The sequence below is a fragment of the Saccopteryx bilineata genome, chromosome 4 (genome assembly GCF_036850765.1).
Source record: "Saccopteryx bilineata isolate mSacBil1 chromosome 4, mSacBil1_pri_phased_curated, whole genome shotgun sequence".
In the NCBI taxonomy this organism is placed as follows: domain Eukaryota; kingdom Metazoa; phylum Chordata; class Mammalia; order Chiroptera; family Emballonuridae; genus Saccopteryx; species Saccopteryx bilineata.
In genome coordinates this window covers 106,815,578-106,887,666 of record NC_089493.1, presented here as the reverse complement: position 1 = coordinate 106,887,666, position 72,089 = coordinate 106,815,578, and the positions used below count along the sequence as shown (strand labels likewise).

Here is a 72,089-nt window from a genome sequence, read left to right as displayed (position 1 = left end):
TGCCTTCCCTGATCTACCTCCTTCCCCAGTCACCGCACATGTTGGAATGACTTACTCGATCCTCTGTGCTTCCACCAATTTGTTCATGACTGTGAGACTTACTGCAGTCAACCTTTTAGCTTGTTGTCAAACTGGTGGAGTCTAAGACCTTCAGAGTAAGATAATGTCTTTCTCATCTCATAATTTTAGCATATGTTTTATATCAAAATGTAATGAAAGCTCATTCTAAAAGAATTAGAAATTAAAGCACTCCTGGGGATCTAATCTGAAACAATAAGAGGTAGCTGTACTACTAACATTATTAAGGGTTAATTTATAAAATTCTGGTTTATCTGAGAACCTTATTAACCCCCCCCCCCCACACACACACACTTAGGTGGCTTTTTAGCAGCTTCATTTTTTCAGATCAGGGTGAAAGAAAACCGAGAGTGAGACTACTGTGAGATTTGTTGCTATTTAGTAATTTTTTATAAAATTTTGAAAAGATTTTATCTTCATTCATTTTATTTTTAGAGAAGTAAGAGAGAGAGAGAGAGAGAGAGAGAGAGAGAGAGAAGGGGGAGGAGCAGGAAGCATCAACTCCCATATGTGCCTTGACCGGGCAAGCCTGGGGTTTGAACTGACAACTTTAGTGTTCCAGGTTGATGCTTAATCCCGCTGTACCACCACTGGTCAGGCTATTTAGTAGTTTTTTAGAAACTTAAGTATTTAATTAGAAAAAAAAGTTGAGCTTTGGGGTTTAGAGTCCATTAATTTTATTCATGCACAAATAATCAAGATCTAAGTGCTTGTTGCCAGACACATCTTTTTTTTAGTGAAGTGAAATCACTGAGAGGCTAGCTCCAAATTCTTTCACGTTGACACCTGAAGCTGTTAGAACATTGTGACACTAAGATCTAAAGGGAATCTAAAATTAGATGGAGTTTAGCTTTTAAAATGCACATGATACATTTGAGCGTCATAAATGAGAACACCCACAAAATCTACTCTGATACTCAGATCAATGCTCTTAACTTTGAATTAAAAAATATATAAGAAAGATTTTATGCTACTCCAAAATGTAAAAACAGTAGTTTGTTCATTCTATGGGATGACTGTGTATTTGGTCCATATTGCTCACTTCTTGGCAATGGGAAGATGTAGGCAGCAAGCTGGCTGGACTCTTCTTGAAAAGTTTTCTTCTGTGACACACCCCTCCTGGTTTTCTGTCTGTCTCTAGCCTTTCCTTATCAGTTTCTTGTTGGTTCTTCACCCTCTTCTAGGATTACATGTTAGTGATAGAATTCCTGGGTGTGTATCAACCTCCCTCTCTGGGGTCCAAACATGTACATCCAATGGCCTACATGTTTTTCTACCTTTTGTCTCAGACACCTCCAACCCATCATGGCCACTTGGCTTCCTGATGTCCTCCTAATCACCTCTGAACACTTTACCTGGATAGATTCTATTTATTCTTCAGTCTTCACTTTTATACTGACCGGATGCCTAACATGTACTTAAATGTCTCATCCTCAGGGAAGCCTGGGTTGATGTCCCAGAGATTTAGGAATCCCTGTTATCAGGTAAACCATGCTCTTCCCATTAGATCACTTATAACAACAGAAGTTACATGATTTTTAATACTTTGAGTAGTACAAACGTTCATGTATGTCTTCATTCAAAGGGTCAACAAAAAACTCACTACTCAGCCTGACCAGGCGGTGGCACAGTGGATAGAGCATCGGACTGGGATGCGGAGGACCCAGGTTCGAGACCCTGAGGTCGCCAGCTTGAGCGTGGGCTCATCTGGCTTGAGCAAAAAGCTCACCAGCTTGGACCCAAGGTCGCTGGCTCAAGCAAGGGGTTACTTGGTCTGCTGAAGGCCCGTGGTCAAGGCACATATGAGAAAACAATCAGTGAACAACTAAGATGTCGCAAGGAAAAACTGATGATTGATGCTTCTCATCTCTCTCTGTTCCTGTCTGTCTGTACCTATCTATCCCTCTCTCTGACTCTCGCTGTCCCTGTAAAAAAAATCAAACAAAAAAACAACTCACTACTCAGAGGGTTAAAATATGTCTATCCCACTAAACTTAAGATCCATAAAAGCAGAGATAATGTCTGTCTATCACTGTATCCCAGTGCCTAAGATAGTGTTTGGTTCGTAATAGGTGCTCAATAAATGTTTGCAGAATACATGAACATAAAGGGATTTAATGAAATTGCTTATCATCTAGTTGATTAAAGACAACTTTTTCCACATGCAACAGATGTTTACAAAGCAATGTTAACAAGAGATTAGACTATACTACTTTTTTTTATGAAGATTGTATTTATTGATTTTTACAAGAGAGGACTGGGAGAGCAAGAATATCAACTCATACATGCTTCACTTCAGTTGTTCATTGATTGCTTGTGGTATGTGCCTTGACCAGGCAAGCCCAGCATTTAGAATGGGCAACCTCAGCATTCCAAGTTGATGCTTTATCCACTATGCTACTGCAGGTCAGGCTAGACTAAATGACTTTTAAAGTCTTATCTCATCCTGAGACTCTGAAATTTTTTTTAATTTTGGAGAAAGAAGAAGAGAGAGAGATCAAGAGAGATAGAAACATTAATCTGTTCCTATATGTACCCTAACTGGGGATCAAACCAGCAACCTCTGTGTTTGGGGAGGATGCTCTAACCAACCAAGCTATCTGGCCAGAGTGAGACTCTGTGATTCTTAACCTCACTTCTAAGTTAACATAGAGCTTTCTGTACATTCTGAGGTAACAAAAGCAAAGGCATGATCAGAGTTGGGTATAATTAATTCAGGAGTATCTCTTAATCCGAATAGATGAACTGAAAGCTCACCCTACAGCAGCATTTCTCTGAAAATCAAAACTACAATGAGATACCACCTCACATCTTTTCAATTGTCTGTTATCACAAGACAAGTAATAACAAGTATTGGAGAGGCTGTGGAGAAAAAGGAACCCTCATTCACTGCTGGTGGGAATGTAAACTAGTATAGCCATTATGCAAGACAGTATGGAGATTCCTCAAATAATTAGAATAGAGTTACTATATGACCCAGCACTCCCTCTACTGGGTATCTACCCAAAAAACTCAAAAACATTTGTGTGCAAAGACATGTGAACTTCCATGTTCAATGCAGCATTATTCACAATGGCCAAGACATAGAAACAGACAAAGTGTCCCTGGATAGAAGACTGGATAAAGAAGATGTGGTACATATATACGGTGGAATACTACTCAGTCATAAGAAATGATGGCATATTGCCATTTTCGACAGCATGGATGGGCCTTGAGAACATTATGTTAAATGAAATAAGTAAATCAGAAAAAGCTAAGAACTGTATGACTTCACACATAAGTGGGATATAAAACTGAGACTCATGGACACAGAAAAAACTGAAATGGTTACCAGAGGGACAGGATTAGGGGGAGGGGAATAAAGGGGTCCAAATACATGGTGACAGAAAGTATATGACTTGGGGTGATGGGCACACAATGCAATGCATAATTCAGATGCTATAGAGATGTTCACCTGAAACCTATGTGTTCCTTTTGACCAATGTCACCCCGTTAAATTTAATTTCTAAAACAATGAAAAGAAGCAGGATTTCTCGATTTGGGTGCACTTGATATTTTGGGGTTTGATAATTCTTTGTTGTAGCTGGCTGTCCTGTGCATGGGAGCATATTAGCAGCATTCCTGACCTCTAGCCTCTAGAAATCTATAGCAACCACCAGTTCTGACAACTAAAATGTCTCCAGATATTGCCACATATTCAGTGGGGGGAAAAATCTCCTCTGGATGAGAACCACTGACTTCCAGGAGGAGAATAAGTTATACTGACTGATGGAGAAGCTTTCTAGAGAATGGCATTTATAGAGGCACTAAGTTGAGAAAGAGCAAATCATGCGTAGGAAATGGCAAGATTCTCTTGATTGGAACGGGAAGTTCTGGGTTAAAAAGTTGGTCAGGCAGGGAGAGAGCTGACTTTTGCTCATAAAGGGTGGTTGGGGGGGGTATCATTATATGTGTGAAAAATGCCAGTTCTGTGGAAGTGAAAAGTATGAAAGTCAAGGGCAGCTTACTGATGAAATAAAGTGACAAAATGAGCTTTTTGGGGAATGGGTGGCATTCCTCACTGGGCTGGTGCCTCCTCTCTGGGCTCCGGTGGCCCACATGGTGCTTCATAAAACTGGTTGCATCCAGGAAACGTCTCACTGATGGACCAAGTGCTCTCCAGGGCCTGGATGAGGCAGGCCTAGCACTGCGCCTAGCTGGCACATTGACAGAATGCATTAAATGAACTCTTAGCTGGGCTGACTTGAGAAGGATGAAGGAGAAAGCTGACAGGAAAGGTAAAAATCTTCTCGTTTGTTGGTGTAATGTCTATCCTTTTAAGTACTTAGAATGATATCAGTAAATCAGCCACGTGCTTTTTTTTTTTTTTTTTTAACAACTCCTTGTTAGTCATCAGATTTTCATGCCTTCTGATTTCTATCTTTATCCCAGGCTGAACAGGAAGAGGAAGGTGATAATTTCTGGCTTAATTAGTTATGACTCTAGGTATGTATGTATGACACATTTGAAACCTTTTCTAAAAATTTATTTATTTATTTTATGGTGAGAGGAGGGGAGATAGAGACAGACTTCCACACACACCTGGGTGTCGGATCCACCTGGCAACCCCCATCTGGGGCCGATGCTCAAATCAGCCAAGCTGTCCTCAGCCTGGGGCAGACGCTCAGATGAACTGAGTCACTGGCAGTGGGAGGGGAAAAGGGTGAGAAGGGGGAGAGTGAGGGGGAGAGAATCAGATGGTTGCTTCTCCTATTGCCCTGAGTGGTAATTGAACCTGGGGCATCCATACGACCGGCTGATGCTCTATCCACTGAACAAACTGGCTAGGGCTTAAATTATTTTTTAAATAAAGGGATGACATCACTAAAAAAATTCATATTTTAAAATGAATTTCCACCTGTGACATCCAAGAGAAGTAGAACATAATCACTATTTTTTAAAAAATAATTTTATTCTTAATAGTGACTTTGGGGAACTGTGTTTATTTTTCTGATGCTGTCATTGCCAAAATATTCTAAGAGTTCTTCCTTCTTTTCTTTATTCCTTCAGCAAACATTTGCTAAGAATCTGTTTTGTCCCACACACTGCTGGGACATAAAGATGAAAAGGCCTATGGTTTACCTGGTCAAGTGGTGGTGCAGTGGATAGAGCGTCGGCCTGAGATGCTGAGGACCCAGGTTTGAAACACTGAGGTTGCCAGCTTGAGGGTGGGCTCACCAGCTTGAGTGTGAGATCATAGACATGACCTCATGGTTACTGGATTGAGCACAAGGTCACTGGCTTGGCTGGACCCCCCCACCCCCCATCAAGGCACATGTGAGAAAGCAATCAATGAAAAACTGAAGTGCCGCAACTATGAGCTGATGTTTCTCATCTCTCTTCCTGTCTGTCTCTTCTCTCTCCCTCTCCAAAAAAACAAAACAAAAAAACCACACACACAAAAAAACAAAAAATGAGCTTGCCCTCCACCTCACTGAATGGTCTGGTGACAATAGTGACAGTGCCAGTAGCAGGTGCTCTGGGGGAGGAGTGAGTTAGGTGCTGTGTCTTTTTGAGGGGAGAGAGCACAGCTTGCGGTCCAAAGGAGATAGTGGAGGTAACGTGAAGGAGGCTCAGGAGCTAGTCCTAGAAGGGCCAGCTGGAGTTCCGCAGTAGGAGCACGAGTGGGGACTCAGGTGCTTCCCAGCAGAGGGTAGTTCTTTTATGTAGGCAGAGGGGAATGAGAGAGGGTATGTTCTGCAGAAGAGCAGTGTTATAGTGCTTGGGGGAGAGGGCAGAGCAGAAGCATGAAGAACCTTGCCCATCATACTGAGATGATAAAAAATTATGGAAAGGTTCTTATAAAATTCACTTAGGTAGTATTGAGGGAGGATCAGGTTTGGGGACAAGACAGAAAGATGAGGTGTGAAGTTGATGCTGCTCATTAGCACAACCTTAGGAGAGCGCTGTGGGAGGTGCCTGAAAGAACATGCACCCCCACCCCAATTCCTAGAGGGAGTGGAAAAGCTTTTAAAAGAACTTTCATTGTGATGGAACTACCCAATGGATGAACCGTATGTGTATATGGTGAAATGTGGCCCACATGTCTACCTGTTCACTGAACATTTTCCATCAGAGTAGAAAATGACAACCTGGTTTTCCACACCCTCCCCCCAACCAACAAACATGTTAGTCATGCTGCACATTTAATTCACCCAGGTGAGAGTCAATGGTTAACTAAGTTAGTGACTGGAAAGGGAAGGGGTGAGGTGACGAGGACAATAGAGTCATTCAGTGGCTAGGGAAATGATTATAGAAGTTGGTCAGTAATTTAAGGTGAGTGTAGAGGTGAAGAGAGTAATCTAGAATGATTTCTATATTGCCAGTTTGGTCACTAACTTTTAAAATTGCCTTCTGAGTCCTTTGACAGACAAGAAGATCAGTTTATTACTTTTTTACTCCTTCCATAGAGCATGAATCAGTTTGGTAACCTACAAGAATAACTAGATTCTCCAATTGCCTTTGGGATAGTTACAAAAAAAAGGATCTACTTTCAAAGGATAAGCTTTACTTCCAGTAAGGAGTTGCGAGAGAATGTGCATGCGCAAGCTCTGTCCTAATCTTCAAGATGTTTCTTCTTTTATCTGGAACTGGGAAAACATTTCATAACTCAAAAAATTTAGTGATTCATTCGTTAACTGGTGTGCTTGCTATTGTAAGGGTCTGGGGACCTTCACATCCTCAGGGTCACTGGCTCAGGCAGTTTCCTCTCCCTGGAATGTGTCCACATGGCCCCCTCCTCCCCGTTTCCAACTGCAAACTGGGGAATCATATACAACCTTTGAGGCCCAGGTCAAAGGTCACCTCTTTTTGCCTTCCTGACACCCTCACATCCCAGGCAGGAAAATTGCTACCTCTTCCAGACTATTTTCTCCAGTAAACTGGGCCCATTTTGAATGGACGCCTTGCACGCTCATCTTTGAGTCACCTGCATGCCCATCATTCACGTGACTGGCTACAGCATATGTTTGGTTTGCTTGGTTGAGTTGTAGAGGATTTAGAAATGTTCCATCCTCCTAGGAAGGTAGGAACCCTGATCCCACCGTGAGGAGGCTATATGCTGGTGTGCAGCCAGGGGGAAGGGGGAGGACCAACATGAAAGCAGGATGCGGCTGGGGTTTCAGCCAGGATCGCTGCCTCGGGAAGGCCTGCAGGGTCGGGCTAGACAGGCACCAAGATAGACTTGGCATGGAGTTGGGGAAGCTGGGGAAGGAAAGGGCTATTGGGACAGTTTAGGAGGGGGCTTAGGGACCAGAACTAAGGTGTTACCCAAAATGTGAGAGAAAAAATCAAGCAATGAGTCAAACTGTTGGCATAGACAGGCTGTCCTTATATTTGGAAGAGAGGAAGTTATTAAATTTGAAAAGGGAAATTTCAGCTGAGTTTGGAAGAACGTGATTTGGACATTTAGAGTCACGTGGGAAGGAAATTCTGGGCATATCAGTGGGAGCCAGCGTGTGGTATTTGTGAATGGAGGGACCAGCTGTGTGGGGCCACCGGCAGGTGTGGAGATGACAGGCCGCAGTCCAACTGTGGAGATTCCAGAGAGCATGACAAAGGAGTTGTACTGAATACAGGAGGAAATAGGGGATCCCTATGCTTTCTGAGCACAGAAAAGAGTGACAAAAGCAGCCCGGTGTTGGGGAAGTGGTGTGAGTGCTTGTCTGAAGCCTGCAGATTCTGGAGTCCTGGGATTGCCAGGAGGCTGATAATCAAGTCTGAGCTGAAGGTGAGGTGGGAGAGGCTGCAGGCAGGTTTTCAAACTTGCATCTCAGTTGGCGTGTGTGCTGGGGGTACTTGAAACCATCATATGTACAATTCCCATCTTCCCGGAACATTGGGTTCATTAGGGGAAAATTCTTATACAGTATATCAAAACAAATGCAGATATATATATATATTTTTGGAGTCAAATGCAAATTTAGAAAGAGGTTTCAAATAAATGTTTTGCCTGTTCTCTGGCACCCTGTTTTTTGATTTTGTCCCCCCTCCCATTCCTTCAGGCATCATAGTGCATTTAAACTGGATTTAAATTTGATGAAGGAACTTAGTGGACATTATTAAAAGGAAACATCTCATACTACTTCTAAGGTTTGATAGAGTCACTTCAAGAAAATGCCACATTTGTACTCTTCTTTTCATGGCAAGGCCCCAGGAGACAAAGACTTTAAAGACTTTATTTTTATTGATTTTAAAGAGAAGAGAGAGAAATAGAGAAAGATGGGGCAGGGGGAGAAAGAAGCTTCAGCTTGTAGTCGTTTCTTGTATGTGCCTTGACCAGGCAAAGGCTGGGGTTTCAAACAGGTGATCTTAGCATACCAGGTTGACACTTTATCCACTGGGTCACCACAGATCAGGCAGAAGACAAAAACTTTAAAGATCATTGGAGATTTTGTTTATTGGAAAGGACATCAAATAAAAGACAGTCTCCAACTGCATTGGAAGGGGTTCATAAGGCACCTAATCATGAATGGACATCTACCCATGTCTATGGACATCAAAGACTCCTTGAGAAAAAGAAGGCTTCAACACTGGAGTTAGATACCTATCCCAAGATATATACAAGGCCTGTATACCTAGACTGATACTGAACTCAGAATCTATTTTGTTTGATAGTTTTTACCTATTTGCTAATGATATTAGTCATAATAGTTAACACCTGTTCTTTGGGTTTTTTTATATTGTCCAACTGTTTATGCTTACTAAATATGTATAAGGCAACTATCTATTAATACTCTTCTCATGGTTTACATAAATGTTATACTAGATGCCAAATACAGAAAAGTGAGACAGAAAGCAAAGTTTGAATCATGCCAGTTCACAGCTTAGAAATAATCCAAAATATTCTTTTTGCAATAAAATCTTAAGACCCGACTGCCATCCACTTACCTGCCCTTCCCTCTTGGGGAAAGATTCAGCCTCAGCTCTGTCCCCTGGTTACAGTATTGTCCCATCCCCAATGTTCAACAAAATGACACCAATACTGAGACTTCCTAGGAATGAGCCTTCCTGGCACTTGGCTACCATACCATTCAACCAAAAGATTAGTCATTAACGGATCCTTTGAATTGATATATAACTGAAACAGGGAATGGTGGGTGAAAAAATAAGGGTTCTATGGAAAGTAACCTCACAGAGTGATCTGATCATAAATTTCTAACTGGGCATGTCATGGTGGGTAGTCATGCTTCAGGCATATAACTTTTTTTTTTAATTGATTTTTTAATTTTTTTTGTTTTATTTTATTTTATTTATTGATTTTCAGAGAGAGAGAGGAGAGAGAGAGAGAGAGAGAGAAGGGGGAGGAGCAGGAAGCATCAACTCCCATATGTGCCTTGACTAGGCAAGCCCAAGGTTTCGAACCGGCAACCTCAGTGTTCCAGGTCGGCGCTTTATCCCACTGCGCCACCACAGGTCAGGCGCATATAACTTTTTAGTAGAAGGTTTATCTTTGCTTTAAGCAAGCTCTGTTCATTGTTCTATTAGCTGGAGCATTTGAGATCTTGCTCCCTGATAAATGTCATCAGTTTGGCTAAAGTATACTCTCATAAAAATTCTCTACAGGTTTGGACATTTCTTACATCAACAATTTTACAAATTAGAATAAAAGGAGAGGACGTAAGAAAGGTTACATGAAACCTGTTGTTGACAGATTAAGGAGGTGGGAGAAAGCAAAGTGAGGAAATCTCTAGGATTGGATAAAAAGTAAAATAGAGAGATACATTCTTCTTTTACATTGGTGGGTGTAGGACAGTTAACATTTTACATACCTGGTTTACAGAGTTAGTGGGTACAATAGTAAGGAATACTGTATTGAAGTTGTCTCATCCTATACCAGGTCTGGAGAAGAGATCATTTTTGCTTTTATTTTTGTTGTTGTTTTTTTTTCATTTTTCCAAAGCTGGAAACGGGAGGCAGTCAGATAGACTCCCGCATGCGCCCAACCGGGGTCCACCCAGCATGCCCACCAGGGGGCGATGCTCTGCCCATCTGGGGCATCGCTCTGTTGCATCCAGAGCCATCCTAGCGCCTGAGGCAGAGGCCACAGAGCCATCCCCAGCACCCAGGCCATCACTGCTCCAATGGAGCCTTGGCTGTGGGAGGGGAAGAGAGAGACAGAGAGGAAGGAGAGGGGGAGGGGTAGAGAAGCAGATGGGTGCCTCTCCTGTGTGCCCTGGCCGGGAATCGAACCCGGGACTCCTGCACACCAGGCCGACGCTCTACCACTGAGTCAACCGGCCAGGGCCCATTTTTGCTTTTTAAAAAAAGATTTTTAGCAAGGAGACAGAGGGAGAGAGAGGGAGACAGAGAGAGGGACAGATAGGGACAGACAGACAGGAAGGGAGAGAAACGAGAAGCATAAATTCTTCGTTGCGGCACCTTAGTTGTTCAATGACTGCTTTCTTATATGTGCCAGTGACCCCTTGCTCCAGCCAGCGACCTTGGGCTTCAAGCTAATGAACTTTGAACTCAAACCAGCAATCATGGGGTCAAGGTCTATGACCCATGCTTAAACTAGCGACCTTGGGGCTTTGAACCTGGATCCTCTGTGTCCCAGGCCAATGCTCTATCCACTGTACCACTGCTTGGTTGGGCATTTTCACATTTTGAGTATGCCATTCTACAATAGATGCACAAAAACAATGGACAGGGTTATTGAAGGTAGAGCTTAATCTCTCCTATAGGCCTTAGGCCATGACTTCCCATCATAACTTGCTCAGTTAGGACTTTTTTTTTTTTAGGTTTTATTTATTCATCTTTACAGAGAGAGAGAGAGAGAGAGAGAGAGAGAGAGAAGGGGGAGGAGCAGGAAGCATCAACTCCCTTATGTGCCATGACTGAACAAGTCCATGTTTCAAACTGGCAACCTCAGTTTTCCAGGTTGACACTCTATCCACTGTGCCACCAAAGATCAGGCCAGGATTTTTTTTTTTTATAATGAAAAACTTCCGGCCTGACCAGACGGTGGCGCAGTGGATAGAATGTCGAACTGGGTTGCAGAGGACCCAGGTTCGAGACCCCGAGTTCGCCAGCTTGAGCGTGGGCTCATCTGGTTTGAGCAAAAGCTCACCAGCTTGGACCCAGGGTCGCTGGCTTGAGCAAGGGGTTACTCGGTCTGCTGAAGGCCCACGGTCAAGGCACATATGAGAAAGCAATCAATGAACAACTAAGGTGTTGCAACGTGCAACGAAAAACTAATAATTGATGCTTCTCATCTTTTCATTCCTGTCTGTCTGTTCCTGTCTATCCCTCTCTCTGTCTCTGTAAAAAAAAAAGAAAGAAAACCTTCTGGCTTAACCAAGTGGTGGTGCAGTGGATAGAGCAACAACCTGGGATGCTGAGGACTCAGGTTTGAAACAGTGAGGTTGCCAGCTTGAGTGCAGGCTCACCAGCTTGAGTGTGGGATCATAGACATGACTCCATGGTCGCTGACTTGAGCCCAAGGTCACTGAGGTGAGCAAGGGGTCACTGGTTTGGCTGTAGCCCACTGTTCAAGGCACATATGAGAAAGCAATCAATGAACAACTAAGGTGCCACAACTATAAGTTGATGCTTCTCATCTCTCTCCTTTCTTGTCTATCTGTCCCTATCTGTCTGTCTCTCTCTTGCTTAAAAAAAAAATCCTGTGTCATTACTTTTAGTTATTAAGCTTGTTAGGCTTGCCAAGGTAACTCCTTTTTCATTCACAACTTATTATATATATATTTTTCTAAGAACTTCAAGCTTTTGGCACTCTTCCTCTACTATTAGGAATGATCACAACAGTATTGCATGCTTGTGAGAAAAGCTAAGGCATATAGAATTATGTAAAGTAAAAAGTGTCCTCTTTTCTTCTTCCTTCAGCCTCCTTCAGGGTTAGTCGTATAACTGTAGTATATTTTTTAAGGACACACTATGGGATTTTCCAGCTTCTGAAAGATTACATAGAATGTAGTAGACAAGGTTGTAGTCCTAGATCTTTTTCTTTACAAACATTCATCCATTCAATAAATGCTTGAGCATCTACTATATTTGAGGTATTGGGGTACCTCCATGCACAAACCAGACAATGTCATCATAGCATATATACTGTTAAAAAAAGAAAAAAGGACAGTCCCAAATATAGTCATTTTTTTAAAATTTATTCATTTTAGAGAGGAGAGAGAGAGAGGAGAGAGAGAGGAGCTGGAAGCATCAACTCCCATATGTGCCTTGACCAGGCAAGCCCAGGGTTTTGATCCAGCAAACCTCAGCATTTCCAGGTTGACGCTTTATCCACTGCACCACCACAGGTCAGGCCTGTAGTCATTTTTTCTAAGCTATCTCACCAAATCAAAGCTTATTACCTAATCTAATTGCAGTTTTAGCCTCTCCCAGGAGTGGAATTTTAAACCAATCAGTCTGAAATTTCCCAATCAGTACCAGTGAGGTGATCTACATAATAAGACCCCTTCCTCTAAAGCAGGGGTCCCCAAACTATGGCCCACGGGCCACATGCGGCCCCCGGAGGCCATTTATCTGGCCCCCTGCCACACTTCTGGAAGGGGTACCTCTTTCATTGGTGGTCAGTGAGAGGAGCACATTGACCATCTCATTAACTAAAAGCAGGCTCATAGATCCCATTGAAATACTGGTCAGTTTGTTGATTTAAATTTACTTGTTCTTTATTTTAAATATTATATTTGTTCCCATTTTGTTTTTTTACTTTAAGATATGTGCAGTGTGCATAGGGATTTGTTCATAGTTTTTTTTATAGTCCGGCCCTCCAACAGTCTGAGGGACAGTGAACTGGCCCCCTGTGTAAAAAGTTTGGGGACCCCTGCTCTAAAGGAAGGTGTACTTATTTGAAATAATCTGCTCCACAGTTATTTAATTTCTTAGTTCCATCGTAGTTCTGCCTACAAAAATCTTCCATTTCTGTGTTGAAAAAATTTGACAGATATATGCAAAACTAGATCACCTTCTTACACTATGTACAAGAAAAAAACTCAAAATAGATTAAAAACTTAAATGTAAGACTTGAAACCATAAAAATTCTAGAAGAAAACAGAGGCAGTAAAATCTTTTAGCAATATTTTTTCTGATATATCTCCTTGGGCAAGGAAAACAAACAAATGAACAACAACTTAAATGAGACTACATCAAACTAACAAGTTTTTGTACAACCAAGATAACAATCTACAAAATGGAGAGAGCCTGACCAGGCGGTGGTGCAGTGGATAGAGCATCAGACTGGGATGCAGAAGACCCAGGTTCGAGACCCCGAGTCTCCAACTTGAGTACGGGCTCATTTGGTTGGAGCAAAAAGCTCACTGGCTTGAGCCAAAGGTCGCTGGCTCAAGCAAGAAGTTACTTGGTCTGCTGAAGGCCCGTGGTTAAGGCACATATGAGAAAGCAATCAATGAACAGCTAAGTTGTTGCAACACGCAACAAAAAACTAATAATTGATGCTTCTCATTTCTCTGTTCCTGTCTGTCTGTCCCTGTCTATCCCTCTCTCTGACTCTCTGTCTCTGTAAAAAAATAAACAAAATGGAGAGACAACCTATTAAATGGGAGAAGTATACACCAATTAAATATATTTATTAGACACATCTAATAAAGAGTTAATATCTAACATTTATAAGGATATACCACAAAAAAAACCCCTTAATAATACAATTAAATGTTTAGAACAGCTTTATAGGCCCTGGCCGGTTGGCTCAGCGGTAGACCGTCGGCCTGGCGTGCGGGGGACCTGGGTTCGATTCCCAGCCAGGGCACATAGGAGAAGCGCCCATTTGCTTCTCCACCCCCCCCCCCTCCTTCCTCTCTGTCTCTCTCTTCCCCTCCTGCAGCCAAGGCTCCATTGGAGCAAGGATGGCCCCGGTGCTGGGGATGGCTCCTTGGCCTCTGCCCCAGGCGCTAGAGTAGCTCTGGTCTCGGGAGAGCTACACCCCTGAGGGGCAGAGCGTCGCCCCTGGTGGGCGTGCCGGGTGGATCCCGGTCGGGCGCATGCGGGAGTCTGTCTGACTGTCTCTCCCCGTTCCCAGCTTACAAAAAAAAAAAAAAAAAAAGAAAGAAAAAAAAATAGGCAGAGGACCTGAACAGACAATGCTCAAAAGAGGGTATACGGATGGCCAACAGACATATGAAAAGATGCTCAAGATCACTAAACATCAGAGAAATACAAACTCAAATCAAAATAAGGTATCAGTTCACACCTGTCAGAATGGCTATCATCAATAATGCAACAAACAAATGTTGGCAAGAATGTGGTAAAAATGGAACGTTCATGCACCATTGGTGGGAATGCAGATTGGTGCAGCCACTGTGGAAAGCAGTATGAAGGTTCCATAAAAAATTAAAAATGGAGTCTGACCAGGTGGTGGCACAGTGGATAGAGCATCAGACTGCGATGTGGAGGACCCAGGTTTGAGACCCCAAGGTTGCCAGCTTGAGCTTGGGCTCATCTGGTTTGAGCAAAGTTCACCAGCTTGCACCCAGGTCGCTGGCTTGAGCAAGGGGTTACTCAGTCTGCTGAAGGCCCACGGTCAAGGCACATATGAGAAAGCAATCAATGAACAACTAAGGTGTCACAACAAAAAACTGATGATTGATGCTTCTCATCTCCGTTCCTGTCTGTCTGTCCTTATCTATCCCTCTCTCTGACTCTCTCTCTGTCTCTGTAAAAAAAAAAAAAAAAAAAAAAAAAGGAACTGCCTTATACCCCAGGAATTCTACTTCTGGAAATATAGCTGAAGAAATCCAAAGGACTAATTTGAAAGAATATATGCACCCCTATGTTCATTGCAGCATTACTTAAAATAACAAAGATATGGAAGCAGTCCAAGTGCCCATCAATAGACAGCTGAATAAAAAAGTTGTGGTACAGCCTGACCTGTGGTGTGGATAGAGGACAGCCCTGGAATGCTGAAGTTACTAGTTTGAAGCCCTGGGCTTACCTGGTCAGGGCACATATGACAAGCAACCAATGAACAGCTAAAGTGAAGCAACTACTTTTCCCCCACTCCCTGTGTGATCAATAAATAAAAATCTTAAAAAAAAAGTGGTGGGGCCCTGGCTGGTTGGCTCAGCGGTAGAGTGTCGGCCTGGCGTGCAGGGGACCCAGGTTCGATTCCCGGCCAGGACACATAGGAGAAGCACCCTATTGCTTCTCCACCCCCCCCCTCCTTCCTCTCTGTCTCTCTCTTCCCCTCCCGCAGCCAAGGCTCCATTGGAGCAAAGATGGCCCAGGCGCTGGGGATGGCTCCTTGGCCTCTGCCCCAGGCGCTAGAGTGGCTCTGGTCTTGGCAGAGCGATGCCCCGGAGGGGCAGAGCATCGCCCCCTGGTGGGCAGAGCGTCGCCCCTGGTGGGCGTGCCGGGTGGATCCCGATCGGGCGCATGCGGGAGTCTGTCTGACTGTCTCTTTCCGTTTCCAGCTTCAGGGGGAAAAAAAAAAAAAGTGGTGGTACATATATACAATAGAATATTCCTCAGCCATAAAAACAAATTTTACCATTTGTGAAAGCATGGATGGATATAGAGCCGTGATTCTTTTTTATTAATTTTTATTAATTTTTATGGGGTGACATCAATAAATCAGGGTACATATATTCAAAGAAAACATCTCCAGGTTATCTTGTCATTCAATTATGTTGCATACCCATCACCCAAAGTCAGATTGTCCTCTGTCACCTTCTATCTGGTTTTCTTTGTGCCCCCCCTTCCCCTTCCCCTCCCCACCCCCCATAACCACCACACTGTTGTCCATGTCTCTTAGTCTCATTTTTATGTCCCACCTATGTATGGAATCATGCAGTTCTTAGTTTTTTTCTGATTTACTTATTTCACTCTGTATAATGTTATCAGGATTCATCTATTTTGTTGTAAAAGATCCGATGTCATTTCTTATGGCTGAGTAGTATTCCATAGTGTATATGTGCCACATCTTCTTTATCCAGTCATCTATTGAAGGGCTTTTTGGTTGTTTCCATGTCTTGGCCACTGTGAACAATGCTGCAGTGAACATGGGGCTACATGTGTCTTTACGTATCAATGTCTCTGAGTTTTGGGGGTATATACCCAGTAGAGGGATTGCTGGGTCATAAGGTAGTTCCATTTTCAGTGTTTTGAGGAACAACCATACTTTCTTCCATAATGGTTGTATTACTTTACATTTCCACCAACAGTGGATTAGGGTTCCTTTTTCTCCACAGCCTCTCCAACATTTGCTATTACCTGTTTTGTTAATAATAGCTAATCTAACAGGTGTGAGGTGGTATCTCATTGTAGTTTTGATTTGCATTTCTCTAATAACTAATGAAGATGAGCATCTTTTCATATGTCTCATTTCATATGTCTCAAATACATATGGCCATTTGTATTTCTTCCTGGGAGAAGTGTCTGTTCATGTCCTCTTCCCATATTTTTATTGGATTGTTTGTTTGTTTGTTGTTGAGTTTTATGAGTTCTTTGTATATTTTGGATATTAGGCCCTTATCTGAGCTGTTGTTTGAAAATATCATTTCCCATTTAGTTGGCTGTCTATTTTGTTGTCAGTTTGTCTTGCTGAGCAAAAACTTCTTAGTCTGATGTAGTCCCATTCATTTATCATTGCCTTTACTTCTCTTGCCTTTGGAGTCAAATTCATAAAATGCTCTTTAAAACCAAGGTCCGTGAGTTTAGTACCTATGTTTTCTTCTATGTACTTTATTGTTTCAGGTCTTATATATAGGTCTTTGATCCATTTTGAATTAATTTTAGTACAAGGGGACAAACTGTAGTCGAGTTTCATTCTTTTGCATGTGTCTTTCCAGTTTTCCCAGCACCATTTGTTGAAAAGGCTTTCTTTTCTCCATTGTATGTTGTTGGCCCCTTTATTGAAAATTATTTGACCATATATATGTGGTTTTATTTCTGGGCTTTCTATTCTGTTCCATTGGTCTGAGTGTCTATTTTTCTGCCAATACCATGCTGTTTTGATTGTCGTGGCTCTATAATGTAATTTGAAGTGAGGTACTGTAATGCCTCCAGCTTCATTCTTTTTTCTTAGGATTGCTTTGGCTATTAAGGGTTTTTTATAGTTCCATATAAACCTGATGATTTTTTGTTCCATTTCTTTAAAAAATGTCATAGGAATTTTGATGGGAATTGCATTAAATTTGTATATTGCTTTGGGTAATATGGTCATTTTGATTATATTTATTCTTTCTATCCAAGAACAAGGAATATTTTTCCATATCACTGTATCTTTTTCAATTTCCCTTAACAATGCTTTGTAGTTTTTGTTATATAGGTCCTTTACATTCTTTGCTATGTTTATTCCTAGGTATTTTATCTTTTTTGTTGCAATCGTGAAGGGGATTATTTTTTGAGTTCGTTTTCTAATGTTTTGTTGTTGGCATATAGAAAGGCTATGGACTTTTGTATATTAATTTTGTATCCTGCGACCTTACTGTATTGGTTTATTGTTTCTAGTAATCTTTTTGTGGAGTCTTTGGGGTTTTTATGTATAGGATCATATCATCTGCAAAAAGTGAAACCTTTACTTCTTCTTTTCCAATATGGAAGCCTTTTATTTCTTTATGTTGTCTGATTGCTCAGGCTAGAACTTCTAGCACCACATTAAATAAGAGTGGAGAGAGTGGACAACCCTGTCTTGTTCCTGATTTAAGGGGGAAAGTCCTCAGTTTTATGCATTTAATATGATGTTAGCTGATGGCTTATCATATATAGCCTTTATCATGTTGAGATATTTTCCTTCTATACCCATTTTATTGAGAGTCTTAAACATAAAGTTGTGTTGTATTTTATTGAATGCTTTTTCTGCATCTATTGATAAGATCATGTGGTTTTTGTTCTTTGATTTGTTGATATGGTGTATGACGTTAACCGTTTTACATATGGTGAACCATCCTTGAGATTCTGGGATGAATCTCACTTGATCGTGATGTATTATTTTTTTTAATATGTTGTTGTATTCAATTTGCTAGTATTTTGTTTAGTATTTTAGCATCTGTATTCATTAGAGATATTGGTCTGTAGTTTTCTTTTTTTGTGCCGTCCTCGCCAGGTTTCGGTATGAGGGTTATGTTGGCCACATAAAATGTGTTTGGAAGTATTGCTTCTTCTTCAATTATTTGGAAGACTTTGAGCAGAATAGGAACCAAGTCTTCTTTGCATGTTTGATAGAATTCACTAGTATAACCATCTGGGCCTGGACTTTTATTTTGGGGGAGGTTTTTAATAGTTTTTTTTATTTCCTCCCTGCTAATTGGTCTGTTTAGGCTTTCTGCTTCCTCATGACTCAGTCTAGGAAGGTTGTATTGTTCTAGGAATTTATTCATTTCTTCTAGATGGATAAATTCTACACTAATTCTTTGTATATCTATGATGTCTGTGGTGATTTCTCCTCTTTCATTTTGGATTTTGTTTATATGAGTCCTTTCTCTTTTTTTCTTGGTGAGTCTTGCCAAGGGTTTGTCAATTTTGTTGATCTTTCAAAGAACCAGCTCCTTGTTTTATTAATTTTTTCTATAGTTTTTCTGTTCTCTAATTCATTTATTTCTGCTCTGATTTTTATTATTTCCTTTCTTCGGCTGGTTTTGGGTTGTCTTTGTTCTTCTTTTTCTAGATCCTTAAGGTATGAAGTTAAGTGGTTTACTTGGGTTCTCTCTTGTTTGTTCATATAGGCCTGACATGATATGAACTTTGCTCTTATTACTGCTTTTGCTGCATCTCAGAGATTCTGATATGTTGTATTGTCATTTTCATTTGTATATATCTTTTGATCTCTGCACTTATTTCTTCTTTGACCCATTCATTTTTTAAAAGTATGTTGTTTAGTTTCTACATTTTTGTGGGGTTTTTTTTACCTCTCTTTTGCAGTTGAATTCTAGTTTCAAGGCTTTATGATCAGAAAATATGCTTGGTACAATTTCAGTTTTTCTGAATTTGCTGATGTTATTTTTGTGGCCCAACATATGGTTAATTCTTGAGAATGTTCCATGTACACTAGAGAAAAATCTATACTCTGTCGCTTTGGGATGAAATGTCCTGTAGATGTCTATCATATCCAATTTAGAGCAGTGATTTTCAACTTTTTCTTCTCATGGCACACATAAACTAATTATTAAAAGTTTGTGGCACACCAAAAAACATATTTTTTGCCAATCTGACAAAAAAATAGGTATAGTTTTGATTTATTCACACTGAATGGCTATTGTATTGGCTGTTGTCTTTTTTCTTTTTGACACTCTAAGGGAAAAGAGGTCAGTGACCCTAAGTAGTCAAGTATTACATGTTTTAAAAATTCTTGTGGCACATCAGTTTCCCTGCCATAGCACACCAGTTGACCTAGTGGCTTTTATGCTAAGTGAAATAACTCAGTTTGAGAAAGGCAAATATCATATGATTTTACTTATAAGTGGAAATCTAAAGAACAAAATACAGCAACAAAAAAAATATAAACAGACTCATAGATATAGAAAACAAACTGATGGAGGGTGAGGGTTGGGGAGCTGAGTGAAAAAGGTGAGGGGATTAAGAAGTACACATTGGTAGTTACAAAATAGTCACAGGGATGTAAAGTAGAGCAGAGGAAATATAGTCAATAATATTGTAATAACTATGTATGGCGACAGATGGTGACAGTTGGGTATTGGAAATATCAAAAGGGGAGTGCACTTTGTAAAGTGTATGATTGTCTAACCACTATGCTGTACACTTGAAACTACTATAAAACAAAGTTGACTGTGAACTGTAACTGAAAAACAAAATTAAAAAAAATAAGTGTTAAAAAATGTTCAATAAGCCTCGAAATAAAAAAACCCCAACAAAACCCCCCAAACCCTTTCGTATTGTATACTTCATGAGGACTCCCTTCTAGTTGCTATATGGGATACTGCCCATTTATGAATCACTGAAAAATTAATTCGATCTTTAAATGTACTCAGTTGAATTTTGTTCTTCAACAAGATTTTCCCCTGTAGCTTTACCTCTTGGACATCATTGCATTTTAGTCCGAAATGAACCCAACTCAATTGCTTTCAAAGCCAGTCCATTGTATGAATGTATCATGATTTGTCTAATCCCCTATATGTGTGCATTTACACTCGTGACCTAGCTTTCCACCACTACAATGTAATAACAGGGAACATTTCTTGTTCTTAGAAGCTAGTACTCGCGATCTCCCCTCCTGGTCAAAGGTGGCTCATAAGCCCTGCTGTCGAGTGGGAGCCAGCTTCTGGATCTGCCATTTCAAGACCAGTCAGCAGGTTTCCTGAACGGGGACCTGGGAGGTGCTGCAGGATTATCCAGGGGCCCAAGTGAAGAGGAAGATCTTTGAAAGATTTTCCAGTAAAATGCCACTGAGTGTTAAATTCTGTTTGTATTTTTGCCCAAATCAGCAGCAAAGATTCCTGTGTTCTCCCTGTGCCTGGATTCCTGGTGGAAGCCATTGAAGGGACAGGTTGTGTGACAAAGTTGGTGCAAGTGGAACTAAGTCAGTCTTCATAGATGAGGCCTGAGGCTGGCAGTCACATTCTGGGTCCTGTAGACAATGCTTATGGATACTTACCTTTTGGCATGAATTTATTTCCTTAGGGCCAGTAACCACAAGTGAAATTTCTGGTTCTCATATAAGTTGTCAAATTACCTTCTTTTGGATGCTGTAACAATTTATACCCCCATTCAAAGTATTGATTAAAGTTCTTCTATCCCCCACTCCACCTATGACAACAGTGGGTATTAATTAGCCTTTTTTTTTTTTACCTTTGCCAACCAGATAGGGTGAAAAGGTCCTAATCATTGCTTTAATTTGAATGTCTTTAGTTACTGCTGATGTCAAGCATATATATATATATATATATATATATATATATATATATATATATTTTAAATATTTTATTTATTGATTTTAGGGAGAGGAGGGAGAGAGAAAGCTGGTGGAGGAGGAGCAGGAAGCATCAACTCATAGTAGTTGCTTCCTATGTATGTGCCTTGACCTGGCAAGCCCAGGGTTCTGAACCGGCGACCCCAGCATTCCAGGTTGATGCTTTATCCACTGCGCCACCATAGGTCAGGCAAGCATATTTTTTATTTTTTATTTTATTTTTTTAAATGAGAGGAGGGGAGAACAGAGACAGACTCCCACATGCGCCCCAACTGGGATCTACCTGGCAACCTTTGTCTGGGGCCTATGCTTGAATCAACTGAGCCACCCTCAGCACCAGAGGCTGATGCTCAAACCAACCGAGCCACTGTCTGTGAGAGGGGAAGAGAGAGAGAAGGGGGAGGGGGGCAGGGGAAGCTGATGGTTGCTTCTCTTGTGTGCCCTAACCAGGAATGAACCTGGGATGTCCTCAGACCAGGTTGAGCTCTATCCACTGAGCAAACCAGGCAGGGCTCAAGCATCTTTTCATATATACAGGTTGTATTTCTTTTGTGAAGCACTTGTTCATTTCTTTTGCTCATTTAAAAAATATGATTGCCTGATCTGTGGTGGCATAGTGGGTAAAGCGTCGACCTGGAATGTTGTCACTGGTTTGAAAACCGGGGCTTGCCTGGTCAAGGCACACCTATAAGAAGTGGCTGCAAATTGATGCTTTGCGCACCTCCCCCACCACCTTTTTCTATCCTCTCTCTAAAAATCAATAAATAAAATCTTAAAAAATAAAAATAAAAAATACAATTTATCTTTTTTTAGGAGTAAAGTAGATTTTACTAAAGATTCTGTAGAGAGATAGGAGAATTTAGGCCACTAGCTTATCTTTTTTATTATTGACTAGTAAAATGTATTTTATTATTGAAAAGGATATTATTAAACATATAGACCAGGGGTCTCAAACTCGCGGCCTGTGGGCCGCATGCGGCCCACCGAACAATTTTGTGCGGCCCGCAGACTAATCCACGAAGTTCAAAATATTTTGGATAAAATTAAGTAAGCCTAGGGGCCTACTTGTATTTTTCATTTCTCTAGCATCCTAGCTAGATATTAGCTTAGTTAACAGCAGTTGTGATGCGAACTACAGTTTTTGGTCGTTTTGTGACACTGAGTAAACTGCATGTACGATTGTGCTTGTTGTACTGATTTTTTTTTGTTTTCAACTGCAGTGAGAAAAGTGTTGTGTAACAGTTGCCTTTTGTAGACCTAGTGCGGCCTGCCGAACGGCTGTGATCTTGCTCTGTGGCCCACATGCTGAGTTGAGTTTGAGACCCCTGATATAGACCATTCATCATATATGTTGCAAATCTGATGATGCAGGCAAATTATATATGACTAAACAAGATTGTTTCAATGAGAGATCTTCAGTTTCTTTTGTATAACCGCCTCAAGTTCCTCTGTAATATAATCATGTTTAATATATTTTTAAATTATTTATATTTGAAATAGAGCATTATAAAGATATTGTCACACTGTTTTAAAAAATTTATTTATTTTAGAGAGCAAGGAAGGTGGGAGAGAGAGATAGGAACATAGGTCCACTACTCTATGTACCTTTACTGGGAATTGAACTGGAAACTTCTGCACTTTGGGACAATGCTCCAACTGACCAAGCTATCTGGCCAGGGCAAGTCACATTTTCTATGTGAAGTTTGAAACAAAGTCTTTCCAAATTACAAATAATCAAACCCAACCATAGTCTAAAACTGGTTGGATTCATAAATTGTAAGCTGTATTTAAGAATTGCCACATGGGCCTGACCAGGCTGTGACGTAGATAGAGCATCGGACTGGGACATGGGGGACCCCAGTACGAAACCCCAAGGTCACTGGCTTGAGCATGGGCTCACCAGCTTGAGTGTGGGATTGCTGGCTTGAGCAAAGGGTCACTTGCTCTGCTGTAGTCCCCTGGTCAAGGCACATATGAGAAAGCAATCAATGAACAACTAAGGTGACATAATGAAGAGTTGATGCTTTTCATCTCTCTCCCATTGTCTCTCTCCCTTCCTGTCTGTCCCTCTCTCCCTCTGTCTCTGTTAAGAAAAAAAATGGTATTGCCACATGGCATTTCTTCTTTAGCAGATAAGCGTAAACATGGTAACACTTTGTAAGGCTCTATCTTGAATTCTTATTTTAAATTATATAAGGTCTTTAGCAGTGGTAGTCAACCTGGTCCCTACTGCCCACTATTGGGCTTTCCAGCTTTCATGGTGGGTGGTAGCGGAGCAACCAAAGTATAAATAAAAAGATAGATTTAACTATAGTAAGTTGTTTTATAAAGATTTATTCTGCCACACTTAGCGAAAATCTGACATAAAGTACTTGGTAAGTAATTATTATGATATGCTTTAACTTGCTGTAACTCTATAAGTTTTATAAAGTAAAGTTACTTCCTTACTTCATAAGTTACCATTACTGTGGAACCAGTGTGTGGTTAGAAAATTTTACTACTAACAGAGATACAAAAGTGAGTGGTAGGTATAAAAAGGTTGACTACCCCTGGTCTTTAGGAACACAATGTTTGCATAAAATACAACAGCTGTGTATTCTAAATCAAATTTTCTTTTTTTTGTTTTGTTACAGAGACAGAGAGAGGAACAGACAGGATGGAAAGGAGAGAGATGAGAAGTATCAATTCTTTGTTGTGGCTCTTTAGTTGTTCATTGATTGCTTTCTAATATATGCCTTGACTGAGGGTGGGGGATTGGAGGGGGCTCCAGCAGAGCTAATGACCCCTTGCTCAAGTCAGCAGTCTTGGGCTTCAAGCTGATGACCTTTGGGCTCAAGCCAGTGACCATGGGGTCATGTCTATGATCCCACGTTAAGTCAGCGACCCCATGCTCAAACTAGTGAGCTTGTGCTCAAGCAGGATGAGCCTGAGCTCAAGCCAGTGACCTGGGTCCTCCCTGTCCTTGTCCGATGCTCTATCCACTGCACCACTGCCTGGTTGGGCCTAAATCAAATTTCTTAAAAAGAAATTTGTTTTTTTAGCTAGAGAAAGAGAGAGAGAAAAAGAGAGAGAGACAGGAAAGGAGAGAGATGAGAAGCATCAGTTCATAGTTGTGACACTTTAGTTGTTCATTGGTTGCTTTCTCACATGTGCCTTGACCAGGGGGTGGGTGGCTCCAGCAGAGCCAATGACCCGTTGCTCAAGCCAGCAACCCATGGGGTCATGTCTGTGATCCCACGCTTAAGCTGTTGAGCCTGCGCTCAAGCCAGTGACCTTGGGGTTTCGAACCTGGGTCCTCAGTGCCCCAGGCTGACACTCTCCACTGTGTCAGCACCTGATCAGGCAAAAAAGAAATTTCATATTAAAAAAAATAAAAAGGAATTTGTTGTCAATCTCTGAAGCTTTTTTTTTTTTTTTTGTATCTTTCTGAAGCCGGAAACGGGGAGAGACAGTCAGACAGACTCCCGCATGCGCCCGACTGGGATCCACCCGGCACGCCCACCAGGGGCGACGCTCTGCCCACCAGGGGGCGACGCTCTGCCACTCCGGGGCGTCGCTCCTCTGCGACCAGAGCCACTCCAGCGCCTGGGGCAGAGGTCAAGGAGCCATCCCCAGCGCCCGGACCATCCTTGCTCCAACGGAGCCCCCGCTGCAGGAGGGGAAGAGAGAGACAGAGAGGAAGGAGGGAGGGGGCGGAGAAGCAAATGGGCGCCTCTCCCATGTGCCCTGGCCGGGAATCGAACCCGGGTCCCCCCGCACGCCAGTTCGACGCTCCACGGCTGAGCCAACCGGCCAGGGCCGCTTTTTTTATTTTTTATTTTGGGAGAAAGATTTATTCATTTTCTTGTCTTGTGTTAACACTGGTTGAATTTTAGTGTTAGTAGTCTACTAGCACAAAGCTTTATTTTAGGAGAGTATCAGAGACACCAATTCCTAGAACTTGTATGGCATTATCAGATAGACTAGATTTATTGCATGTAGAATTTATGAAATTCTAATGAGATAGCATATCATTTCATGTAGTGATGCAAGTAGGCTGTTCTGAAGCCTGCGGCCTGTGTCGCATTTTCCGATGGGACTGAAACTCAGCACCGGGAAGCTTGGCATTCTGGCATTAATGACAGAGAACACTAAATAGCTTTAAAAATCAGATTTACAATTTAAGCAAAGAGTTGGAAACCACTTTCACCTTAAGTTTTGGATAAGCCTTTCCAAGACCTTAAGTTGCTTTAATTTCATCTACATTAAATTAGCACAGTCTGAAACCTATTTGATATAATTTCCAGTCATAGAAGAAAAGTTATTTTACTTTACCAAATGATTATTTTGTAGATTTCTGTCTCATAGGTGAACTGCTAATTAGTTCAGCTATCTCCCTAAAGTAGCCAAACATCCTGCATATGAATTTTAGACTTCAAAATTCAGCACTCAAAAACTGATCTTTTTTTTTTTTTTTCTTTATTCATTTTTAGAGAGGAGAGAGGGAGAGAGAGAGAGAGACAGAGAGAGAGAAGGGGGGAGGAGCTGGAAGCATCAACTTCCATATGTGCCTTGACCAGGCAAGCCCAGGGTTTCGAACCAGTGACCTCAGCACTTCCAGGTCGATGCGTTATCCACTGCGCCACCACAGGTCAGGCTCAAAAACTGATCATCACCTGTCAATGTTTCACCTTTCATGGCAAAGTGTGTGTGTGTGTGTGTGTGTGTGTGTTTCTGTGTTTCTTTACCCTTTCTTTTTCTTGTATCCCATAGCAAGCACAGTGGAGTCAGAGAGCCAGAGATTGCCAGCTTATACAGTGGTGTTCACTGGAGTGGTGAGAAAGAGGGACTTTAAAATCAGCTGAAGTTTATGGAAGCAATTGAGCTAAGTTCTTTTTTTCTGGAAGTAGCACCAGCAAGTTCTAAATGAAGTAATAAAATATTCACAGAAGGTGCATTCGCCTTGACAGTGGAAGAACTGTGTTAGGCCTTGATATTCCTCCATAGTACTTTCTAGGTTTTTCCCCCCAATAATTTAATTTCTAATGTAGGATAATTATGATTAATTTATGACATAAGTGAACCTAAGTCCTGTCTTCATGATATGCAGAAACCATGGTAGAGAACTCAATAGCAATTTCACTTTCTGCTCTAAGAGAAGGGGGCTTTTCCATAGGTTGAGCCTCATGGTCAGGCAATACATCATCATAACTCTGATGTATCTTCAGGACCCTTTCACACAGACCATATAAGACATTTTTCAGGTTCTTCAGGTTCCCTCTTATTGTCTCATCTCCACTCTTAAATAATGCTTATTTCACCAGATGTCACTAAGTTGGGATAGCAAAAGCATTTATGCTACCTCAGGTAGAGCTTTACTGTAGCTAGGACCTCTGTGCCAATTTTCCCTCATTTTTTTTTAATTAAGTGAGAGCAGGGAGGCAGAGAGACAGACTCCCAACATGTTCCCTGACTGGGATCCACCCAGGCAAGCCCCCTATGGGGTGAAATTGTGCCCATGTGGAGTGTTGCTCCATTGCTAGGCAACTGAGCTATTTTTAGCACCTCAGGTGGAGGCCATGGGAGCTATCCTCAGTGCCCAGGGCCAGGGCACTCAAATCAATTAAGCCATGGCTGCAAGAGGATTGGGGGGAGAGAAGGGAGAGGGGTGGAGAAGCAGTTGGTTGCTTCTCCTGTGTGCCCTGAATGGAAATTGAATGTGGGACATCCATATGCAAGACTGACACTCTACCATTGAGCCAAACGGCCAGGACCTCATTCTTTTTTAAAATTTATTTTCTAATTTATTGAATTGACATGGTTTGCCAAACACAGCTAAGTTTTTTGTTTGTTTGTTTGTTTTGTATTTTTCTAAAGTGAGAAGTGGGGTGGGGGAGGCAGACAGATACTCCCGCATGTGCCCAACTGGGATCCACCAGGCATGCTCACCAGGGGGCAAGGCTCCGCCCCTCTGGGGCATTGCTCTACTGCAATTGGAGCCATTCTAGTGCCTGAGGTGGAGGCCATGGAGCCATTCTCAGTGCTCGGGCCAACTTTGCTCCAGTGGAGCCTTGGCTGTGGGAGGGGAAGAGAGAGATAGAGAGAAAGGAGAGGGGGTTAGGGTGGAGAAGCAGATGGGCGCTTCTCCTGTGTGCCCTGGCTGGGAATCAAACCCAGGACTTCCACACACCTGGGATGATGCTCTACCGCTGAGCCAACCGGCCAGGGCCTCACAGCAAAGTTTTAAGATAAATAATTTTATAGTCTGTATCTGCTCCCTCACAGGTTATTATAAAAATTACAAAGAATGACCTTATGGGACATGGCCTGCTATTTATTTGCAACATAAAGGAGACCAAATGTGAAATCAGTATTGTATTTGTACTTAGAAATGAGACATAATGAGTTAGAGGAAGCATGAGCTGTTAATATGAGGTCTCTTGTTTGTATTCATTTGCAAAAGAGACAGGCAGGTTTGCAACTGATGGCATCTCAAAGGGAACATTTATTTGGCCCTTGCCCTCGAATCTGCCTGCTCTCCAGGTGGCTACTGCTCACTACCTTCCATTTCTCATCAGAGCCTTTGCCTCTTCAGCCTCCTCAGCCTTCAGCACCTCCCCAGCCTCCTTGCCTCCTAGTCTTCTTGCATCTTTGGCCTCAGACTTCTCAAGCCTCAGGAGGCCTACTTGTCATCTCCTTTCACAGTGGCTCTTCCTACCTCAGCTCCCTACTTTGGTGGACCCAGGTATTTGCATGAGCACTTTTCTGGCAGGAAGAGGGCAAGATCATGCCACCCTTCTAACCAGCCCCACAGGTTTGTGGACTGCATGTGGGGGGAGTGCCTTTTGCAAGGGGGAGCAGGTTTTATTTCTTTGTAGACCTGCAGTCAGAGTGGGGGCTGCATGTGCTGACAGTAGGCCCTTGTGTGGTGGGGGAAAGCTCCTGAGTTGCTGCTTCTCTCCCAGGAAACCACAGAGAGCACTGACAGCTGCGGTATGTGTTGCCCAACATCAGGGTTCCTGATCCACCAGTGTCACCTCACCCACTCCTTGGCATTCTCAGAAGCTGCTTGTAGTATCTGGTGCCAAACAAAGTGGGGGCATTAGAAACCAGGCCTCTTTCCCATCTCCCAGTTATCTTGCCATCTAATCTCGCACACCTGTAAACAGGGCCTTGGGTACTACCAGATTTACTGCTGCCTCTCAGATAATGCCAAGGAATCTATGAGGTGGAAAGGGACTTGCAATATAAATGGACAGGAGATTGAGAAGGAATTGAGGGAAAAACAAAAACAAACAGGTCTCAGTGCCTAGGGCACAGTAAGGATTTAATAAGGACTTGCTAAATGTGTATATGAATAAACAAATACAGTGGTGGTTAAATCAACTTTCTCTAGGTTCTTTATCTTGATTCTAATTACTTGTTATATTTTTACCAATTTTTAGGGCGTATTTATTTTGAAAAGAAATGTGTTGATTGATTTTAGAGAGAGAGGAAGAGTGAGAGAGAGAGAGAGAGAGAGAGAAACATTGATCTGTTCCTGTATGTTCCCTGACTAGGGATTGAATCCATAATCCTGACCTATTGGAACAATGCTCCAACCAACCAAGCTACCCCGTCAGGGCAGGGTGTATTTACTTTTAACATCGCTAGAGAAACTGCAAAGTTGACTGTACCCCATTTTGAAGCACATGCATTTGCTGAACTCTGTTATTCCACAGTAACAATTCATTTGAATAAATTATGTGTGAAGAAAATGTTGATAGTCATTCTATTGTGAATGCTTGTTTTTTTCTTGGTGCCATTCTGTATTTGCTACATTTAAAAATGCACAGCATATGCTCTCCTTACTGGGAGCACACCCATGCCTTCCCTTTCCTTCTCTCCCACCTCTCCCACCCCACAGGTGTGTATCTCCCCAACTCTAAGGGTCCTTACAGGATATGCAATGAGAGAGGAGTGAGCAGCAGCAGCTCCTCCAGGGCTAGCCCCCTGAACCTGGCCCCCCTTTCCGAGGTCCCCTTTTCTCTCTTGTCTCCAAGGCCCCCAGAGAGACAGAGCAGCCCCAGCTTGGTTCTCCTGCTGCTTCTTCTATTCTAAACCCTTCCTTGTTTCATTGTCCCCAGCTTTAATGAACTTACTTCAAAAAAAGAAAGCAAGCACATTTTTTTTTAAAACCAAGCATTTACTGTGCGATACGTTTGGAGAGTTTTCCTTAGTTTATGCTCAAATTGACTAGCCTTGCCTGATCCCTTTCCTTTCCACACCAAGCCACCAGACCAGCAGTTTCTCTAACCTGGGAAGCAGCTCTCGCCTCTACTGTCCCCAGAGCTTCTCCTTCTCACCTTTTTCCCCCCCAATTCACAACTGGTCCCCTCATTGTTCCTGGAACAGCTTGGTTGGCAGGAGTCCTGCCCAGCCCCTGCTGGAGGTGCTGGGCCTAGAACCTGGAGGTTACTGGGGCTACTGGTCCAGGAATATCCTGAAAACCAAGTGCATAGCATGTTTCTTTTCCACTGTGTTCACAGCTCAGCTGGGCCATTAACCCCTTAAGGGCTGACTCTGTGTGACTGACCTGATCACTTCCACAGCAAAGGGAGACACTCACTAAAGTTTTAAACCAATTAAAACATTCCTTCCATGGGACACATGGGCATGTTTTTTAGTAGACTCTGAGGGCAGAGGGCATGTTGCATTGGCCTTTGAAACCCACCACTAGTACAGCTGGCATATTGTAAGCACAGAGTAGTGGGAAGTGAGTGAATGGACTGGTGAACTAACTATGGGGTCATTGTAGCTGAAAAGATGATTTAAGTGAAAACTTTCAGGAGGCAAACAACATGGGATAGTTTCTCGAAAATCTGTCATTCTTTTCACAACTGCTAAAAGTATTTCCAGGAAGAAAGTTTTCAAGGTTAATAAGCCGTGATAGCTAGTGGTAATAGGTAAGCCACATTCGGGTGAATCATGATGAGGGTGAGATTGTGTGCAAACATGTAAAATGGCAGATCCTACCAAAGAAAGCAAACCTCAAATCCTTGGAAGAATGACCCCATATCACTGAAGGACAGAAATCACGGGTGGGAAGGGGAGGGGGTGAGGGGAAGGGTGTAAAGAAGGACAAATATATGGTAATGGAAAATAATTTGACTTTCGGTGATGGGCACACAACATAATCAACAGTTCAAATGCTACAGAAATGTTTACCTGAAACCTATGTACTCTTATTGATCAGTGCCAACCCGTGAAATTTAATTTTCTAAATAAAATTTAAAAAAAGAAAAAAAAAAAAAAAGAAATCAGGGACGGGAAGGAGAGAAGGGAATTAAAACTGTTATGAGGTTTCTGGCCTGGAGAGCAAGGTACTTTTTGCCATTAACAGAGATTAAAAAAAAGGGGGGGGGGTTGTGTTCAAGGTTGGTTTGGACCCAAATATATCTCTGAACTTTAATGTCCATAGTCATTAAATAGGGGTTGTACTATCTCTTTTTGAGGAAATGAGATAGATGAGAAGCACTTTGAAATTTGAAAACTGGGAAGGACTGGACAAGCTGATAATAATCTTTATGATTATTTTAATTATGTTTAGATATATTCTGCCAGCAGATAGAATAAACACTTAAAGTGACATTTGGGATCCAAAGGAAGGAATGAGACAACTGAGGAAGCAGGCATCAACAGAGAAATAGAGGGGCCAGTAAGGCTTTAGGGATAGGGAAGAAAATAGGATCTTATCAAAGGAGCAGTGAGAACTCCAAAAGAAGGTTAAATAGTACAGAATTGTGGAAACCAAGACTCTGCAGAGTTTTTAGAAGATGGAGATGTTTCAGCAGTGTCAAATGCTGCAGAGAGGCTAAGTAAGAAGAGTAGCAATTGCCTGCCCTGTGGTGGCACAGTGGATAAAGTGCTGACCTGGAATGCTGAGGTCCCTGGTTCAAAACCCCATGCTTGCCCAGTCAAGGCACATACGAGAAGCGTCTGTGAGCTGATGCTTCCTGTTCCCCTACCTGCCTTTTTCTCTCTTTATTCTCTCTCTAAAAATCAATAAATAAATTCTTTTTTTTGTTGTTGTTGTATTTTTCTGAAGCTGGAAACGGGGAGAGACAGTCAGACAGACTCCTGCATGCACCCGACGGGGATCCACCCGGCACACCCACCAGGGGCGATGCTCTGCTGCGACCAGAGTCACTCTAGCGCCTGGGGCAGAGGCCAAGGAGCCATCCCCAGCGCCTGGGCCATCTTTGCTCCAATGGAGCCTTGGCTGCGGGAGGGGAAGAGAGAGACAGAGAGGAGGGGGGGGGTGGAGAAGCAAATGGGCACTTCTCCTATGTGCCCTGGCCGGGAATCAAACCCGGGTCCCCCGCACACCAGGCCCATGCTCTACTGCTGAGCCAACTGGCCAGGGCCTCAATAAATAAATTCTTAAAAAAAAAAAAAAAAAAAAGGAGGAGTGATTAAACTCCACGAAAGTTGGAATAACCTTAATAAATGGTTTCAATAGTGGGTAGAGGTAGAATTCAGACTTTGTATATTCTGGAGGGGTGTTTATTAAGGCTTTAAATATGATCCCCCATATCTTCACCCATATCTTTACATCTTTCTCATCTGAAGAACCCAACAGAAACCGTTGCTACCATCCTACCTCCCTCTTCTCCTTCAAAGACAAGCTTCCTGCAAAGGTAAGTCTGATTAGCTTTCTTCTTTTCTTACTTCCCACTCCCACTTGAATCAGGTTTTTGCCCTTATCACTCCACAGTGAATGAGTCATCACTTGAGCCCCAAGTGGACAAGACAAATTGGTACTTCCTTTCCTCCTTTTGTTTGTGCACCCTGAGCCATTTGATCTGCTGACGGACCCATCCTCCCTTGGCTTCTCCCCTAAGTCTCTCATCTTTGTTATCAAATCTCAGCTCCTTCTGAGTGCCCTTTAATTTAATGGCTGTTTTAGACTCTCATCCGCTAAATGTCAAAGTCCCTGGGTTTATTCTGCACTCTGCTCTTCTCATTCTGTGTGCTTTTCCTGGGTGACCTCATCTGCGATAGGACTTCAATTACCAGTGGCTTAGTGAAAAGTCACATGCCTTTAGCTCCTGTTCAGACTTCTTTTCTAAATTCTAGACCCATATCATATGCCTCACTGCCCCTTAGCTCCACTGAAAGGTCCCTCAGTTACCTGACTCAGCCTTGTCCTAACAGAATTCATATCTTTTTAGCCAAATGTCTTCCTTTGGATTCTTTGTGACCATTGTCACTGTTCAAGATCCCCAAGTCTTTTCCTCATTTCTAGTCAGTTGTTAACTCTAGCAAGTTGGGTTTTTGTTCACTAGAATCCCAGGGCAGCTGAGGGAAGCAGCTAGGTTTAGCAGGGCTGCTCTCCCAAAGAGACACAGTGGGCTGGGGGCTCTGTACGGTAGGGAGGAAGGACTGCATAGTGGTGATGGCACCAAGGCAGCTGGCCCAGTGACAGCAGGGTAGTTATGAGTGATGCTTCCAATCCTGGGGAAACTTAAATGAGTATCACCAAGTGCTGAGGTACTTGAAGTTCTTGAACATAAAGGAACAGAGCTTGCTATTGCTAAACAGATCTGAACAGAGATAGCTCAGTGAGGAACAAGGATAGAGATAAGCCTAACACAGCAACACTCAGAAGTGGGAGAGCCAAGGGGATCTCAAGGGTAAGGACGACCCTAGTGAGTGCGGGTTATACATGTTCCACTCATATGTTCTACCTCTGCAATGTCTCATGAGATCCTCTTCCTCAGTAGCTTCCATGCTACTGCCTACCCCAAGTCTAATCCAAAAAGCAAATTTTAACAAGCCATTGGCACTTTTAACTTTTGGATACCGAATTAAAAATTTGTTAGCTCTTCATACAAGGTCCTTCAGGATGTGTTCCCTGTGCATTGTTTAGCTCCATTTCTTGCTACTGCCCAAACATTCTTTTTGCTTCCGTCATGAGGAAGTGCTTCCAGCCATTTAAATGTATCAGATCTTCATGCTCCGTGCTTGGAATATCTGTCCCACTCTCTCCTCCCCAACCCCCCTTCATTCTGCCATTTCTACTTTTCCTTCAACTGTTCAGTTTAAGCACCATTTCCCAGAGGCCTTTTTCAACTCCAATCTGATTTTCTCTGGGCTATTGTGGCATCCTATGTATAACATAAAAATATCCTTTTCCCTATCTCACTGTAATCAGTTAACTTGCCTCTCTTCCCTAGTAGAGTAGGTACTTTATAGTAGAGAAGGCAGATCTCAGTCTTTCTGGCTTTCCATCCCCATTGTTTAGCTCATGAATGGCGCTGGATATTTCTAAATAAATAAATAAAACATTATTAACTGTGAAAATTTGAAAGTTTAAGCAGTAGGCTATTTAACCTAGAAACCTTGAAACAGCAGGCATTTAGTTGTGTAATTTCACATACTAACCATTCTTAAATGAGAGCTAACCATTGCTGAAGGTGAGTGCAATGTCGCAAGCCTATTCGCCAGTGGGAAAACCTTAACATTCAAGAATGCTTCTCCAGAAATTATCAGCCCGCAGACAGATCTCAAGGAGCCTGTCATCTCCGAACCCACCAGGTCAGCAATCCACCCGACCTTGCCCTACATCATACCTATAGTCACTAAAGGAGATGGGCAGATAGATATTAGGTATGGCAGTCTCTTTTGTCTTTGGGTGTTTTTGTGTGCATGGGGAGTGCATGGGGTGTTTTTGTGTGCGTGCGTGCACGGGTGAGGGTGGGGAGGAAGGAGGCAATGTATGCATCACTTCAGAGATGCCTTTTCTTACCTCCTTGACTAGGTGATATTCTTCTCCCCACCCTCTCTGAGCACCTTCTTCTCTCCCTCTGCACCCATCACAGCTTTACTTGTATTTGTATCATAATACCTGTCTCCCCCGCTAGACCATAAACTGCACGAGGATAGGAACCTAATAAGTTGCTGTTCACCCCTAAACCCCCGTTAGGATGCCTGAGACATCACAAATATTCCATAAATACTACCTCAGCAAACGTTTCTGGGCGGGACTGGGTAGACCCTTTCCAGCACTAACGCTCCACCCACCAACGGCCAGGCGGGGCGGGGCGGGGCAGGGCAGGGCGCGGCCGCTCTCGCGGGGACAGTCCTCTGTCTTGCTCCGGGAGGGGGAAGTTGGGAGGGGGCGGGCACGACGCAAGGCAGCGCCCTGGCCAATGACCGCGGGCCAGGCAGGCTTGCTGCGGGCTCCACGGGCGCGCGCGGGGTTGGGCCTGCCCACGGGTGACGCGCCGAGCCGTGCAGGCCAATGGGCGCGGGGTGGCGGGCGGGCGGGTCTCCGAGACCCGGGCTTTAGGACACGAACCGGAGGCCTGCAGGACAGACTGACGTTGGACTGCAACGCAGGAGGCACACGGCGGGGATGGCGTTGGCACGGGCCTGGAAGCAGATGTCCTGGTTCTACTACCAGTACCTGCTGGTCACGGCGCTCTACATGCTGGAGCCCTGGGAGCGGACTGTGTTCAGTATCCTGTCCGGAACGCGGGTGTGGGGGGTGGGGTGGGTGCGGGGCCCGGGGCGCTATCCTCCGGGCCCGGGGCGTGGAGGGCGGGCGGCGGAGAGGCGGCCCCGTCGGAACCGTGCGCGCGGACTCTCCGCTGCGGGCGCCGCGGCAGGGATCCTGAAGCCGAAGGCGGCGCTCTCGCGGTTGGGGTTGGGGTGGGGGCTGAGAACTTTTGAGGTCGCAGGTCGCCAGTGAGTCCCTTGACCCAAGATTGAAGAAGCGTCTTGATTACTGGAAGGAATCCCCTAGGGCGATGTCTAACCTGGCTTGTCCTTGCTCGCACTTCGGCCTTGCCTGCCTTTGGTTCAGTCCCCTGTTCCTGTAGGAAGCTGGCACGGTAGAAGTGCAGAAAATCGCTCCAGGCTTGGACGCCTTTGACCTTTAACTGCCCCTGATTTAACTGTCTCTGTTCCTAATGAGAATGCTAATGAATTTTCCAGCTTTTTAATCAGGTTGTAAACTTGGTGGCAGCCCAATACAGTTTTTGAAAAAAATTTGTTATTGTACCTTTTTGGTCTTCAGGGTGGATAGTTTAAAAAGTGTGTTTTATGTATTCATTTGCTGTTTGCACGGTCCGTAGACGTAGGGCCTGAAAGGGAATTTGTGGTTAGTTGTAGACAGTGTTTGAAACTGTTCCATAGATAGGTAATGCATACTTGTTAATGATTATTGAGTGTTTGAGTCGAGGAGTTGTGCTACTTTGCTTGTATCAACCTTAATTAGTAACTGAAGCTTGTGAAGATAGGTTCCCTGTACAGTAGTCTGTGATGTTTGTCTCTCCATTTGTAGACACCGTTTAATAATGTTCTTGCAGAAGAAATACTAATCATGAGATGTAACTTTTTTTTTAACTTGGGGGTCAATATGAAACAAGCATTTCACACGACACGACACGACACGCTTACTTCATACAGAGCCTCTCCTTAAAATGCGCTGTAGTTTGGAGTAGCTTCAGAACAACTTTGCAAATGTATACTTGCATTCTGGTGGAGCGAATGAGGTAATTTCATTCTAAGCCTTAATAAGTGTGTTTATTTGTATTGAACTGGCATAAGATTGTACTGAAAGCTGAGTCTGTTTCAACATTTTGGAGGAAACTTAGCTGCTTTGCAAGGAGGTTTATCTTTATTACTGTTGGCATTTCTTTCCAAATTTGGACCTTAAGAACCAGAATGCATATTTAGGATTTAATGTCTGAATGTAAAGTATTCTGTGATTCCCTGCTCCATTTATTTGTAGCTGCTCTAATTTCTGTAGGTTAGAACTCATGAGGTCATCCTTGTAAAATATGACCCAGCAATTCCTTTTACTCCAGAAACTTGAAAACTCATCTTAAAAGTGAAACTCTTCAATTCAGGAGTTGAATGTAGAGCCCACTGTCAGAGTCTACTACAGTTGTATCCCCTTACCTGTGGTTTTGCCCTGCGCTGTTTCAGTTACCTGTGGTTGACTATGGCTCAAAAATAGTAAGTAGAAAATTTTAGAAATAAAGAATTCACAAGTTTTAAATTGCATGCAGTGATGAAATCTTACTTTGTCCTACCCAGGGTGTGAATTCATCCCTTTGCCCAGTATATCTACAGTGTATACACTACTAGCTACTTAGTAGCAAGAGACAACATCCATACAACTTATTATAGCATATTGTTATATTTATTGTATATTATTACTAATAATCTCTTACTGTGCCTAATTTATAAATTAAGCTTTTCATAGGTATGTATGTACAGGAAAAAACCCAATATATGTAGGGTTCAGTACTATGATGTTTCAGGGGTCCACTGGGGATATTGGAATGTATCCCCATGGATAATGGGGGGCTTCTGTATCGATTTTATACTAAAAGCATTTATCCACATGTTGGCATGTGGATAAATGCTGTAGCATCAGTGGTATTCGTAATTTTTCTGAGTTATGTTGCAGTGGTAATAGTGTTTCATAAATACTTAGGTGATGGCTTTTTTTTGGGGGGAGGGGGATGGAGAAATAAATTATGAAATGAAATATAGTGCTTCTTTAGATTTTTGCCTTTGAAGCTTTTGATTTCTCATTGAATTATGTGGCCAAGAGATATCAAATTTTCTTTTCTTTTTTTTTTTTTGAGAGGAAGGGAGTTAAACACTCCTGTATGCACCCTGACCAGGATCCGCCTGGCAGCCTCCCCCCCTTGTTTAGGGCAAGTGCTAGATTCCGAGCTATTTTTAGTGCCTGAGGCTGATCTGCTCAGACCAACCAAGCTATCCTTAGCTCCCGGGGCCTATGACACTGGAACCAATTGAGCCACTGGCTGCGGGAGGGGAAGAGGGAGAGAAGGGAGGAAAAAGCAGATTGTTGCTTCTCTTGTATGCCCTGACCGGGAATTGAACCTGGGACGTCTGTATACTGGGCCAATGCTATATCCACTGAGCCAATTGGCTAGGGTGAGATTTCAATTTATAAAGTACTAATGAGAATTTAGGTTTAAAATTATAGGATTCTACAGTATCTAGTGCTAGTTGGTTGTCCCTCTTTGCTCTCTTCCCCCCACTCCCTCCCCTACACCCTCTCCCCCAGGTGATCACTTCACTTTGATCTATGTCCATAAGTCTCAGTTTTATGTCTTACCTATGTGTGAAATCACGTAATTCTTAGCTTTTCTGATTTACTTATTTCACTCAGTATAATGTTCTCTCAAGGTCCATCCATGTTGTCGTAAATGGCAATATGTTATCATTTCTTATGGCTGAGTAATATTCCATTGTATATATGTACCACATCTTCTTTATCCAATCCTTGATCGAAGGACACTTTGTTTCCATGTCCTGGCCACTGTGAACAATGCTGCTATGAACATGGGGGTGCATGTGTCTTTACATACCAATGTTTTTGAGTTTTGGGGGTAGATACCCTGTAGAGGTATTGCTGGGTCATATGGTAGCTCTATTGTTAATTTTTTGAGGAACCACCATAGTTTCTTCCATAATGGTTGTACTTGTTCACATTCCCCCCAACAGTGGATGAGGGTTCCTTTTTCTCCACAGCCTCTTCAACACTTACTATTTATTACCCGTCTTGTTGATGATAGCCAATCTAACAGATGTGAGGTGGTATCTCATTGTAGTTTTGATTTTCATTTCTCTATAGGTTAGTGAAGATGGGCATTTTTTCATATACAGCATCTGTTGACCATTTGTATGTCTTCTTGGGAGAAGTGTTTGTTCAGGCCCTCTCCCCATTTTTTAATTGGATTGTTTGCTTATTTGTTGCTAAACTTTGTGAGTTGTGTGTGTGTGTGTGTGTGTGTGTGTGTGGATATTGACCCCTTATTGGAGTTGTTGTTTGCAAATATCATCTCCCATTTGGTTGGCTGCTTATTTGTTTTGTTGTTGGTTTATTTTGCTGTGCAGAAGCTTTTTAGTTTGATATAGTCCCATTTGTTTATTTTTTTTTTTGCCTTTACTTCCCATGCCTTTGGGATCAAATTCATAAATTGTTCTCTAGGGCCAAGGTCCATGAGTTAAAAAAAGCTTATTTAAAAGTTCACATTATTAAATTAACCCTGGGTAGAAATACAATTCTTTGACATAAACTAATTTTAAATTACTATTAGCTGTCAATTTCTAGACTTATTTTTGAAGTCAGGCATTTAATCATTTTATAGTTTAGAACACCATTTTGAGATTGAATCCTCATTCTAGTTTGGAGGAAAGAACTGAATGTGAAAGCTGGATCCTCTGTCCCCCCACCTAATGGTGTGCCTCAGTTACTTGGAAGTAGTTTGAATTTTATAAATTTATCAATAACTAGTAAGCCTCATGCAGAACTGTTTTGTGGCCAGTTACATGGCTTTGGAAAGACATATTCTTACAAATTACATTGAACACAATCGTTTGAATTTTATAAATTTATCAATAACTAGTAAGCCTCATGCAGAACTGTTTTGTGGCCAGTTACATGGCTTTGGAAAGACATATTCTTACAAATTACATTGAACACAATCATCATTATTGGAAACCTAAAATTCAGTGTAAGAACAATTTATCTGGCTGTCTGAAAAATGGCCTCTGTCTGAGGGAGTCTTAGAGGAAGACTCTAGAAGAAGGTAAATGCCTTAGTTTACATTTCACTGCTCTAACTCACTTAATAATTTAAAGTTGTCCCTATTTTAGGGAAAACTGAGAGCTATAACTATTTTTGCACAGCGTTTAGGGGCATCCTTGAACATCGGAATTTGATTCTCTTATTTCTTCCCAAATCAAATAGCTAGAAGTGAATTAATAGCTGTTGTAAATTGAAAGGTCAATCTCAATTGAATATGAAGGTTTTTGAAGTTATCTAAGGAGATTGTGATTCATAGAAAATAATTTAACATATTTTAAGGAAATGCATCTGTGTCCAGTCAGAGACATTGTAAATACTTTTTGAAACAATAACATTTATAAATTTATTTTGTAAATCCTTCCATGCTGGGACCTGCATCCTGAATTTGCTCTTGTCTTCTGATACTATATTTGGAATGATAATTAGCCTTTGGTTTGTCAACCAGTATTGAAACTTTCTTCATGTGCAAACATGATTTCTGTTACCAAAAAAAAAAAAAAAAAAAAAAAAAAAAAAGCAACCTCTGGCCTGTGGTGGCGCATAGGGTAGTGGCTCTACCTGGAAAGCTGAGGTTGCTTGTTGGAAACCCTGGGCTTGCCTGGTCAAGGCACATATGACAAGCAATTAATGAACTACTAAAGTGAAGCAACTATGAGCTGATGCTTCTCACCCCTTCCTCTCCCTGTAAAAATCTTAAAAAAAAACAAAAAACAAAACAATCTGACACCTACTTTGAGACAGAAGGTAACAATAAAATGAATCAGGTTTAAGTGCTAAGTTACAATGAATCCATCTCAGAGGGAAAGTTTTTAACATGTTTCAAAAGCCCCTTTCCCTATTGGCAGCCATCAGTGCAAAGGAAAGACCAGGTTTTATAACCTAGACAGGTTTTGTAACCTGTAAGACACTCCCTGTAGTGCCTGATTGAGTAACATTGTAACCGTGCTGTTGAAGACAGGTGGAAAAATTAAAAATAGCTTGTTAAAATTTGAAGCACAAGTCAGTCATTTTAGCCTTTTTTTTTAATTTAAAAAATGGAGTATTATTCTGTAATCACTGGATTATATTTGCCATCTCTCTATGGCTTCTTGTTTCCACGGCATTAAAACTTTCATTTATTTTAAACTAAATATGGGCTGTTTTGGGGTTATGTTAGGAATTAGATCCCCCTGAAAAACAGGCCTTGTTTCTTCAAGGAAGGAGTTTTCTAAGCACACAAATAATGCTTGGGAAACATTTGTTTATATATTGATGTATCATTTCAAAGCAATTACGTAAGTAGTTGAGAATGGTAGAAGAGACCTGATTTTAAACCACTTTTAGAATGGCTTTGGAGCTTGGCTGTTTCTGGTGAACTGAATTCAGTTCTTGGAGAGTGAAAATTCAAATTTAAAGAAGTAGAAAATGTTATGATAGGAAGAACTTCTTTGATTATTTTGGAGATGTTAAAAATTTGCATTGCTCTGTCTATTCACTTATAAACTGTATGCATTTCCTGAATTCTGTATTCCAAATGTATCACACACCATTGCCAGATACCATTCAGGATTTTGGGACTATAAAACAGATAAAAGTATTTATTCTAATGCCACTAGATAAATAAGTAAAAAATATGAATTAGGTTGTTAAAGCTATTATGAGGAAAAATAAAAAAGAAGAGGCTAGGAAGTAAGTAGGAGAGAATATTCTTCAGTTTTAGCTAGAGTGGCCAGGAAAGGGACATTTAGAAAGATTTAAGCAGAGCAGGAATTCAGGGGAAGGAGTATTGCAGCCACGAGGAAGGAACCGTGAGTACAAATGCTTCAAGGCCCCTGCATATCTGGCATGTTTCAGGGATGTTTCAGGGATGCTGAGGGGTGAAGTGGCTGGGGCAGATTGAGGGGGTGGGGGTTGCAGGAGAGGGGTCAGATCCTGTCCTCCTGGCCTCTGAGGCCTTGGAGGGAGAGTTCAAGTGATGAAGGGAAATGCCTCCTGTGTTTTGAGTAGTCATTCAAAACCAGTCACAGTTTCCTCACTGACATTTTAATATCTATTTAATAACATAGGAAAATAAGACATAAGAATATACATTTCTTTTTTCCATAAAACTCAAAATTCTTTTTCTTTTTAAAAACACTTTTATTGATTTAGAGCAGGGGTCCCCAAACTTTTTACACAGGGGGCCAGTTCACTGTCCCTCAGACCGTTGGAGGGCCAGACTATAAAAAAAAACTATGAACAAATCCCTATGCACACTGCACATATCTTATTTTAAAGTAAAAAAAACAAAACGGGAACAAATACAATATTTAAAATAAAGAACAAGTAAATTTAAATCAACAAACTGACCAGTATTTCAATGGGAACTATGCTCCTCTCACTGACCACCAATGAAAGAGGTGCCCCTTCCGGAAGTACAGCAGGGGCTGGATAAGTGGCCTCAGGAGGCCACATGAGGCCCGCGGGCCGTAGTTTGGGGACCCCTGATTTAGAGGGTGGTGCGGGGCGTGTGTGTAAGAGCAGGAAACATCAAATCATAGTATTTGCTTCTCGCATGTGCCTTGACCAGTTAAACCCTGGGTTTCAAACTGGTAACCTCAGCATACCAGTCGATGCTTTATCCACTGTGCCACCACGGGTCAGGTTCTTTTCATTTTGAATGAAAAAAAAAGTACAACCTAGGAACTGTTTTGTTCTCATTTTTTTTATACGATAGAGACAAAGAGGGAGAGATAGGGACAGACAGGAAGGGAGAGAGATGAGAAGGATCAGTTCTTTGTCGTGGCACCTTAGTTGTTCATTGATTGCTTTTTCATATGTGCCTTGATGAGGGGCAGGGGACTCCCGCAGAGCGAGTGACCTCTTACTCAAGCCAGGAACTTTGGGCTCAAGCCAGCGACCATGGGGTCATGTCTATGATCCCACACTCAAGTCAGTGACCCTGTGCTCAAGCTAGATGTGCCCGCACTCAAGCCGGCGACCTTTGTGTTTCAAACCTGGGTCCTTTGCAACCTAGCCCAATGCTCTATCCATTGCGCCACCACTTGGTCAGGCATGTTTTTTTCTCATTTTTAATTTACTGAGTTCTGTAGTAAGTTTCCGAGAAAATGGACTTCATTTCTTCCTTTAAGGAAATTAGAGCTGTTTCAGGAAAAATCACATTTACACGAGTCCTCAGGTGGATGCCCCCTGTCAGGTCAGCTTGGGGAGCTGGGCAGCAAGTGCAGAGCGGACTGTTGTATCTGGAGCCCTTTGGGAGGTATTATGAGTGTTTTTGTTTTTCCCAAGTTGGAAGAAGGTGTGGACTGGGATATAGAGGTGTGTTGGGATGGCCAGTATATCTGGCTGACAAGTTGGAGCAGGGATTTTTTAAGGCAGAATAGGTGGAAGTCCAATTGAAAAAGCATGTTGGGGCCACTTATTAATTCAGCATACTTCTCTGTGAATACCTTGTGTCTGATGCTGGCCTAGGTGCTTGTGATGCAGCAGTAAGAAAATGAGACAAAAATCTCTGTCCTTGTGGAACTTTTATAGTAGATGAATTATATAGTATGTTAGATGATGAGCATTACAGAAAAAGAAAAGTGGGTCATGGGGATAAGAAATCTGTGGGTGGGATGGATTTGCTGTTTCTAAAGAGGCTTGATTGAGAAGGGGTAGGGTAGACTCTGAGGGACATGCATAGCTGACAGAGGGAACGGCCAGGTCAAAGTCTCTGTGTCCAGAGCCTGCCTGGCATATGTGAAGGCCATTATGAGGCAGGTTTGGCTGGAGCAGAGTGAACATGGAGGGAGGGCAGTAGGCTTATTTTACTTGACGAGACTTTTACATGTATATGGACATACAGCTAGTTGAAGCATTGTGTGGCTTCCAAAAGTCAGTATCTACTCTTGACTACTGAGCCATAGTTATTACATCTCATCTAGATCAGATTGTCAAGCATGGAGATACCAAATGTATACTAACTGAAGGCATGCCAGTTTATCACTGGCCATATGAAAAGGGTCACTTAATCATTGTATTTAAGGTAAACTTTCCCGAGAATGACTCTCTGTCCTAATAGCTCCTTTTGCTGGAAAACTCCTACCTGCAAGGAAGGAATTAGAAGAGACTGATGAAATGGGCCAGGTGGAACAGGTGGACTTTGATCTAAATCAAGAAAGATGGCTCCGGTATTATGGAGAAGCACATGAGGATGATGACCATCATCCTGGGGGTGGTGTTGAGGGTCAGACTGCTAAATGGGGCCAGTGAATAACACTCACTGCTGGCATTTTAGATGCAGTAGTGAATGAGTGAAGGACTATAATTATAATATGCTCATTATTTGCTACTGTTTTAATATTTAACTATAGTTGTGTTTTAAAAGTTAAATGAAGAGTAAACTCAAATGTGTATACATAAAAGAAAATATTTATACATATAGAATCATCAGAAAGTCTAAATAGATTTCCAGTAAAAATCAACATGTGATTTGATGATTAGGTGCCGGGGTCCAGCCCCGGGGGGAGGATCCAGGGGTCCCACAGGAGGAGACGGCGTCGGCGAAATCGAGTGAGAGAGCCGAATTCTTTATTCTCTGGTTAGCATTTACTGCCAGGCATCTCTCTCAATGGCTGGTCTAACATTACTTTTTATGCATACACACTGAGTTACAGTCACATGGTATTTTGTTTCACTATGGTTACATGTTTCCAGATAACAGTTAATTCACATCTATAAGCTACAAGTCAGGTGGTAAGTTATTCAAAGTACAGTTATACAATAGTAATAATAATATTGGTACAAACTTCTAAAAGATTAGTACTAATTAATAACTCTATTTTACTCTTGTTGTGAGTCAAGGGCACAGAAAGAGATAGCAGACGAAATCATCAAGGACTAGCAGAGGACCACCGCTTGCTCAGGCAAATAGCCTTGAGTTCATGTAGTGTCCTAATTCTTTTTTCACAAGACTACAAAAGGCTTGCTGTTAAGAAACTGACATAGTATAAAGAGTAATTTTTACTTAGAGATACATAGAGTGCACCTGCAAGATAGCTAGTAGCAACATAATATCAGAAGGCATTAGTTGCTATTGCTGCTATGAATCCCACCACATACCTCTCCTATTCTTGGAAAATACAAAAATCTCATGAGAATGTTTTACTGAGAAAAGCCCAGCAACTGCCTTCAGTGACAAAACAAGTCTTTTAACAAAACATTCTTTACTAGCCAGCTGCACTCCTATCCAAGGCCACGCAACAGGCCACTCCACTACACTTTACCTAAGATTCTAATGTCTAGTTAAACTTTATTTATTTACTATATTCATATACTAGCTAAGTTCTAACTATATTCTTTCTAACATGATTAATAAGAAGAAATTCTCCTACAAACTTAACCCTTTATGAGGGATATCATGGCCAGCCTCTTATGTTTATGAGCCCAGTTCAAGGGGCTTACAGGCTTTTCTGTGGAACTTACACCTTCTGTCTCATTTCCAAAGAAATTACTACAAATCTACAGGGAAAGCACGGTACTATTATCCCTGTGCCATAAATAATAGCACACACCCAGAAAAGGGGGGAATATAAGGCCAGATTAATTCAAAAGATTAAAGGGGGAAGTGTCATTGTGCCTTTCCTTGCGGTGACTTTGTCAACCCGCAGCTGTTGGTCTTACTGCGGTGACTCTATCTTCTTTTGCTGTGACTTTGTCAACCAGCAGTTGTGGATCTTCTCCTGCTGTGACCTAGTTAGCCAGCATTAGTGGATCGGCTCCCGACAATTAGGTAAAGTTTTTAATATCAGAGAGGGTTACTTCTAGAAAAATAGTCTTAGGTCAATAAGCTTAATGCCTTTTAGAAGGATTTTCTCAAGGTGCTTTCACACAAAATGTGATTTCAGAATAACCTTGAAATAACCTGTACATTTTTGCACCATCTTCAAACTTATGCAGAAAATAAATTTCTTCCCAACAGTTCTTAGTATTTTGTTTATATTTTATGCCATTTCCTTTTTTTCTTTTTTTAGTTGCCATTTCCTTTTGACCTTCCTTTTGTAGAAATGAACTCAGCTTTTCATTTTTCCATTACCAAGGACGAATAGGGAAAGCAGGCATAGGGATAATTATAATGGGCAAATTAATACTTCCAATCCTCCAGCTCAGAGGTATTCAGATTTTTTGTTTGTGTAGCCCCCAAAGCATGTAATGTGTATCCTTTCACTCATTTAGTTGAAATCTGAAATCTTTCATAATACATTTAGGCAGTTATAAAAGGATTTAATTTCTTGCTTTTCATACATGTATTTTATTGCTTAAATTTTGTTAAAACCTTAAAAGTATAATTTTCTTATACAATTTGTAGAATATATTCATCACATAACCTAATTGGCAAAGCCAGACTTCATTGTGAAGCCAAGTAGGCAAAATCAGTCTTAATGTCTGTCAGAGAAAGCTCAATACCATTATTTCTGTTCAGATTATGATGTAAGCACCTTAACTCCTATCTCACTTGTTTTTTGCTTTTATAACTTTGTCCGACAATTAGTGATTAATTCTCACCTATGTTGATTATGTGAAGAATTTTGGAAGTAGTGCCAGGTAACCAATATGCAGAACTTGTTTGGTGAATCTTCATCCTCATTATGTTTCCTGGACAACCACGCTTGGTTGGCTATGGTATGGGACATTCTTTATTCCTTTGGCCCAGAAGGCTTTGTTGAGCCTGGTGTTAATGGACACATCTTGAGTTTACATCTCCTCATTGCAAATTTCTGGACCTCTGAGTGCTTGAAGGGCATTCTTCTGGAAGCCCACTGCATGGGTGTGCTTGTGAAGATGATAGTGGATTCCCCTGTCACTACTGCGTTGATGACAGAATCGCCCTTCTTACCATCCCTCTTTGCAGAAACCATTCTGCTGGGCTGTGGTTGAAAAGGTGGCTCAGTTCTGAATTATAGTTGTTAGATGGATAGATAGATAAGTCTTGGAGGCGTGCCAGGAGTTTGTTACTTGAATGAAATAAAGTACTACCCAAGTTAGTTATTCCTTTGTTCACAGTCTCAGGTGATCTTTTATACCCTGGGGAAATGCATAATTGTAAGATTCAGGAAGTAAAGTGGGAGAAGTGAAGTTATAAGGTGGCACAGGAAGAAGAGCTAGCAGGTTACAGCAATACTCGGGTCCTCTGTACAGTGGCAGCTGAAGGACTCCTTAACTGATCCTGCCATTCCAGATAGCCTTGTACCCCAGGACTCCTGTGCTTGAGTTTAACTACTGCTCTAGTGTGTTTGCACTGCCTTGATATTTTGCTGCCTAAGTGAGAATGATCAAATATCCCTTATTTATACTCCTAAGGATATTATAACTTTTACTTGAGTAGTTTTTGGAAAAGGTGCAAGGTGAAGAAAACCATACACAAGAACTAGGTGGTCTCTACTAGGACAGGCAGAGAAAGTCATGAGAGGTTGATGGCAGTGGGAACAGGGCACACGTAGATATTCTGTGGTGTTTCAGCATGTGATACAGGGATTTGTCAGAAGAGGTGACTTGGGTCCTGTCTCCATTCCTTCACATTATTTTTTGTAAAGTTTGCGAAACTAAAATTGGGATGTTTATTACTTTATGTACTGGCAGCAATGAAAATCACTAGAAATTGAACTTTTATCCTTTTCAAATGAGCTGCACTAAAATCATACTTTTCCAGCCTGACCAGGCGGTGGCGCAGTGGGTAGAGCGTCACACTGGGACACGGAGGACCCAGGTTCAAAATCCTGAGGTCGCCAGCTTGAGCACAAGCTCATCTGGTGTGAGCAAGGCTCACCAGCTTGAGCCCAAGGTCTCTGGCTCAAGCAAGGGGTCACTCTGTCTGCTGTAGCCCCCCGTCAAGGCACATATGAGAAAGCAATCAATGAACAATTAAAGTACCATAACAAAGAATTGGTGCTTCTCATCTCTCTCCCTTCCTGTCTGTCTGTCCCTATCTGTCCCTCTCTCTGACTCTGTCTCTGTCACACACACACAAAAAATCAATACTTTTCCAAATAATTCTCAAAATATTTAGATATCAAAGCCAGAAATACTGATTTTTCCCCCATTAGTGATGAGAAGAAACACATCCAATTTAATCAAGATCTGACATAAATTTTAAGCATTTAACTGAGCTAAAAGATTAAATGATTAATTTTAGTCATAACAGATGAAGAGTATTATTTGTTCATTTTCTAGGATCATTATGGTAGTCATATATCCAGGGAATCAACACAAGTTCTCAGACCTAATGTCAGATAATGGAATTTGGGCACTCATTATTTATTTATTTTTATTTTTATTGAGTTCATTGGAGTGGCATTGGTTAATAAAATTACATAGATTTCAGGTGTACAGTTTTGTAATAGATCATCTGTATATTGTATTATGTGTTCAGCATCCCAAGTTGAGCCTTCTTCCATCACCATCTATTCCCCCTTTACCCTTTACTGTCTTCCTCTAGTCCCCTTTTCCTCTGGTAATCACCATACTGTTGTCTGTGTCAATGAATTCTTTTCTAGAACAATTGAATATATTTGTTAACTTATTGTATCACAATATACAAATCACATACATATGGGCAGTTTACCAAAACTCAGAATGCAATAAACTTAACCCTAAACTTAAATTAGCTTTAAATTCATATACTTTAGGGTCCAGTTTGTGTATATTTGGATTTTTGTGTGTGTGTGTGTGACAGAGACATAGAGAGAAACAGAGAGAGGGACAGTTAGGGACAGACAGGAAGGGAGAGAGATGAGAAGCATCAATTCTTCGTTGCGGCTCCTTAGTCTCCTTAGTTGTTCATTGATTGCTTTCTCACATGTGCCTTGTCCGGGGGACTGCAGCAGAGCGAGCGACCCCTTGCTCAAGCCAGCAGCAACCTTAGCCTTCAAGCCAGTGACCTTTGGGCTCAAGCTAGCGACCACGGGGTCATGTTTATGATCCCACGCTCAAGCTGGTGACCCTACGCTCAAGATGAATGAGCCTGCACTCAAGCTGGTGATCTTGGGGTTTTTGAACTGGGTCCCCAGCATCTCAGGCTAATGCTCTATTCACTGTGCCACTGCCTGGTCAGTCCAATTTCTACTTCTTAATCTCCTCACCTTTTTTTACCCAACTCCTCTCCCATCTGGCAACCATCGAAGTGTTGTCTGTATCTATGAGTCTGTTTCTGTTCTGCTTGTTTATTTATTTTGTTTTTTAGAATCAATTGTTGATAGATATGTATTTATTGGAATATATACATACATACATATATATATACATACATATATATATATATATATATATATATATATATATATATATGTTTTTCTTCTTCTTAAAGACGACCCTTTGCCTGACCAGGCAGTGGCATGGTGGATACAGCATCGAACTGGGATGGAGAGGACCCAGGTTCGAAATCTGGAAGTCGCCAGCTTGACTGCAGGCTCACCAGCTTGATTGAGGGGTCGCTGGCTTGAATGTGGGATCATAAATGATCCCATGGTTGTTGGCTTGAAGTCCAAGGTCGCTGGCTTGAGTCCAATGTCTCTGGCTTGAGAAAGAGGTCACTCACTCTGCTGGAACCCCCTGGTCAAGGCACATAGGAGAAAGCAATCAATGAACAACTAAGGTGCCACAATGAAGAATTGATGCTTCTCATATATTTCCCTTCCTGCCTGTCTGTCCCTATCTGCCCCTCTCTCTTCTCTCTTTCTGTCTCTGTGTCTTTAGCTAGAAAAAGGAAAAGAAAGGAATCTCTTTAACATTTCATATATAGTAATTCTGGTTTGATGATGATGAACTCCTTTAGCTTTTTCTTGTCTGGAAAGTTCTTTGTCCTTTAATTCTAAATGATAGCTTTGCTGGGTTGAGTAATCTTGGTTATAGGTCCTTGCTTTTCATCACTTTCAATATTTTTTGCCAATCCCATCTAGCTTGCAAATTTTCTCTTGAGAAATCAGTTAACAGTTTTATGGGAACTTCCTTGTAGGTAACTAACTGCTTTTCTCTTGTTGCTTTTAAGATTCTCTCTCTTTTTTTAATCTCTTGTATTTTAATTATGATGTGTGCTGGTATGGGCCTCTTTGTGTAGTTTAAATTTTTTAAAATTTATTTATTGATTTTTTGAGAGAAGAGAGGAGAAAGAGAGAGGAGAGGAGAGATAGAGAAAGAAACATTGATTTTTTTTGTTCCACTTATATATGCATCTATTGTTTAATGCCTGTATGTGCCTTGCCCAGGGATTGAACCTGCAACCTTGGGATGTCTGGAAATGCGCTACTGAACTACCTGGCCAGGGCTGGGTATTTTTTTTCTTAATTTCTTCACCTTTTACACCCAGACCCCTCCCTCACCTCCTGTCTCACAGCTGTTAGTCTGTTCTCTGTATCTATGAGTCTGTTTCTATTTTGTTTGGTAGTTTATTTTGTTCCTTAGATTCCACGTATAAGAAATTATATGGTACTTGTCTTTCTCTGACTGGCTTAGCATATAACATTCCCCAGGTCCATCCATGCTTTTGTAGAAGGTAAGATTTTCTTCTTTTATATGGCCAAGTGGTATTCCATTGTGTAAATGTTCCACAGATTTTTTTATCCACTCATCTACTGATGGGCACTGGGGCTGCTTCCAAATCTTTGCTATTAAAAATAATACTGTGGGGGGTGCATATACTATTTTGAATTATTGCTTTGGGTTTGTTTGAATATATTCCCAGAAGTAAAATTGCTGGGTCATAACACAGTTTCATTTTAATTTTTTTTTTTGTATTTTTCTGAAGTTGGAAACGGGGAGGCAGTCAGACAGACTCCTGCATGTGCCCGACCAGGATCCACCTGGCATGCCCACCAGGGGGTGATGCTCCACCCATCTGGGGCATAGCTCTGTTGCAACCAGAGCCATTCTAGCGCCTGAGGCAGAGGCCACAGAGCTATCCTCAGCACCTGGGCCAACTTTGCCCCAGTGGAGCCTTGGCTGCGGGAGGGGAAGAGAGAGACAGAGAGGAAGGAGAGGGGGAGGGGTGGAGAAGCAGATGGGCACCTCTCCTGTGTGCCCTGACTGGGAATTGAACCCGGGACTCCCGCATGCCAGGCCGACACTCTACCACTGAGCCAACTGGCCAGGGCTCATTTTTAATTTTTTGAGATAATTCTATAATGCTTTTTACAGTGGCTGCAGCAATCTGCATTCCCACTAACAGAGCAAGAGGGTTCTCTTTCCTCCACATCCTTGCCAACACTTCTTGTTTGTTGGTTTATTGATGATAGCCATTCTGGCATGTATGAGGTGATATCTCATTGTGGTTTTAATTTGCATTTCTTTGACAATTAGTGACATTGAGCATCTTTTCATGTGTCTATTGGCCATCTGTATGCCCTCTTTGGAGAAGTGTGTATTTTGGTCCTTTGACCATTTTTTAATTGGATTTTTTTTTTTGGTGTTGAGTTTTTTTAAAAAAATTTTTATTTTTATTTAAAATATGACTTTTAAAAAATATTTTATTTATTGATTTTTTAGAGAGAGAGGAGTGAGAGAGAGAGACAGGGAGAGAGAGAAGGGGGAGGAGCAGGAAGCATCAATTCCCATATGTGCCTTGACCAGGCAAGCCCAAGGTTTCGAACCGGCGACCTCAGTGTTCCAGGTTGACGCTTTATCCCACTGCGCCACCACAGGTCAGGCCTGGTGTTGAGTTTTATGAATTCTTTATAAATTTTGGATATTAACCCCTTATCAGATGTATCATTGGCAAGTATGCTCTCCCATTCAGTGGGTTGTCTTTTCATTTTGTTGATGGTATCTTTTTGCTATTCAAAACTTCTTAGTTTAGTATAGTCTCATTTGTTTATTTTTTTTGTTTGTTTCTCTTGCCTGAGAAGATGTATCAGAAAAAATATTGTTATGAGAAATGTTTGAGATATTACTGCCTGTTTTCTTCTAGGATTTTTATGTTTTTGAGTCTGACATTTAAGTCTAATCCAGTTTGAATTTATTCTTGTGTATGAAGAAGGTGGTCTATTTCATTGTTTTGTGTGTATCTTTCCAGTTTTCCCAACATCATTTATTGAATAGACTATCTTTACCCCATTGTATTACTTACGAGGCACTACATGCACATGATGCAAGTAGGGAAACGTTTATGAATCTATACATTAAAGACAAGACAGACTGCTACTCTTGCCAAACGTGCACTGAGTCAATTAGGGTGTTACTCAGAGTTCTCTATACTTAATGGTTTTTGTGAAAATAAATCTGAAGCAGAAACGTGTACACATCCCAGAGCATCTTGTTCATTTGGTTTCCTGGGCTTTCTTTGCATTCTTTTCCTTTTGCCCTTTCTACTAGAGGTATTAACTGCCGGTGTTTTGTTAAAGTCTTTAACAATTCCATAATGAAAGGCAGGTAATTATGCTTTCTTCTGATACTTTCAATTTTATATCTTTTTAATGTCTGCACTTCTTTAATCAACATTTGATTTTTGGCAAACTCTGACTGAATAGCACTTAATATATTACCCTGAACTGTATTTATGGGTTCCTCAGCAAGTTGTTTTTGTAACTCTGCTATCTTCTGTTCATATATAATTTTTCTGTCAGACACAATGGCCATTAAATTAAATTGAATTTCACCTTCACCGTGCTTTCGTATCTTTTTTTCTATGACTGGTCTCAGCGCTAATTCAGTCATCTTGATTGCATGCACCTAAATCAATTGGTGCTTCTCTTAATCTGTCTGATTCATATAGTCTTCCATTAAGAGGAACATAACCAACAAAGTGAAAAGCATCTTCTTATTTTGCTGTCTTTTTTTTTTTCGTGTGTGTGGCAGAGACAGAGAGAGTCAGAGAGAGGGACAGATAGGGACAGACAGACAGGAAGGGAGAGAGATGAGAAACATCAATTCTTCGTCGAGGTTCCTTAGTTGTCCATTGATTGATTTCTCATGTGTGCCTTGACCAAGGGGCTATAGCAGATCTAGTGACCCCTTGCTCGAGCCAGCAACCTTGGGCTCAAGCTGGTCATCCATGCTCAAACCCGATGAACTCATACTCAAGCTGGCGACCTCGGGGTCTCAAACCCAGGTCCTCTGCATCCCAGTCTGACGCTCTATCCACTGCGCCACCGCCTGGTCAGGCATTTTTGCTGATGTCTTTGCATCAAATCCAAACATTTGCTCTCTGGTGAAGCTGTTTCGTGTTTTTCCAATCAGATCTAAATTGCTCAGTGCCAAATCTTTCATAGCTGCATCAAAACTTTGTGAAAATTCTTTAAACTCTGAAACTATCTCTCCTAAATGGACATCTTGATGAGTACAATTCAATAATGCACTTACTCTGGCTTGAGTAGCACAAACATTATTACCTGCTTGGCAAAAATATTGTTTCAAATCTGGAGTCCTGAACCACAGAGCCTGCTGGTTCTTCTGGTTGCCACTCAAAAAGAAAAATTAACCCATGAAGTGGCTTTAATTTTTAAAATTCTGAGGCTCTAAGCTTTATATTTCTTCTAGTTGGGCTCCTGGCAACTGAATCATTTAAGGAGCTTGGGGAAGACCACAGGGTCACATTCCATGGAGCACCACTCCTGGGCATTGCCCATTGGGCCCAGCCACACACTATCCACTCCACCCTGGATGCTGGCCTCCCAAGCGCCTGCTGTCGTCAAGCCTGCTGTTGAACTCTGCTTTAAGACTTTGTGACCCCGCTCTCAGGCTTTGAGTGATATAATATTTATGGTACTTTGAAGCAAAGATAAGATAAATTCTTTTGATTAAAAAAACAATAACAGCTTGACCTGTGGTGGTGCAGTGGGTAGATAAAGTGTCAACCTGGAATGCTGAATTTGCTGATATGAAACCCTGGGCTTGCCCAGTCAAGGCACGTAGGAGAAGCAATGAGTTGATGCTTCCCATTCCTGCTCTCCTCTCTCTCCTTTCTCTAAAATCTAAAAAACTAATAAACAAACAGTGCTCATATTTAATAATTAAACTATATGTCCCAGAAGATCTACTGAATACAGTATACTGTATATACTTTTCATAAATTGTAATGCTGAGAGAATAGTAGTGATGGAATGACAGAAAGAGAGTATTTATGATCAATAGTTATAAAAGTAGAATGACTACCAATACAGAAATTCCAGCCATCATATCTTATATGTGTTCCTGGTTCCTGGTACAATAGCCTTGGAGCAGACCACTTGAAACCTATTCAATTTAGTAAGCAGGCACTAACAAAAGCAATGATTGGCATCTTGGGGGATAGCTTGGGTAGCCTGGGCAGGTAGGCTCGAAGCTGCCCCATCGGGCATTAAACACGTGTGGACAGGGCTGACTGGAATTGCTGAAGCAATGCAGATGGTTTGGGCTGCCACTGATGAGGTGCAGGAGGATGTGTGGCCTTCACTAGTAGAGAGCTCTGTGATAGCTTGGAGGTGTGCCATTCTGGAGAGGGAGCCTGGGTGCAGGTGCTAATTTTTTTTTTTTTTTTTGAAAGAGAGACAGAAAGGGAGAGATCTGAGAAGCATAAGCTTGTAGTTGTATCACTTTAGTTGTTCATTGATTGATTCTTATATGTGCCTTAAAGGGGGTGGGGTGGGGGAGTAGGGGCTGAAGCCGAGCCAGTGACCCCTTGCTCAAACCAGTGACCTTGGGCTCAAGCCAGTGACTTTCGGGTTCGAGCCAGAGACCATGGGGTCATGTCTATGATCCCATACTCAAGCTGGTGACCCCGCGCTCAAGCTGGTGACCCTGTCCTCAAGCTGGTGAGCTGCACTCAAGCCAGAAACCTTGGGGTTTCGAACCTGGGACCTCACATCCCTGGTCGATGGTCTATTCACTGCGCCACCACTGGTCTGGCTAATTTTTAAGTGTCTTGAAATAGAGCTAAAAGGACTCCTACCTGTGTGGCAGCTGAGCTGAGGGATGTTTCTTGCTGAAGGCTATAATTCTTTTCCTGTGACTGCTTTCACTTAGGGCTTTGATTGGTTTTCACCAAACAGCCTATGGTACTACTTTGTCAAATGCTTTATTTTTATTTTCAGTGGGATGGTTCCTTAAAATAAATTTGATTTAGCAAAACTGTTGAGTATTTCTAAGCATAAAAATAACAATTTAGAATTAGTTTTAAAAAAAGAGTTTGACTAAAAGAAGATAAGATTGTTTTAGATAATATTTTAGCTGTTTTTTTTTAATATGACTAGTGCAATTAGAGACTTAAATCATTGAAATTATTTAGCTTAGTGAAGAGATAAGTCAAACCCACTGGAGCAAAAGTTCCTGGCCTTTTTCCCACTGAGAAACTACTCTGATATCTCCAAAGTCTTGTGATAGGTTACTAAGGTAGACAGTGATAACACAGTAACTGGTTGGGATAAGAACTGTTAGTTAATGTAGTCTTACTTCTGGTTTACTGTACTTATTTTTAAGCATTTTTCTCTTTTCTTTTTAATCATTTTTATTTGTTTTTTGGTGGTTTTTGCTGGAAAAGGGTTGGAGAAGAACCCTAGTATGGACTATAAAATCATTTTTTTTTCTTATCTGGAAACTTATCAGCTCTTAATTAGTTGGGGATCTCTGTTAAAGAAACAATTTCTCTGCTTTTTAATCCATCGAACCCATAACATATTTATGTTATGTCTGGGTTATGAATGCCTCTGATTATGCATTCAGCTCTTGAACAAATTTATTTTGAGTGCCTGCACATATCCTGGCACATTATCTGCTCGTTGAGTGGTTTATGAAGTGCCTGTTTTATCTAGTGATGCACTACAAGTAGAAGCAAAGGAGAGCTGAGCCGCGGTGCTCTCCTTTTGAGAACTTAAAATTAATTGGTAGTTTTTGGAAAAGGTGCAAGAGATCATTATAAACATACCCTTTTAAAGCAGTGTTTTTCAACTGCCAGTCTGTGGACTGGTCTCCCAGAAATTTTGTGCCAGTCTGTGAAGGAGTTAACCACCTTGATGTATGAAGATTATAGACCCAATGATCTTAGTCAATTCGCTTATGCTCAGGGTGATTTCTACCTTAGTGGTCCCTAATATAATTCTATTTTCACCAATCCCCAAGTGTAAAAAGGTTGAAAACCACTGATTAGAGTGTACCAGCTATATTTTGTTACCTGGTACTTGAGTGGATTTCTCAATCCATTGCATTAAAAAAAATTTTCCCATTGATTTGAGAAGGAGAATGGGAGGGGGGAGAGAAGTATCAACTCATTGTTTCACTTAGTTGTTCCATTTAGTTGTGTAGTCATTGATTGCTTCTTCTATGGTCCCTGATCAGGGTCAAACCCACTGCTGGGTCAGTGCTTTATCCATTGAGCCACCTGGCCAGGGCTCCATTGGAGTCTTTTTTTTTTAAAATATTTTAATTATGACCCTGACTAGGTGGTGGCTCAGTGGATAGAATGTTGGACTGGGATGCAGAGGACCCAGGTTTGAAAACCCAAAGTCGCAGGCTTGAGTGCAGGCTTACCTGGCTTGAATGAGGGCTCAACAGCTTGAATATGGAGTTGCTGGCTTGAGCGTGGGATCATAGACACGACCTCATGGTCAGTGACTTGAGCTCAAAGGTTGCTGGCTTGAAACCCAAGGTCACTGGCTTGAACCCAAGGTCACTGGCTTGAGCAAAGGGTTAGTCACTCTGCTGTAGCCCCTGGTCAAGGCACATATGAGAAAGCTATAATTGAACAACTAAGGAGCTGCAATGAAGAATTGATGCTTCTCATCTCTCTCCCTTCCTGCCTACCTGTCTCTGTCTGTCCCTTTCTCTGTCTCAGTCTCTGTCTCTGTCACACACACACACAAAAAAGGATTTTATTTGTGGATTTTGCAGAGGGGTGGGGAGCAGGAAGTATCAACTTATAGTTACTTCACTTTAGTTGTTCATTGGTTGCTTGTCGTATGTGCCTTGACCAGGCAAGCCTAGGGTTTCAAACCAGCAACCTCAGCATTCCAGGTTCAAGCTTTTATTCACTGCACCATCACAGGTCAGGTCCATTGCATTCTTTAACATACCTCTCAAGGTATCCTTGACAAAAAAAGAAAAGAAAAGAAAAAATTTAAGGTAAAAAAAATTAAAGTATCTTTGACACACTGTAAATAAAGTACAACAAACAGATGCTGGAAATGGCATGGCACTGCAACTGATCTAGGTTTGAGTTGCTAACTCTGTCAATGTCACAACAGAACCAGTGCCTAGGAATGTTAAGAAAACTATCATTTTAAATGGTGCCAAATATAATATCAGGGAATATTCAACTCTGTACAGTGAAATAGTTTTCGTCACGTTGCTTAAATTGCATTTGTAGAAAATTACTTATAAAAGATGCCTTCTGGCCTGACCTGTGGTGGTGCAGTGGATAAAGCATCAACCTGGAATGCTGAAATCTGCAGTTTGAAACCCTGGGCTTGCCCGGCCAAGGCACATGCACATTTCCCACTCCTCTCCCCCCCTTCTCTCTCTTTCTCTGTCTCTGTCACCCCTCTCTCTAAAAGAAAAGTCAATAAATAAAAAAGGTGCCTTCTGTTTGCATTCTTTTTTTTTGTTTGTTTTTTTCTGAAGTGAGAAGCAGGGAGGGAGAGAGACAGACTCCTGCATGTGCCCGACTGGGATCCACCCAGCAAGCCTACTAGGGGGCTATGCTCTGCCCATCTGGGGCATTGCTCTGTTGCAACCGGAGCCATTTTTTTAATTGATTTTAATTTGTTGTGTTTACATAGTTACAAGTATTCCCCCGAATATATCCCCCCGTGTTCTCCTTGATACCCTCTATGCCCCCTCCCCCCACTGCCTTCCCCCCTTCCCTCCATGATTTACTGTCCTGCCTCTATCTCTCTGTGTTATGTGTATATACTTTCACTAATATCTTTCCTTTCTTTGATCCCCTCCTCTCATCCCCTTTCCCTCTGACTGCTTTCCCTCTGGACTCTTTAACTCCTTCTCTGCCTCTCTTCTGTTCCTCAGTCCACATTGTTCACTGGATTCCTCATATGAGTTTTTTCTCTGCCTGGCTTATTTCACTTAGCATAATAGACTCCAGGTCCATCCATGTTGTCACAAGGGTAAGATTTCCTTCTTTTTCACGGTCTTGTAGTATTCCACCGTGTATATGTATCACAGCTTTTTAATCCACTCATTTACTGATGGACACTTGGGCTATTTCCAGATCTTGGCTATTGTAAACAATGCTGCAGTAAACATGAGGGTGCATTTCTTCTTTTGAATCAGTGATTTGGTATTCATAGGATATATTCCTAGGAGTGGAATAGCTGGGTCAAAAAGCAGTTTGATTTTTAATTTTTTGAGGAATCCAACTGGAACCATTTTTTTAGCACCTGAGGTGGAGGCCATGGAGCCATCCTCAGCGCTGGGGCCAAATTTGCTCCAATGGAGCCTTGGCTGCAGGAGGGTAAGAGAGAGATAGAAAGGAGAGGGAGAAGGTTGGAGAAGCAGATGGGCACCTGTGCCCTGGCTGGGAATTGAACTTTCACACACCAGGCTAATGCTCTACCTCTGAGCCAACTGGCCGGGGCCCTGTCTGCATTCTTTTTAAGGCTAGTAGAAGTACCTCATGGTTCTATTGTCTACTTGTTCACTTAGTGTGACTGTCACAGTATGATTAAGTTAGTTTAATAAACTCCCTTATGGTTTGACAGCTTTAAGATAATTTGGAGGAATACTTAAAAAAATTAATTGTATTATAAAACTCACTTTTAGAAACTTAATTGTGATTCTGGAAATAATTAGGAGAGATGAAATTAGAATATAGAAATACTTTTTGGAGGACACAGGATAAAAGTTAAATTTAATAAGTGGCTCTGGATAAAAGGTTAGGTTAAGTTTTTTTTTGAGCAGCTTACAAATTGACATTTGCATCTAGGTTTAAGTGACTTTTGATCATTTTCTGTTCATCTTAGCCTGAATTGAGAATTGTTTATTTTATTTCTGGGAGCTAAGACATTCTGTTTATTTCCTAGTAACCAATTAGATCTGGTTATGCCCAACACAAACTTTGTAAGGGAGATAGATAGATCTTTCATACAAAACAATTTTTAGCCTAGTACTATTTTGCAGTTCCATTTTTTTTTACAGTTCTTATTTATTTATACTTTTTATTTTTTTTTAAGTAAGAGAAGGGGAGGTAGAGAGACAGACTCCTACATGGGTTCCAACAAATCCACCTGGCAACCCTCTTCTGGGGCTGACACTCGATTCTACTGAGCTGTCCTCAGCACCGGGGGGCATCATTCAAACCAATGGAGCCAGAGAGAGGAAGAGAAGCAGATTGTCGCTTCTCATGTGTGCCCTGACTGGGAATTGAATCCAGGATGCCTGCATGCCGGGCCAACACTATCCATTGAGCTAACTGACCAGGGCAGTTCTTATTTATTAAAAAAATGTTACTGATTTAGGCATGCAAATACTGCACAAAATAATACAGTGAATGCGCATGTACTACCAACTAGGTGAAGAAAAACGTTAATACATTTGCAGCCTCCTTAATGCCCCTTTTCAATTGCTTCTTCCCTCTTCCTCTCCTATTTCACCCCACCCCAGGTAACCATGATCCTGAATTTAGCATATATAATTACTCTTTCTTCTTTATAAATTACTTTCTTTTTACTCTTTCTTCCTTTCCTTTCCTCCCTCCCTCCCTCCCTCCCTCCCTCCCTCCCTCCCTCCCTCCCTCCCTCCCTCCCTTCCTTCCTTCCTTCCTTCCTTCCTTCTTTCCTTTCTTTTGACAGAGACAGAAAGAGGGACAGATAGAGAGACAGATATAGACAGAGGAAGAGAGAGAGATGACAAGCATCAATTCTTCATTGCGGCTCCTTAGTTCATTGATTGCTTCTTATATGTGCCTTGACTGGGGGGCTACAGCAGAGCAAGTGACCCCTTGTTCAAGCCAGCGACCTTGGGTTCAAGCCAGTGATCTTTGGGCTCAAGCCGGCGACCTTGGGGTTTCAAACATGGATCCTCTGTGTCCCCAGTCCAATGCTCTATCCACTGCATCACTGTCTGGTCAGGCTGATTACTCTTTATTTCTTACTACTTTTCTCTCACATGTATGCATTACAACATAATGCTATATAAAGTCATGAACTCTGGTATCTTATATTTGAATCAGGCAAAAAACATTGTTAAGTTTTAAAAAGTTCTTGTTTCATCTAGGAAAACATGCTTTTATATGCATATAAAAATTTATAAGTTAGACAATGTAGTGTTCATAAAATTGAGCTTAAGTTGCACATTCTTGTTTCATAATGGAGTAATTGCTGTTAAGCTAATCTATGCGTATTCCATAACTGATATATTCTTCATACTAAATTGGAGAATTATAGTGCCATAAAGACTATATAATACAAAAAAAGGATATAATACAAGCAATAAAATAGTGGTTTTTAGTGATCACTTTTTTGAATTTGAGCCAATGACCTGAAGGTTATTACTATACCATTTCATTTGCTTGGTGTACACTTTTTAAAGATTTATATAAAAGCTTTACAAACCAAAAAGCATTTTGATAATATAGTATTGCCTAGAAATGGATTTTGTTTTTTTCCTTTGCAGTTGCTGTAAAGTTTGTTAGTCACATAATGTGAATTTGTAGAAAGCACCCCAGTGACTCCAGAGTCAAATAACATTTCTTGAGCTGTTCCTTTATTCATCAAATATTTACTGTGTATATCTTATGTTAGATGTAGGAGATACAAAAATTATAAGACATTGTTCTTGTATTCAGAAAGCTGATACAAGATGAGATAATTGTATCTACAAATAGGTAGTATCAGGTGATAAGTGCTGTTTTATATGAGCAGTAGGGAATAATTAATTCTGCCAAGAGGTTGGGGTAAGAATGGAAAAAATTTGAGTGTTGAGTAAGGCCTTATATAAGAGGAGATAACTAAGTGAGCTCTAAGAAGGATTAGGTTTTGCTAGGAGGAATAGGACTCCTCATATCTAGGAAGGTATTATCGCAATGATTTTCAACTGGTGTGCCACAAGAATTTTTAAAACATGCAATACCTGACTATTTATTAGGTACACTGACCTCTTTCCCCTTAGGTTGTCAAATAAAAGAATGGCAACAGCCAACACAGTAATAGCTGTGCCATGTGAATGAGTCAAAATTATACCTATTTTTTTGGTCAGATTGGCAAAAAACAGTATGTATTTTTTGGTGTGCCACGGAATTTTAGTGATTAGTTTATGCAAAATATATATTTTTTGGTGTGCCACACAATTTTAGTGATTAATTTGTGTGTGCCATGAGATGGAAAAGGTTGAAAGTCACGTATTATAGTATAGTGTTTAAGAACACAGGTTTTTGGAGTTCAACTGACTTGGTTTGAAACTGGCTCTAATCCATTTTTGCTCTGATATTGGGGATGTTACTTGAACATGCTAAAGTACCTAACTGCTGGGGACACACTGGACATTCACAAATGAAAGCTGCTGCTACTACTATTATGTTATTATTAACCCATATTAAAAGGCAGAGCAGTATGATAGTAAAGAATGTTGTTTTCTAAGACTCATATAAATATGGCTGTGAATAGGATGGTGTTTGTTGGGATGATTTGGCATGTTGGAAGGTACAGTGGAAAAGTAGCATAGTAATGCTCTTGGTCCCCCACCTTGATTCTTCCACCACTTTAAGTGTTGTCTGCTAATGCTGTCTAGCTGCCCCCTTCTCTATTGCCTTTAGCCAAGGCAGAGGTCTTGCTCAGGTGGATTTCCTCATCCCATCTTGCAGCCAATAATTGATGACAGTTAAAGGGATACAAAAGGTCAGGCTCCTTGCCTCAAAGCATCACCAACTATGTGATACAGTTCATGCTCTAGAGCAGTGGTCCCCAACCCCCAGGCTGCGGACCGGTACCGGTCCATGGGCCATTGTACCGGTCCGCAGAGAAAGAATAAATAACTTACATTATTTCCGTTCAGGCTTTTATTTAAGTCTGAACGATCTTTTATTTTTAAAAAATGACCAGATTCCCTCTGTTACATCCGTTTAAGACTCACTCTTTTTTTTTTGTTTGTTTTTTGTATTTTTCTGAAGCTGGAAATGGGGAGAGACAGACAGACTCCCGTATGTGCCTGACCGGGATCCACCCGGCACGCCCACCAGGGGCGATGCTCTGCCCACCAGGGGGCGATGCTCTGTCCCTCCGGGGCATCGCTCTGCCCCGACCAGAGCCACTCTAGCGCCTGGGGCAGAGGTCAAGGAGCCATCCCAGCGTCCGGGCCATCTTTTGCTCCAATGGAGCCTTGGCTGTGGGGGGGGGAAGAGAGAGACAAGAGAGGAAGGAGGGGGGTGTGGAGAAGCAAATGGGCGCTTCTCCTATGTGCCCTGGCCGGGAATCGAACCCGGGTCCCCCGCACGCCAGGCCGACGCTCTACCGCTGAGCCAACCGGCCAGGGCCAAGACTCACTCTTGACGCTTATCTCGGTCACGTGACACATATATCCATCCCACCCTAAAGGCCGGTCCGTGAAAATATTTTCTGACATTAAACCGGTCCATGGCCCAAAAAAGGTTGGGGACCTCTGATCTAGAGCACTCCTGGGAACTGAGCTCCTGAACCTGCTGTGTTCTTCTCTACTCACTCCCCCCCCCTTTTTTTATAAATAAATTTTTTATTTTAATGGGGTGACATCAATAAATTAGGGTACATATATTCAAATAAAACATTTCCAGGTTATCTTGTCATTTAGTTCTGTTGCATACCCATCACCCAAAGAGAGATCGTCCTCCGTCACCCTCTATCCAGTTCTCTCTGTACCCCCTTTCTGATGAAACTCCCTCAAGAGTAACTTACACAAGAATCCTTGTTCCAGTCTGTCCATTGTAGGGATTGAGAAGAACGGAGAAGTTAGATAACTTGAATGTGGAGAGTTGGAATCAAAGCAGTTTGTAGACTGGATGGCTAGGCATATAGTTAATCAATAGTTATATCAACTAGTTTATCTCAAATAGTTATATTAACTATTTTCAAGTAGTTGAAAAAATAGGACTCAGAAAGATTTAGTTTTGGAGAAAATGAGTTGTTTTGGCTCTGTTGAATTCACAGTACCTTATGGAATGTCATAGGTAGAAATGTTCAGTAAGTTGTGGGAAATATTTGTCTGTAGTATGGAAGGTGCGGTCAGGTCAACAACATGAAGGTGATTGATTAAGTTACAAGAGTGTACAGGGCCTAAGACAAAATATTGGGAACTCCATTTTATCATTTAGAGTGCTTTCATTTGCACATAACAGAAAATCTGACTCAAACTGGTTTGAGAGTGAAGGGAATTTCTTGGCTATATATCGGAAAGTCCAGTGGAATTAACTGAAGTGTGGTTTGATTAGGGCTCCGGCTCCATTTTTCCGCGGTTATTTTTGTTCCTCCACTTTTATGAGTCAGCTTTGTTCTGAGTTGCTTTCTTCATGGAGGCAAAGTGACACCAGTGATTCCAGCAGTCCATCAGCAAATTGGATATTTTAGGTGGGGGTGGGGTGGAGGGAAGAAAGAGAGAGAGAGAGCGAGAGAGAGAAAGAGTCCGTTCCTGAACTTCTAGCAGAAGTCCTCAGCGTTGAGTTGGTTGATCAGTTTTGAGGGCAGACATTGTTACAAAGAGAAGGGATTACTAATTGGTTAAGATCAATTAGGATTTATTCCTGGTGGTAGGATAGGGCTAGGCCTACCCAAAGAGCATGGCTGCTGTACGAGGAGGAGGGAAGGAGTGAATGTTTGAGAGAAAAGCACAAAATTCACAAAAGGGACAGACAGGGAAAAAGAGCCAGTGAAACAAAAATGGGGAGAGAAATGGGAGGAGAACCCTTGAGAATACCTCAGCCCAGGGAGGAAAGAGCTGTGAAAGGGAAAAACCAAAGTATTGTCAATTCTGATAGCCATTAGATCTGCTAGGAGTCACTGATGACGAGAGCAGTGTCTACAGCCTGGAGGGGATGAGCAGTGAGTGACACAGAAACTGAGTATATATCTTCTGTAAAAAATAAATTAAGTGGTCAAAAGAAGGTGGTAATTTAAGAAAACTGGATTAAGGGAGGCTAAAAAGGAAACTAAAAAGAAATAGTTATGGAAGACATCTCACCCATGTTTGCTGGATGTGAGGAATGACTTTAGAATTTGACTCAGATTGCTTGTTTGTTCTCTGGCTCTGAAGACAGCTTTTTGTGTGGCCCCAGACAAGTCACTCAGTGTTTTGTCAATCCCTGAGGCATAATAGTCATAATAAACACTTCACAGGAACTCTGTAAAGGTCAAGAAAGATAATATATAAAAGAGGTTTGTTATCTAAACTGTTATACAAATATTAGTCGGTAGTAAGCACATTGTTTATATAAACCCTATCATCTCATAAAAGAATGTAAGGTATGATAAGCTACTACTATGTAGAGCCAAAGGTATGAGACAAGGGCGGAGGGAGAGAGAGGAAGAGAATATGAACGACTAAATAAAACATGGTTCTATCAATAGTCCAGAAACTGTTACTCCTTTTAGCATGGCTAGGTGACTCTGCAAAGTGAGCAGCTCTTAGATTTTATTTATTTTTGTTAGGGCCCCTTGTTGATTTGCATATATAGTTTCAGTTCTCTTTAGAATGAGAAGGAAGGAACACCATACAGAATGTTTATTGTTTTGATTATCAGGATGACTTTGATTTGATGTTGCAAAGTTAGTGATAATACTAAATGTTTAATAGTAGCAGATGCTGTCAGTTTCTGTGTCACTGGTGTATGATTGATTTTAGCTTTGGCTCCAAAGCTAAGGCTTTTAGCCACATTCTGGTCTAAATCTAAAAAGTCTTGGAAAGCTGGAAATGGGGAGAGACAGTCCGACAGACTCCCGCATGCGCCCGACTGGGATCCACCCGGCACACCCACCAGGGGGTGACGCTCTGCCCACCAGGGGGCGATGCTCTGCCCCTCAGGGGCGCCGCTCTGTTGCGAGTGGAGCCCCAGAGCCACTCCAGCGCCTGGGGCAGAGGCCAAGGAGCCATCCCCAGCGCCCGGGCCATCTTTGCTCCAATGGAGCCTCGCTGCGGGAGGGGAAGAGAGAGACAGAGAGGAAGGAGAGGGGGAGGGGTGGAGAAGCCTGTGTGCCCTGGCCGGGAATCGAACCCGGGACCTCTGCACGCCAGGCCGACGCTCTACCACTGAGCCAACCAGCCAGGGTGGATCATACATTCTTATTACTTATTCAAGTTGGTAGACCTTTTACAGGCACTCACATAATTTTATTTCTATACATTTCTGTTTCTTAGGTTGAATAGTGTCACTTTCTATGCTTAATTTTAAACAGTCTGATGCTTTGAAGTATAATGGGGGAAATAACAGAAACTGCCTTGTAAGGTCATGGTGAAGGTAAAGTGAGCTAAAAAAAAATCTAGTGAGTATTAGCAGCTGTAGTTAGTAGTTCTTTATAAATACTTGATATATGTGAGAAAGCATCAAGTGAATGAGTACTTCAACATAAAGCATTCATTGAAAAATGTTGGGATAGCCTGGCCTGAGGTAGTGCAGTGGGTAAAGCATTGACCTGGAACGTTGAGGTTGCTGATTCGAAACCCTGGGCTTGCCTGGTCAAAGCACATATGGGAGTTGATGCTTTCTGTTCCTCTCCCCGTTCTCTCTCTCTCTCCTTTCTAAAATGAATAAATGAAGTCTTAAATAAAAGTAATTTTAAAAAAAGAAAAAATATTGGGATTTAGTTTTGAATAAATTCATAAAAATAATAAGTTTCCTTAATGACAACTCAGATTCCATGCTGGTTTCCATTGTGGGGATGGCACTGTACACAGGATACGTCTTCATGCCTCAGCACGTCATGGCGATACTGCACTATTTTGAAATTGTACAATGACCATGATATGACCGGAAGCAAGACGTTCCTTAGGGAAGAACCACCTGTAAAGCTGGAATGAGACTTCATCAGATGTTGTGAGAAACTCTACTAGATGTCAACATAACCAACCCTATGAATATAAAGACTAAAATTAATGAGTAAACAGGAAAAGAATCCTGACTCATGTGTTGTGTTATTTTTAATTTTAAAAAAGGCTCTTGTATAGTAATTTTTGTCTATTTTAACATTGTAGTCATTTGTACTTTGATACCAATATTTTCTTAACCTTTGTGACTGTTTATTACCCCATGAAAGCTTTTCTTAATGTAACTTTGAGTACATCTTAATTGCCTTCTATTTCTAAACCCAGAGTCATTAGTTGGGCTTTACTGCTCTTGCTATTGTATGGCATACACACATCTGCCTGGGTATATTTCTACTTTTGACCAAAGTTTTGTAAAAACTGGGGCAGGGGGATAGGGAGGGAGGATATTTTATTGTGAACTATTTACAAAAGACTTCTCTGTAAGTTTGAACTCAGGAGTACAGTTTTAGCTATCTAGACTCGACTCCAACAGCTTCTGCTTTAAAACTCTTAAGTGTTTCTTAACAACAAAAAAAGGATCTTGCTCAACTTAAAAATAAGGGACATTTCACCTTTTAAATATTTAATTATGTGGACTCATTTCCAGAAAACTTTGATGATGATTCTTGTGACAAAAGGGGGTTAAATAGCATTATTGTGTAATGCTTATTAGCCATAGAGTTTTTAAAAGAAAGTGAATCAGTTTCTTCTGAGGTGACATTGTTATTAACAGTGTACTTCCTTATGTTCAATTTCATGATTGTAAATGGGTGCTGCAAATGCATTTGAACATTGCAATAAAATATGAGATGAATTGTTAAAAGCTATAGCAAAAAGAAATGTAAACGTGGTTAAAATCCTTTCTTTCACACTTTGTATTTTTTTTTAAAGATTTTTATTTCTTAAATGTAAAATGACTAATTTTTTGATGTAAACTCATTAAATTCAAAGAGAGAAAAATCAGTGGCTGTTGCCATATATTTTATTTATTTTTTTCTCATTGGTTAAGTATTGATCTAGTACTTACATTTCTGAACTTATTGCTGTGGATGTATAAACAGTAAGTATATCTTAATGTGTCTCTCAACATAAAAGTATTACTAATTTAAAAAATTACACATACTATATTTTAATCTGCTTTCCAAAATAAGCTTTGCTGTTTTTGAAAAAGAGTATTTTTGGCCCTACATTTTTTAAGGACTAGACTTGTGTGAAGTATCTACTAGTCGGGAGGTAACGAATACTGTATAAAAATTTGGTGTTTTTATTTTTATTTTTTAAAATTTTACTTTTATTAATTTTTAGAGAGGAGAGAGAGAGAGAGAGAGAGAGAGAGAGAGAGAGAGAAGGGGGAGGGAGGAGCAGGAAGCATCAACTCCCATATGTGCCCTGACCAGGCAAGCCCAGGGTTTTGAACAGGCGACCTCAGCATTCCAGGTCAACGCTTTATTTTGGTGGTTTTTAAAAAAAAAATTTTTTTTTTACTTTTATTAATTTTTAGAGAGGAGAGAGAATGAGAGAGAGAGAGAGAGAGAGAGAGAGAGAGAAGGAGAGGGAGGAGCAGGAAGCATCAACTTCCATACGTGCCTTGACCAGGCAAGCCCAGGGTTTTGAACTGGCAACCTCAGCATTCCAGGTTGACGCTTTATCCACTATGCCACCACAGGTCAGGCCAATTTTGGTGTTTTTAAAGAGTCAACCTATATCATCACTATTAGTCAGGGATGGTGAGGTTAATATGTAATTATTTACTTTTATTTATTTATTTTTTATTTTATTTTATTTTTTTTTACAGAGAGAGAGTCAGAGAGAGGGATAGGGACAGACAGACAGGAACGGAGAGAGATGAGAAGCATCAATCATTAGTTTTTCGTTGGGACACCTTAGTTGTTCATTGATTGAATTCTCATATGTGCCCCAACCGTGGGGCTACAGCAGATCGAGTAACCCCCTGTTCAAGCCAGTGACCCTGGGTCCAAGCTGGTGAGCCTTGCTCAAACCAGATGAGCCCGCACCCAAGCTGGTGAGCTCAGGGTCTCGAACCTGGGTCCTCCGCATCCCAGTCCAACGCTCTATCCACTGTGCCACCACCTGGTCAGGCTGTAATTATTTACTTTTGAAGTAGTTAAAAGTAGTTGGATATGGTTATGTCTGAGCTATATTCATACTATCTCAAGCAAAATAATGAATATATAAATAAAATAATGGATAAATCAGGGAAGCATATTCTTACCAACTTATTCAAGTGTCTGGTCTCTTTGTTAGCAAATAAAAATGGGAAGATCATTCCACTTTTTCTGTTTACAAGAAGGTATTGATTAGACAATTCTCCATGAGTCTCATGCTTCTGTATGTCTTGCAAGCAGAGGTACTGACTGCCTTTATTTTGGAATATTTTTTAATGATGTTTATATGATAGAGAATATAGAGAAGATAGTGTCCTACCCCAGAAAAAAGGGCAGGTTTGCTCAGAGCCTTGCAAAACAGAGTGTCTTCCTCTGGAGCAAAGGGTACCAGAAAAGACTTGGGCTCCCTGTGCTCAGGGTTCCCCTCCTGTAATGCTACCCTCTGCATGTGCTGGTATCGCTTGGCCTCCTTTGCATTGTCTTGTGAAATTGGGGCTGAAGACCAGAACAAGAAAACGATGCTTTGGTTGTTTCTGTGAGTAATACAGCCCTTTGTGTCTGGCCCTAGAATCTCATGTCTTCTGCCAGCACCCACAAAGCTGTGCCAGACAAATTCGTTAGCCTGCAAGTAGGGTACAATCTCAGACCCTTCATAGTTCTTGACAGTTTTTGCAATGAGGAAGGGATGTTGACAGAGACATGGTCTGCAGGAAGATGAAGGAACTGGTCCCTCGGGCCAGATTGAGAGAAGAGACAACTCCCTGGTACCCAGTAGTAAATGCTCTTGGTTGGTTAGGGTAATAAAGGAACCCTCTAGTCTCCTACTTGTTAATGAATAATAAGAGGCTGAGCAGTGAGAGGCAGGATTGAAACAAGCTGCCTAATCCATATCGGAAAAAAAGAAGTAAAGGTATCACTTTTTGCAGATGATACGATCCTATACATCGAAAACCCCAAAGACTCCACAAAAAGATTACTAGAAACAATAAACCAATATAGTAAGGTCGCAGGATACAAAATTAATATACAAAAGTCCATAGCCTTTCTATATGCCAACAATGAAATATTAGAAAACGAACTCAAAAAAATAATCCCCTTCACGATTGCAACAACAACAAAAAGTACCTAGGAATAAACATAACAAAGAATGTAAAGGACCTATATAACGAAAACTACAAAGCATTGTTAAGGGAAATCGAAAAAGATACAATGAAATGGAAAAATATTCCTTGTTCTTGGATAGGAAGAATAAATATAATCAAAATGGCCATATTACCCAAAGCAATTTATAAATTTAATGCAATTCTCATCAAAATCTGATGACATTTTTTAAAGAAATAGAACAAAAAATTATTAGATTTATATAGAACTATAAAAAACCCCAAATAGCCCTGGCCGGTTGGCTCAGCGGTAGAGCATCGGCCTGGCGTAGAGTCCCGGCCAGGGCACATAGGAGAAGCGCCCATTTGCTTCTCCACCTCCACCCCCTCCTTCCTCTCTGTCTCTCTCTTCTCCTCCCGCAGCCGAGGCTCCATTGGAACAAAGATGGCCGAGCGCTGGGGATGGCTCCTTGGCCTCTGCCCCAGGCGCTGGAGTGGCTCTGGTCACGGCAGAGCGATGCCCCTGAGGGGCAGAGCATCGCCCCCTGGTGGGCAGAGCATCACCCCTGGTGGGTGTGCCGGGTGGATCCCCGTCGGGCGCATGCGGGAGTCTGTCTGACTGTCCCCGTTTCCAGCTTCAGAAAAATACAAAAACAACAACAACAACAAAAAACCCCCGAATAGCCTGACCAGGCGGTGGCGCAGTGGATAGAATGTCGGACTGGGACGCGGAAGGACCCGGGTTTGAGACCCCAAGGTCGCCAATTTGAGTGCGGGCTCATCTGGCTTGAGCAAAAAGTTCACCAGCTTAGACCCAAGGTCGCTGTCTCCAGCAAGGGGTTACTTGGTCTGCTGAAGGCCCCCGGTCAAGGCACATATGAGAAAGCAATCAATGAACAACTAAGGTGTCTCAGCGAGGGGCTGATGATTGATGCTTCTCATCTTTCTCCATTCCTGTATGTCTGTTCCTATCTATCCCTCTCTCTGACTCTCTCTCTGTCCCTGTAAAAACAAAACAAAACAAAACAAAAAACCAAAAAAACCCCGAAACCCTGAATAGCCAAAGCAATCCTAAGGAAAAAGAATGAAGCTGGGGGCATTACAATACCTGACTTCAAACTATATTATAGGGCCACGACAATCAAAACAGCATGGTATTGGCAGAAAAATAGACACTCAGACCAATGGAACAGAACAGAAAGTCCAGAAATAAAACCACTTATATATGGTCAAATTTTGATAAAGAGGCCAACAACATACAATGGAGAAAAGAAAGCCTCTTCAACAAATGGTGCTGGGAAAACTGGAAAGACACATGCAAAAGAATGAAACTCGACTACAATTTGTCCCCTAGTACTAAAATTAATTCAAAATGGATCAAAGACCTAAATATAAGTCCTGAAACAATAAAGTACATAGAAGAAGACATAGGTACTAAACTCATGGACCTGGGTTTTAAAGAGCATTTTATGAATTTGACTCCAAAGGCAAGAGAAGTGAAGGCAAAGATAAATGAATGGGACTACATCAGACTAAGAAGTTTTTGCTCAGCAAGAGAAACTGACAACAAAATAAACAGACAGCCAACTAGATGGGAAATGATATTTTCAAACAACAGCTCAGATAAGGGCCTAATTTCCAAAATATACAAAGAACTCATAAAACTCAACAACAAACAAACAAACAAACAATCCAATAAAAAAATTGGAAGAGGACATGAACAGACACTTCTCCCAGGAAGAAATACAAATGGCCAACAGACATATGAAAAGATGCTCATCTTCATTAGTTATTAGAGAAATGCAAATCAAAACTACAATGAGATACCACCTCACACCTGTTAGATTAGCTATTATCAACAAGACAGGTAATAGCAAATGTTGAAGAAGCTGTGGAGAAAAAGGAACCCTCATCCACTGTTGGTGAGAATGTAAAGTAGTACAACCATTATGTAAGAAAGGATGGTGGTTCCTCAAAAAACTGAAAATAGAACTACCTTATGACCCAGCAAATCCCTCTACTGGGTATATACCCCCAAAACTCAGAAACATTGATACGTAAAGACACATGTAGCCCCGTGTTCATTGCAGCATTGTTCACAGTGGCCAAGACATGGAAACAACCAAGAAGCCCTTCAGTAGAAGACTGGATAAAGAAGATGTGGCACATATATACTATGGAATACTACTCAGCCATAAGAAATGATGACATCGGATCATTTACAGCAAAATGGTGGGATCTTGATAACATTATACGGAGTGAAATAAGTAAATCACAAAAAAACAAGAACTACATGATTCCATACATAGATGGAACATAAAAATGAGACTAAGAGACATGGACAAGAGTGTGGTGGTTACGGGGGGGAGGGGGGAGGGAGGGAAGGAGGGAGAGGAGAAGGGGAGGGGGAGGGGCACAAAGAAAACTAGATAGAAGGTGACAGAGGACAATCTGACTTTGGGTGAAGGGTATGCAACATAATTGACAAGATACCCTGGACATCTTTTAATATATGTACCCTGATTTATTGATGTCACCCCATTAACATTAATAAAAATTTATAAAAAAAAAGAGCCCTGGTTGGTTGGCTCAGTGGTAGAGTGTTGGCCTGGTGTGCAGGAGTCCCGGGTTCGATTCCTGGCCAGGGCACACAGGAGAAGCGCCCATCTGCTTCTCCACCCCTCCCCCTTTCCTTCCTCTCTGTCTCTCTCTTTCCCTCCCATAGCCGAGGCTCCATTGGAGCAAAGATGGCCCGAGCGCTGAGGATGGCTCTGTAGCCTCTGCCTCAGGTGCTAGAATGTCTCTGGATGCAACAGAGTGATGCCCCAGAGGGGCAGAGCTTCGCCCCCTGGTGGGCATGCCGGGTGGATCCCAGTCAGGCGCATGCGGGAGTCTGTCTGACTACCTCACCGTTTCCAGCTTTGGAAAAATGCAAAAAAAAAAAAAAAAAAAAAAAGAAAAAAAAAAGAAAGAAAGAAAGAAAGAAAGAAACAAGCTGCCTAAATGTTACTGTAGTTCAGTCTCCTCTGGGCAGGTGGAAGTAGGAATCTTATGATAGTGGGGCAACTTTAAAGACAATGTGACTTTAGAGACAATGTGTGGCAGCTAAGCCAAAGAATCCTCAAAACTGAAATGGTGTCAGCAGTAAGGGACAAGTTATTCAATACAGCCCTTTGCGTGATCTGAAAACTGATGCTCAATTCTCTAGGGTGGACTGTGAGAGCATGGCCACTGATACTGAACACAAAGCCTTGCTTATTGGCTCAGAACTGCTCTCTCCCTTTGCGCCCCCTTCTCTCTCTTCTTCTACCCTGACTTCACTAGAGTAGATAGATGATTAAGGGTGAGACCCAATACACACCTGCCCAAGTATGCTGGGGAACTTTGCAGAGGGGAAAGATTCAAACTTTTATGACTTGTTGCTTATAGCTGCCTAAGTCATTGTCCTATCTAGTCCTGTGGGAAGAGTGGGCACCAGAATCCAAATCATGGAGTTTGAAAATTCTTGCAATGGAGCAGGGGAATTAATGTGACCCTGTTGGCCTGTCCCGTGGTGGTGCAGTGGATAAAGCCTTGACCTGGAACGCTGAGGTTGCTGGTTCGAAACCCTGGGCTTGCCTGGTCAAGGCACATATGGGAATTGATGCTTCCTGCTCCTCCCCCCTTCTCTCTCTTTCTCTTTCTCCTTTCTCTCTGAAAAATAAATAAATCTTTAAAAAAAAGTGACCCTGAGGGATGGAGCCCTTTGGTCCTATTTAATGTACTGTTGTATTTCCATTGATGATTGTATACAGCATATCCTGAGTCACATTATTTAATGTTATTTCACTATGGCATTATGAGAAAAAATAATGGATTCCCAGCTGGGGCTACTGTCTGGGTAGAGTTTGCACATTCTCCCTATGTCTGCGTGGGTTTTCCCTGAAGAACATAGGCGAACTGGCATGTCTGCATTGCCCCATTCTGAGTGTGTGTGGCCCTTTGATGGAAGGGCATCCTGTCCAGGATGAAGTCCTGTCTTGTGTCCTGAGTTGCCAGGACAGGATGCAGCCATCTGACCCGGAAATGAAATAAGTAGGTTGGAAAAGAATTATTTTACTTATTCCTCTTAAATGTATGTATAGCTCATATCTATTATATTTAACGTTTACTATTAGAAGTGTTTGGGTCTTTATTTAGAAGGTTGGGGATGTTTTTGTGACCAGAAATATGCCATAGGAACTTAACTCTTGTTTATATCAATTAGCTTGTGATAAAATTGGTTTTGTTATATGTAGTTTCCCTTAAAGTTGCAGTTTCCAAGAACCTATTGAGATGTTAAATAAGAACTTACTGAAATTGTGATGCACTTAAAGAATACATCTCTTCCCAAATAATAC

General features: G+C 41.5%; 1 protein-coding gene and 1 pseudogene across 1 annotated transcript; one reads left to right on the top strand and one right to left on the bottom strand.

Moving 5' to 3' along the window:
* Positions 1 to 34,287: 34,287 nt before the first annotated feature.
* Positions 34,288 to 65,307, top strand: SPTSSA (serine palmitoyltransferase small subunit A). Its single transcript, XM_066277701.1, has 2 exons — positions 34,288 to 34,452; positions 64,314 to 65,307. The coding sequence occupies exons 1-2, from the start codon at positions 34,350 to 34,352 to the stop codon at positions 64,415 to 64,417; spliced, it is 207 nt and encodes a 68-aa protein (XP_066133798.1). The 5' UTR covers positions 34,288 to 34,349; the 3' UTR covers positions 64,418 to 65,307.
* On the bottom strand, positions 50,837 to 51,785 carry LOC136335118 (ubiquitin carboxyl-terminal hydrolase isozyme L5-like; annotated as a pseudogene).
* Positions 65,308 to 72,089: the final 6,782 nt, after the last annotated feature.

What these genes read in the sequence shown, in the direction of transcription:
- SPTSSA (XM_066277701.1), top strand. Translation starts at nt 34,350, where the DNA reads ATGGCGTTGGCACGGGCCTGGAAGCAGATGTCCTGGTTCTACTACCAG. An exon ending in CTGGGAGCGGACTGTGTTCA is followed by an intron (nt 34,453 to 64,313) that starts GTATCCTGTCCG and finishes ATGACAACTCAG; the next exon opens with ATTCCATGCTGGTTTCCATT.